The sequence below is a fragment of the Thermobia domestica genome, chromosome 10 (genome assembly GCF_964235325.1).
Source record: "Thermobia domestica chromosome 10, izTheDome1.hap1.1, whole genome shotgun sequence".
Classification (NCBI taxonomy): Eukaryota; Metazoa; Arthropoda; class Insecta; order Zygentoma; family Lepismatidae; genus Thermobia; species Thermobia domestica.
Genome location: NC_137463.1, coordinates 248,203,050 through 248,275,138, shown reverse-complemented (window position 1 = coordinate 248,275,138; position 72,089 = coordinate 248,203,050). Strand labels below are relative to the sequence as shown.

Here is a 72,089-nt window from a genome sequence, read left to right as displayed (position 1 = left end):
TCAAAGGGTACTTCATATGAATACCTGAAATTTCGTCTATACACAGCATAGCGTATTATGTCTTGAGTAGAACACATAATTTTAAATGCGTCACCTTCTTCTTCGGGAATTTCAGGATCATTTGGATGTACAAGGATAATTTTCTTTTGTTTTTCAAGATGAAAATATTCTCATGTGGTGAAATATACCTAGAATTTACACACTTACTTTGCGATAAGATTGGTTTGAATCTCACTTTTCCTTTGCTTATTATGAGAAAGAGAATATGTTCTTACATGTAAAGCATTAGGTACGTCTATTTATTTTTGCTTTGCATCAACTGAAAGGCTGACTTTTGACTAAACATCTTAACAGCGTATAAATCACTTTAGTGCACTAGCACAACTACACCCATGCGCAAAAATTTATACTCACAAACCATGCGCAAAAAATTGTGCAGTAAGATATTTAATTTGATCCATCAGAATGACCTCACTTTTAATTCGACACGTCAGAATGACGAACTTTTCTTCATTGATTACGATAACTTAAGATGCATATTAACCATATATAACCTAATGAAGATATAATGTAAGGAAACAGATTTTGTATTGATATAAATATAAAACTAATGTAATAAATTACTCTTTAGATGTTATGAGTACTCTTACAAAAAAACAATAGGCATACACAAACTAAGAAAATACAAAAGAGACTAATTTTGACATATATATACATGTAACAGTAGACTTGTATTTGTGTTAAACGGTCTAGGAAGAAAATGTCTACAATTGCAGACAATGTGATGCCATCACTAACAATTACTGTATGCTCAAGTTTACCGCACTCCCACAACAAACGATATAATAATAAATAAACTGAGTTTTCACAGAAAACGAAGTCATGAATGGGAATTCGTAATAATTGGTTCTGAGAACTATAATTGAATAGGTTTTTTTTCACAAAATAAAGCAAGAAGCTGCAGGTTTTTTCCTGCTTGCTGTAAGGCCAAGGGAGACGAAAAATAATACATAGCAGATTATTTTGTGCAACGAAGGCATATAGCTAAATCAAAACAATGGTTTAAGATACATAGCTAAGCTATTTCTCAACCCATCGCATGAGAAATGAAGAGAAAGGACAGATTTATTGCAATCGATGGTTGTTGACACACCGGAAAAGCTTTACGGCTACTTATGAGCATCGCAGTACGAAGTACATAATGTACTAGTCATCGGGGAAAAAGCATGTTGTTGTCACACACAAAGACATTGATTGAGAATAAATCCTGGAAATTTTTCAAATTTTAACATTTTTCACAGCACAAATAATCTAATTTTATAATTTTCAGGGCCTCAACTCTTCTTATGTGAAAGATTAGAGACGAAATGATAAAGACATGGGTAAGGCTTAAACTTTATGAACTGTTGACATCAACATGACCTGAAGCCGTATTATAGTGCGGCACAGACAGTAAGTATTATGTTGTAGAGCGTCGTGATAGAAAGTCCAACCTTACAACCAGACCTTACTGGGTGAACTAACTAGCTAACCAAGTTCCGGAAGGGTAGGAAATTAACATGTTTATAGGATTGGGGCCAAAAAATTATGGCTATCGAATGAAACAAATTCGGACAGGCAAAGTAGAGTATGTTTATAAGATACAGGAAATCACGTTGGATTGTAGAGCTCGGGAAAATTACGTTTGAGCATTTGTATATCTTAGTTTGCGGGAAAGATTGAAAGCAAAAGGTTAAATATTCCAGGGAGGATTGCACATAAGAAATGGTTCATCATTGTGTCCAGACCAAAAACAAAGACACAGCAAATATTAGGCATCAAAAGACGACGACTTGTGAAAAGTTTAACTACACGATATCTTCAGTTAAGACACTTGATGATGTCACAGCGAAAGTACTAGTGAACCTATAAACTTAACATGAGCAAGTTTGAGAATTCTGTGAAAGTACCTAAGACAGTAATTAGCACATTTATTTCAAATATTAGATACAAAATTCTAAGAATATGTATATCATGTGGACAGTTGAAACCCATATTAAGACATCATTTGATTTCGTAATAACCTATACATTAAAGGATATTGATAAGAACACCTATGTTAGTATTACTATCGTGAACATTAACTCAAAAATAAACAAACCAATCTATTTGTTTTGGTGCAAAAAATTAAAACTGATCTCGGAGGTCCTTTTCTTGTGAGAGAGAACAACCTCAACTTAAATGAAAAATATTTATTTCAAGGTGGTGTGACTTTTAAGATCCATTATTGCAAATGAAAAGGTAAGATTCGAACCCGGAGGCCTGCTTCAGAACAGTAGAAGATATGCTTAATAGTAACAAACACTTTCTTTTTGGGTGCTAGGTTCGGTGATCACACTGTAAATCCTTGCAAGGGGAAAAGGTAAGACATGTAGTACTAGTACTAAGTAAACACGTTGATCATACTACTCATCGAGAACAGAGTACCATCCCGCTAAACAAAGATGTATACTGTTTTCCAAAGAACATCATTATGTGGATGGCTAAAGCAGATCATAATTATAGACAGGTATACGAATTAAAAATGGTCCTGAAAATTATTGAAACAAGCCATAAAAATAACCACTGACGCAGATGTTAACATCTAAGAATAGCATAAAAAAGTTTCAGTAATACTTGCCATCCAATTATCAAATCGTCATATACAAACGAAACATGCTGAACTCAGAATGCCATATTATTTATTCATTAGTAAAATCAAATCCTTATTCTTTGAGAATCTTTACTACAAATTAATTACGTGTATCACAGCTCTGATGAATAAACAGAGATAATGTAAGGATTGTGAGATTGGAATTATCATATGCATGTTTGTGAAACTTAACTTCTAAGAATATATCATCCACCAACATACTTGGAATAGGGTTAACAAGGTAATCACAATCTTGCCCTTTGATTTTTATTAAATACAGTAGATATGTAGTCTTTTATACGTATTTGAAGACGTTATCAATAGTATTTATTAAATTTCATCCCCCTCCTTAAGATATATAAACACTCATTTCTGGCTCACTATAATAGCAATAATAATAATCACACTCTAGCTTCCATATATACAACTTTAGTTTTAAGCCTAATCATTTTTCCTTCTTGTACAATATTTACCCCTGCTCCTCATTATTAAGAGCTGTCCAGTATTATTGTACTGTAGACCAGAGGTGACCACTTTAACCTAGCCTCACTCAACCTCACGTTCACAAACTCATTTCCACCTCACACTCACTTGACATCACGCTCACAAATTCATTTCGACCTCACGTTCAACTCACCGGTCTGACCTCACGCTCACTCAAACTCACGCTCACCTCACCAGTCTGACCTCACGCTCACATCATTAGTCTGACCTCACGCTCACATCACCAATCTGACCTCACGCTCACTCGAATTCACGCTCACATCACCAGTCTGACCTCACGCTTACTCGACCTCACGCTCCCATCACCAATCTGATCTCACGCTCACAACATCATTCTAACCTCACGCTTACCTCACTAATCTGACCTCATGCTCACTCGACCTCACGCTCACTTCCTGAGGTTGAGATTGTCTGAGCGTGAGTTCCGAACTCGTGAGGGGCGAATTGGTGAGTTTGGGTACAGCTCTTCCCGCTAGCCTATTGGCTAGCACTTGAACCTTTGGTGCACAGGGTCGTGGGTAGGACTTGCGATATTTCGATGTATCGATCGATAGTTTGAAATGTCGGGATTTTTCGATAGTTTTCAGTATTTGGATAGTTTTCTTTGTTTTCTTGTTTTCAATATTAAGGTATACCGATACCACTTTCTCAACATAACGAAAACTATTCATATAACATGATGAAAAGACTTTCAATACTTCAACGTTCTGTTCCACAGAATTACTACCTAATACAATCAAATATGACAAACACACGTCGATTTATCAGGATCACACAAGTAAGATTTACAATATTGTTAATATTAATTCGTACGCCTATACGACTTTTGCTTCACACGCGAGCTACTAAATGCAAATGAATTATTGAATTCTGTCTCCTGGGATCGATAGCTAAAATAATTATTTCGTAAAGTTCGTTAATGAAGATGATTTACCCATCGGTAGAGGTAGAAATTAGCCATTTTCGGATTAACATTGCTTATTATAGAGCAAAAACAGTAACATATAACGAGACATTGTTTATTGCAATTGTTCCAGCGCCCCGAAGGAGACCTTTAATCTCCATCTTTAACATTGTACTAAAATCGGAAGTGATATAAATTTACTACAACTTTCTGTCTCAGTATTGATCTACATAGATCAAAATCTATGAAATAAAGATAGTGATTTTTTAAGAATCGATTTAATTTTCTAAGAAAAGATCTCACATTCACTCTTAACCTTCTGTTCGAACTGAAAATAGCAGAAATCAACCACTTCCGATTCTAACGTTGATCACTATAAAGTAAAAACTAATAGTAATAAAGTAAAAACTCGAATTTTAACATCGAGCAATTTTTAAAATTACAAGTCAAATAAAACTGTTCGATCAGTTACGTGCTATTTTAGTAGGATTATAATTAAATTAAGGGGAAAAGAGCTTGATGGAGCTAGGGATCGCGTTTCAAGACCTATACTGAAGTTCGAATAATCTAAGACATATTTTAATTTTAATTTAATTGTAATTTTTAAAATTTCGATTAAAAATCGTGTAGAATCTTGTTTCAAACAACAAAGAAAGGTCATTCACTTTCCAGAACCACCTCAATCCCTTCTATTGCCCAGATAATAAATCTTCCTCCTCCAGGGACCTACCCAGGGCCTGTCCGGCCCCATTGACATGGATGTACACAAAGCAATAAAGTAATTAACAAACAATAGCTCTATTCACGTGTACAATCTCGTCAATCCCTTGCGCTTCATCGGCTGGCAGAAAGCTTTCGACCGGGTCAATTGCACGAAACTTCTGAAAGTACTTAAAGTTGGGTTGCCACGTTAGAAGAACTTGTAGCTGTCATAAAAAAGATCTTGAAGCCCTACCATATTTCACCGTGTACACATAGTCTTGAAAGAGTCATAAAACATTTTTCCCATCTTGCAAGGAGTCGAACAGTGTCTAACTTTCTGGGACGTCTTGCTTGTTACCTGCTATCGCCCTCGCGCTAACATAAAGGAAAAGCCTGTTTCGCCACTTTCGAAACAACGGATTCTTTTGAACAGGGAGGTGGAGTGCGCCAAAATACACGCTTTAATGAGAAGGTTAATTGTTTGTCCACTAGACTGCAGTGCTGCATGGGTAGTGATATCTTTCTTGCTTACAAGAAGTTGTAAAATCTGAACAGTAGATAGAAAGATCGGGTAGCAAGGTCTTTTTTATGACAGCTACAAGATCCATGTAAAGTGGAAATGTGGCTTAAAGAAATCGGAGTCAAGTGGTGACATTGACGACTCATTAGTAATTTGTACATAGGATAATGAGTGAAGTTGCGCTTGGATGTAGGAGAAACCAATAGTGTGGAGATCGGAAGAGGAATCAGACAAGGATGTAGTATGTCGCTACAATTATTCGACATTTAACGTGAATGTTTAATGAACGAAGCATTAATGGGAATTGGGGATTCCAAGATTGCAGAGCAGATCATTAACAAGATCAGGGATGCAGATGATACGGTTATTATAGCTAGAACCGAAGAAGGACTACAGAAGATGATTGACAAAATAGTTGACACTGGAAAAGTAGCGAAAAGTCGAAAGTCATGACAATATAACGAGGAAACCCTTACGGGTCAAAGTAGAACAAAAGAAACTTGAAGAGATTGAGAATTTCAAGTATCTGCGAAGTATTTTGACGAGAGGTGCTTACTGCACCAAAGAGATCAGGTCAAGAATTGCCGTAGCTAAAGAAGCATCCAACAGGAAAAAGTCATTCTTAACTAGTAGGCTCAATATTGGACTTAGGAAGAAATTGGTCAAGTGCTATATCTGGAGCATTGGACTGTATGGTTCAGAGACTAGGACATTACGTAAGTTAGAGAATAAATATTTAGAGCTCTTTGAAATGTGGTGTTAGAGGAAGATGGAGAAGATAAAATGAACAGAGAGAGCTACAAACGAAGATGTTTTAAAACGAATAGGAGAGAAGAGGACACTTCTAGCCATCATCCTTCGTAGGAAGGCCAAATAGTTTGGACACATCTTGCGAAGAAATTGTCTTCTTCACACTGCCGTAGAAGAAAAGATGGAAGGAAAGCGAGGAATAGGAAGAACACAATTGATAAATCTGAGAAACAGAAGAAAATATTGGGAGTTAAAAGAGGAAGCTAAAGATCGAAAAACGTGGAAGAAACATTTAAAGGTCTAAATCTAAAATTGAAAAAAAATGTTTAGTCCCAGGACCTGCCGAAAGGCAGAATATTTAATAATAATAATAATAATAATAATAATGATAATAATAATAATAATAATAATAATAATTGAGTTGAGTTTATTTTGAGTTTAACGTCCCGTTCAGCAGCGAGGCTATATGAGACGTGGACCTACTGATTAACCTGGAATCCGAACCACATGAGCTCCCGCCGGGAATTGAACCCGGGTCTCGCACGCCAAAGGCGCGTACGCTAACCGCTTAGCCACGAAGGAGCTAATAATAATAATAATAATAATAATAATACATTGTGCTATAAATGAGAAACTGAAATCGGTATTGATCATCTTACTGTATTTACCAGTAAGTGCCAGTTCTTTAAAATTATCGAAACAGGTGAACAAAAGTATATTAATCTTTACGTGACAATTTTGGTTTTGGAAAATGACATTTATTCTTTAAACTTATACTTCAACTACATGAAATTGCTTTAAGAATTTCTTTTTCACTCTCAATCTATCTATTAAAATGATACAGTACCAATTAAGGGCGACCGAGCTCTAACCTATAACCTTAGCTTTCAAACCTTTGATTTACGGTTATTTGTGATTTCACGTTTATAACAAAGACAAATATTTTTAAAAGAGTGTACTTTAAATAAATTAGTTAAAGAAATATTTTTCAGAAAATTTTTATCCTTTTAAATTATTGTTCGAAGGCCTTTGCCTTTAATAAGCCTTTTCCGAAATAAATGCAAATGAATTGGGCTGCCATCTTTGGAGCTCTTTTAAACTACGTTTATATGTTTGTGGGTAATACTTTCGACAATGAGATATCGGAAACTACAGGCTCTAGAAAGATGACATTTTCACTGATCGATTGCAAACTTCATGTAGATTGTCCAGTTTTATTTCAATATTTAAAAAACATGGCCACTATTTCTTTATTACATTTTTACGGGTACATTGGAAATGTTGAAATTAAAAAGAAAAAACTTAAAGCATCACATCCTAAGCATTATACATTCCAACACCACACTGTTGTATATAGGGGTTGTATATGTCTCAGGCGTCTGTTTCATGGCCAAATAATAATGGATAACCGTTTCTCCAGTCTAAGATGAACCTTTTTTTGGGGGGAGAGTGTTTTGCCCAATGAACACCATATATAACTGAAAGTATAATTAATTATGTATGTAATGTATTTGCTTATTACATCTTGCATGCAAGAAGAAAGAAAACACTGGTCATACACGAATTAGAAACTCCAACCGGAAGCAGGCTCAAATCTTGCAAATGGTGCGAGATATTGAGAAAAATAATCGAAAAAAGTCTCCCCTTTATGATACCCCTTGGCTTTTATAATCAATCCGTCTTTCACTTGTGTCCGTAAAGGGACATGTACAGATATTGTAAGGAATGATAAGGAGAGTTATGCTCATATGCGAATGGTGCGCTGTGTAGAGAGCGCAGGTTCAGCTAATAAATGTATAAAATTCCTCACAAGTAAATTTCAAATTTTCCCTGATACAATCCTTACCATCTCTTTAAAATTATCTGACAGATGAGGAAGATGAATATATTAATAAATCGTTAATAGATGGTGACTGAAAGGTTACAGTTTTGGATTTATAGAATGAAAGTTACTTTTTAAATCTATACTTCGAATATAGTATATATAAAAAAAAACTCTTTATCTCTCACTATATATATATATATACACGCCACTACAAAGTAGTATCTCTAATACTGCTTTGACACAAAAAAACATTTAATTCCACTATATCTCGCAGTTTTCTTAAAACTGAACTGTAAGCACAATATACTACATAAATGAAAAACAGATAAAAGATTGTCTAATCAATCCTTCTTCACTGGCTCCTCTCAAAAAACTTAATTTGTCTAGGGTATGATTAATATTATTCTTATTACATCCGGGCACAGGGAAATTTTTGTTTTAAAGAACGAAACATTACTTAGTCTTTCTTAATATTTTATTCGTAGACTAGATATGAGCAAAAATTAAATATTTCTCTACGAGAAGCAGCAAAAAGAGTTCTCTCTCAGGACTCTGGAAACTTTACCCGTGAGGGATCGAACTCGGAACCCATCACTCCCTACTTAGATACGAATACATGCTAATTTATGCTCTAATTTATACGGGTCCTGTGGCATAAGTTTCTCTGCCCTCTCTAACGGAACAGCTCCACTCTGCCTTAACTTTAAAAGCAATTCCTTGAATCAAAGAAAATGCTTGGCCTATCTACACAGGTCTCCAGAACTCTAGAGAACCTGCGAAAAGGAAACCCTGGCTAAATAACAATACAAGGTGAATAGGTTAAGTTAAGGTAAGAAGTAAGTCTCTTTCATGAGACTATAAACTGGCCCGTGCAGTGGGCCTTGCCCTAACCAAGTCTCTCTCTTAGAGACAATAAACTGGCCACCAAAGCTAGGCCTTGCCCTAAATAAGGTCTCTCTCTAAAAGAGACCAGAAACTTATCTCTTTTTCAAGAGATAATCACTAACACAGGATTAGGATCAAGGAATCAAAAAAGGAGAACAATAAACTTTAACTTGAGAAACAAAGTTCTCATTCCAGAGGGGACTCGAACCCAAAACCATTTGAGCTCGAAATTAGAATTCTTAAATAGACCTATCCAAGAGATTAAAACGTATCTCAAAAAATAAAAACCTATTTAATAGATATCCCTACGTCCTCGGCGTGATTAAAATTTAACCTATTAAAAAAAAAAAAAAGAATTCTCCCCAGAAAACTATTCTTAAGTTATTTGCGAAAGAAAAACCTATTCCCTATCCTTGGTCATTCCGAGAGACCATCCTAACCTGCCAGCCTTAAACAGCATAGCTTTAAAAAAAAGGAAAAAAAATAAAAAAAAAAATTGGTTGATCCAACAGACATTAGGACCGTCGGTCGAACTTAACCATGTGGTCCAGAGCGTCAGAAGAACCCCTACCAAGCGAAACAGCTCGGTATATATACGATTCAGCTCACACGTGGCAGCATCCAAGAACGAAAAGATCTCCAGCTAAAATAAAGAAAGTTCGTTGCAAATTTGAAAAAACCGACGCTACCAACCTCCCCCCTCGAAGTTCTAACAGTTAACAAGCACGTATCCGATTCCTAAACTATGTAAGCAAATGTAATAGTGTATCTATCTAAGCAGTAAAGGCAATCTATTTAATACTATATAAAAAAAAATATGATAAATATGATACAAATTATATACAGATAAGTTATACAAATTATATAAACATTATAAACTATGTAAATATATAAGCACCTAAATAATTATCCAGGCCTGGAATTTTAATGAACTTAAAAACTATTAGATTATATATATCTATATTTAAACCAGACATTTTTACAGTTAATTTATTACAAGTAAGTGGATCGAAAATATCCACTTACACGAACTAGATGAAATTGCTTCGAAGTAGATACTGAAATTTGAAACAAAGAAAAAGGTCATAAAGTGGTTGGTAAGAAGTGTGTACCTGTCATCGGCTTTAATCAAAACAACAGCAATATTACCGGCCAGACTGGTGAAAAACCGGCTAGTTGGCAACAGAAAAAAAGTAGAATTTTTTTTAAAAATGAGAAATTTTTGTTTTTGGAAATTTGTGAGAGGATGGCAACATTGTTCTTAGAAAAAAATATTTTCACGTGTACGCCAGACATTTGCTACAGTCATGTAAAAAATGAAGGGCGAAAGTTCAATACCACGTTCAGAACGTGTTTCCTACGAGAATCATCCTGTACACTATTTTTAGAAATATATTTTGGTCTACACGACGTTGGCAGCTCTAGCGACGCCCCTAATTGTCACAGAGATATAAGCCATATCTCATTGGAAAGCTTATGGGACACATATTTCAAGTTTCCTTCCCATAAATCCTGAGGGTGAGGGGAACTAAAAACTCCCAATTTTCCCCCTACCGTTCCGCTGCGGAACCTCCAAAGTGGATGAAACGCACACCTTTGAAAGTTTCATCCTTTCTGAAGAGATAAGACACCTAAATCATCTCTATAGTTTAATTAGGAGCCGAGATACGGAAGTTTAAATTGTTGGCTCAGCTCGTGAGCCGTTAGTCCTGAAAAGGGTTGGTGGAGCATTAAAAATCCGAGCTCTAGTCCTAATACAAGGTCTGTCCTTACTCCTTTTATCTACGTAACTACTACTAAAAATTATTAAATAAATAAAAATAAGGATATTGCCATAAGCAATAATTTCAGCTAATCTATGTCGTATTGTTTCTTTTCTTTCTAGTTGGTAGTGTTATTAAAAATGGGTTATAGAACAGTTTACATTAATATAGTACACAATTAATATACATTAATAACAATATTGTCTGAAGAGGTTCACTCGTTTCTTCTAGTTTCAAGTTCTCATTATCACCGTGTCCGTTCTACATGGCATAAGAAAGCTCACACTTTTCCTGAAAGGATATAACATCGAATACTTGAATCCCCCTTCATGAAATTTTGTGTACTCCACTGGTCGTAAACATATTAAGCATTAATATTTGTGTAAGAGTGTGGGGCGAAAGTTCGGATGCAACACCAACAGTAGTTAGTTGCTTTTAATGTTAGACGTGTTACATAACGTACAATTATACCATACAGCAGCGTTTCCCAACCGGTGTGCCGTGAATGGGCCGCCGGTGTGCCGCGAGGAATTGAAACAAAATTATTAATTTTATAGCAATCAAATTGTAAAACGTAGGGAAAAATGTATATTTGTATTTTCACATTACTATGAACCTCTACTATGAATCTACAATTTTAAGTTTCATACCGTGTTACTGTTCTGTACATTTCTAATGTTGAAAAAAGTACTTGTTGTCATTGTTATTACCATTATTACTTCTTTATTGTTGCAGACTATTTCGCAACTTGAAATTTTAAAATATCATTCAATCCTTTCGACAAATTACCTACATTTGTGTTTTAAAAATAAAATAAATTTGTTTGTTCGTTCGTTAGTGATCTTCCTTCTTAGTAAAAGGTTGGATCAGTTTTTAAAAAGAAAGCGTATTTCTAAAAACTTAAGTCGAATATTTCATTGTAATTGTTTTCTATTTTTAAATTAGAACGAAAAATAAGCATAATGATTTACCACGGGGAAAAACCAATGTTCGAGCTTTCTTCTCTGTGAGAATGAGATCAATAATCACAGAAAAAATGCCACTATATTTTATATTTACAAATAATATCTATAAAAGTGTGCCGCAAGAATCCAAGTAACACCTGTAGTGTGCCGCAAGTTGAAAAAGGTTGGGAAACGCTGCCATACAGTATCAAGATTTCTCCTCTTCAGAAAGGAATTAGGTAAACGTTTGAGTGTTACTTCGCCTCTGTTTTTCTTTCTTTCATTTTTCTGCATTGTAATTCAATGAGGACGCCAATTTTAGGTTTCAAGGTCAAAATTCTTGCGTCTCGCAACTTGACTAGTTGGTAAACCGATCGTTGTTCTTGTTTGCTCAGCTGCAGACGGGAAATTCCCGTTTAGACGGAGAATGAAAGAAAAGTCAATACAAAGTTGCTCGTTGGGCAATATCGTGAATCTCGTCAAAGTTCTAAAATAATAATAATAATAATAATAATAATAATAATAATAATAATAATAATAATAATAATAATAATAATAATAATAATAATAATAATAATAGTCTTACCCAATCATCATGGCAGGAAACGGAACGGAACACATGAATTGTAATGTTGCCAACTTCTGCTAAATATTCAATTCATCTAATACTTTGTAACACAATGAACATAATTCTTCGCTGGAATGTGTTCTCTAGAATACTTATCATTTCTGTACTTTTCAGCAAAAAGAACATTTTTTTTCTTTTTTTAGACTTGCAAACTATGCTATGCATAAATATAGGATAGGCTATTAAAGAACTGCTATGTCCGACTATCTGTTGACAAATATCAGAGTGGGAGTTCAGTGGTAGAACGCTCACTTCTAGTGCGTAGGGTCACTGATTCGATCCTACTATGCAAAAAGTGGAATTTGTGGTTCACAAACATTGTGTGCTGGATTTTCTCGAGGTTCTCCGTTTCCTCTTACTTTAGTTGTTCCATCATTCTTAACTGTCTCACTATTACCATATCTTAGCCTCTGTGCATAAACATGGAACGTTGTTGTAAGAAAAATACATCACAGTGAAAACGGTAAGAGAGAGCGATAAGCCGGTTTTAGGCGTGGGTTTCATATCCAAAGAATAGGCTCTATGTCCCATCCTCAACGTTAAGCTTTTATTCAAACTGGAAGTTGTGAAATTACCCCATTTCCAGTCAATTTCAGTGTTTATCATCGTAGACCAAAAACTGTAGTAGAGGCAAGAAGCACGTTTATGTACACTCATGTCCAAAATTATTGTCGCATGTCTATAAATATGTTGATATAGGAATATAACTTGATAACGAATTCGCTCGGTATTTGTTACAATGTTAGTATGTGTATAATCGGCAAAAACATGTAAGTGGCAAATTTCATGTCAAAAGAGCAGTAAATAAGAATAATAAAACCTTAAATATAAATTTCTTGTCCATTTAGCAACATTTTGTTTTACTCACTCTAATATTCGTATTTATAATTCTTTTCCTATGAAATTTATCACAAATATACATATCTCAGTTATACACATACTATCAGTATTTAAAGTACCCTGCAAAATCATTATCAAATTATATTCTTACAAGAAAACAGTTATAGATATGCGACAATAAATTTGGACATGAATGTACGTATGTATTAAGAACAAGAAAGAAAGAGCATTTCTCCCATTAAGTGGTTACCCAGCTTTATTCTTCTATAACTATTTGGATAACATAATCAAAGAATCCAATTTTTCCTTTTCGAATATCCCCCCCCCCCTCTCTCTCTCTCTGGACGGAATTCACGGCAAGAGTGATAATGATGCTGCAAACACCTTATGTAAAAATTGTTTGTCGCGTGCAGGGAAAATTTTGTACCAATTTCTGTCAGTCTAGTGGTTTTAATAATTTATACATTGTATACAAATAACGTTGTCTTTACCATGCACACAAGTGACATGTGAAAGATGCTTCTCGAAGTTAAAGTTGGTGAAAACAAATCTCAGAGCTAGTTTCTCGGAAGACATTTTGGGTACAGTTTTACTAATGAGTATGAAAAGAGAAATGTTAAATTTAGTTTCCATGGACGAAGTTACTCAGGAACTCTGCAGTTCATAATTTGAACTGAAAAGAATCGTAACTTTTCAAAAATTATTAGTTGTTGAGTGTTTCAGCAGTGTTTTCCATTTTCAGTGAAACTGTCGTGTTCATTCCACAGTCAAAAGTTATTTTTAGTTGCTGAGTGTTTCAATTTTCAGTAAGCTGTCCTGCTCATTCCACAGCAAAAAGTTATTGGCTATTATTTGTTTAGTGTTTCAGCTACTATATGGCAATAGAATCATAATTATAAAATATTCTCTGAAGAGTTTCTGTTTCTGGAAATCCTGTGCTTTGATGTTTGATTGAAACTTGCTGTAACATCAAATTTCCATTGACCAATGATAAATCATAGCTTGCAAAACTACCAAGTAATAACGAATTTACAACTGCATAACGCAATGGCTCATCGCAGATGTATATTGTAAGATCTTTTTGAAATTGGTGTTATAGTCGGAGGGCCCTAATTGGTAACCGCGGCCTAGGAACTAATATACCCAGTCCACCCCTGAGTAGATGTACTGAAGTTTCAACTTACCTATCGATCTATTGATGGATTTTTGAAAGCTATTAAATCTTTTGATATTTACAATAGCTCCAAAGTAAAATATTATTATTATTTTATTAATATTATAACCATTATGCAATGTTATATCGTAATCATGTGATGGTGCGACTTTACGGAGTTACGGTGCTAATCTCGTTCTATGCATTTCTAATAAATAAGCACGTCAACTGGACAGTTGAGTAATGATACCTGCTGAGCACTTTGTTTCTTTTCTCGAAGCCGAGTCCTTTTGATCCATTCCAAACAAAGATTCGGTCCTCTCTATATCGAATCCTTTGCTTTCGATAAGTTCAATAATTTCGAGTTCCCATATGGTCAGAGTAGAACAAGAAGAAATTGAAGAGGTCGATAATTTTAATTATCTGGGAAGTATTTTGACCAGAGACACTTACTGCACTAAAGAGATCAGGTGAAGAATTGCCATAGCCAAAGAAGTATTCAACAAGAAATGATCACTTTTAAATCGGAGGCTTAATATTGAACTAGGGAAGAAATTGGTCAGGTGCTATATATGAAGCATTGAACCGTATAGTTCAGAGATATGGACATTACGGAAGTTAGAGAAGAAATGTTTAGAGAGCTTCGAACTGTGGTGTTGGAGGAAAATGGAGAAGATAAAATGGACAGAGAGAGCAACAAACGAAGATGTTTTAAAACGGATAGGAGAGAAGAGGGCGCTTCTAACCACCATCCCTTGTAGGAAGGCCAATTGGATTGGACACATCTTGCTAGCAAATTGTCTTTTTCATGCAGCCATAGAAGGAAAGATGGAAGGAAAATGAGGAATAGGAAGAAGAAGAACACAACTGATCGACTATTTGAAAAATAGAAGAAAATATTGGGAGTTCGAAGAGAAAGATGAAGATCGAGAACCTAATAAAAAAATCAGTCCCAGGGCCTGCCAAAAGAGAGAATACTTATAATAATAATAATAATAATAATAATAATAATAATAATAATAATAATAATAATAATATAATAACAATAATATGGCTGTCCATTTGTCCAATATCATTCCGTCCTTCATCCAAAGTAGAAAACCACTTTTATCAGTTAAGAAGTTATTTAGAACGAAAGGAGGGGTTGGCATGTTTGGAGGCATGCTCATAAGGTTCCATTTCTCCTAATAAAAGTAATAACAAAGCAAATATTGTTTGTTCCTTTGAAGTCTTCTATTTATTAAGGCTGGTTGCTATGAGTATACATTGAAACTAAAAAAAAATGCAGTTTTTTAAAACTAAAAATATATCATATTAAAGGATGGGCAAAACTAGTAGCTTTTCTGGCACCATCATTCTTAAAAGATTTATTCAAATATAAATACCAACAACTACAAAAGAAGTCTCATGGTTCTTGTCACGTAACTTCTTGGTTTACGTTGACTTTGTTTTCTAATTTAAACAGACAGATGCAGAGTGAGGATACCCAGATTTTCGTGTTATGCAAAAATATATTGCTGCTTCTTTGAGAACCACTCTTGATTGCTATATAAAGACTGAGCACTAGGGATGGGCACAAAGTTCCGGTTCCGGAACCGGTTCCAGACCGATATGTTAAGAGTAAATGTACAATACAGACGGCCTAAAAATGGGGCAAACATGAGGTCCTAATTTTGTACTAAGCTGTTTGGTATTTCACGATCTATCAAAGAAGGTATCACTCGCCCTATGTTGCTATTTGAAATTCCCCGTACACCCCTCCCTCCAAAATGGGGGGCGGGGGAACCTCGTGTTTAACCCATATTTTAGACCGTCTGCATTGAACATTGACTCTTTAACACTTTTCTTATTTGATGCATAGTTCGCAGGATATTGGCTTGTAACACTTAATTTGAACACTGCGCTTTGTATCTGAATGTGGAACCATTTTCGACGCCATTTTGAAACAGGCTTGCCCGAAATCAAAACAAATTTTGTACTAAGCTGTTTGGTTTTCCACGATCTATCAAACAAGGTATTACTCAACCTATATATTCCCATTTGAAATTTTCAAGTTGGTCCCGGGGCCTCATGATGGAGGCCCTGGGGACAACGCAACAATACCATTCCACGTTGCCTATGGCTTTTTCTTTTTCATTTTTTTTCACCGTTTTCTACTCAGCTGTTTCTGATTTATAAGTACTGGAAATTTTATCTGATATAGGAACATTTTTGGGGACCATCTAGAAAGCGGTGCCCCATATCAAAAACTGTTTCCTACAAAAAGTGTTCAATTTTCCAAGCTTTTTCGAACAAGGTACTACTCGACCCATGTTCCCATTTGAAAATTTGACTTGTAGCTCCTCCCCCCAAAATGGAGGCGGGGGAACCTCATGTTTGACTCATTTTTTTGACCTCTCTGTATTGTACATTTCCTCTTAATATTTTTATTATTTGATGTATAGTTCGCGAGATACTGGCTTGTAACACTTATTTTGAAGTACCCTGTATATCTAGCTGCTATATGTGTAAAATAGTGTTCTAAATGATTACGTTTATAAGTTACATGCGATTTTTTTAGAAAAAAAATCCATACATCTGGTGCTAAGTAAATTCATCTTACGGTATGTTAGGTAAATTCGAGTTTAATTTTGAAGATAGTAGGCCCATCATGAGAGATGTTGAAACATTAGGTCCCATAGGAATGCAGACATTGAAATCCATTATTTCTAGTGTAGCAGCATTTTTAAACATGTAAAGAGGTACGCATCCAGAAATTTTTGTTGCGGGTTGTCCAAAGTCAAAAGATTGTAAGGAGGCTCGGACCACGTGGACTCCCCTTGAGTGCACCACTGGTGCAAAAGAAAAATGCACGTTAAGTATATTATTTAGAAAGATTTACGAAGTTTCGGTGGGTCCAAACCAAGTGGATCTTCTTTCCCTCACTCCTGTTGGTACGACCCTGTAGTTGAACGAAGAAAATGAAATGAAATCTTTAACTTTTACGTCCCACGGTTATGCCGGTTAGGCTAAAGGAGACGGTGATGATGATGAGAGATGAGTGAAATGGTGGAATAAAGAAAGTGGGAGGAAACAGGAGAACCCCGAGAAAACCAACGGTGTTTGTCCACCACCAAGTCAACACGGCGCGAGCTGGGATCGGACCAGGGACCCCAAGCACCTGATGTGAACGCTCTACCACTTTTTTTTAAACTTCCTGACTTATTTTCTACTTCAACCACTTTTCAGGACTACTAGACACCACAGGGACACGAACACATAAACATCGAGGACAGTTAAAATTCCATCCTTGCTACTACGGAGGGACTAGAACCCCCAATGGGCTTCACCTCACGATCATCAGCCTAACGCCTCAGACCGCTCGGCTACACCCACCGGCTCCACTGAGCCACCGCCAGTACAATTGGATGCAGTGAATTTAAGCATTATCGTGGAAGTTTCTTCCATTAAATAGCTCAGAAATTACATTAATATGATTGTAGATTGGTTGTTCTATGTTCTACCAATTCTTAAGATATCTACCGAAACCTACTCAAAATTCCGAGCACTAGCTACTAATATTTTGGATCCATCGGTTGGCAACATTAGTTGGCAACTATGTTCTTGCAGTGGGATCTGAGGTCACTTGTATCCTGCCTTTTTTGCGCTTGCGTTGCATTTAATCAACAAATGTAGGACTCGGTGAGTTGCAATAACATCAGTCGCTTTAAGAACTTATACACAACAACAGCAGTAACAGCTGATAGCAAAAGTGAAAGTGTTATTGTCTGCAGTGGCTTTTACACCAAAAAGTGAGGAAGAGAATTTCGACCACATAAACGCACTTACTTCATAAATAATTGCAGTTACTTTGAAAACATTGCTGAGATTTGTGTCGCTTACACTGTTCATCTGGAATTAAGTTCGTATAAGGTGAGTACTAAGATCAGTGGCGTATTTAGGATTTTGCTTCGGGGGATGTGTACAGCACATGAATAAGCACTTATATGTTTCCTTTTGAATGCCGACAAATTTTAATAAAGTTGTGTATGCAACAAATTTATTTCGGGGGGAGGGGGCTTGAGCCAAAGCCATCCCCCTAAATACGCCACTAAGGTTAATGCTAAAGTAATTACAAAAGAAGTGGGCGTAAACAACGTTAAATATTTTTCTATATAAAATATAAACCCTTTTTTGGCTATATGGTTAGGCGCAGTGGTTCTCAACCTTTTCTAACTGGCGACACAATTTACTGAACGTTAAGGACTTCGTGACACACTTGTATGATATGTTATTATAAATAATAATAATAATAATAATAATAATAATAATAATAATAATAATAATAGCAAGATCATGTGTTATAATAGTGAAACCAATTAGTTTTTGTAATGACTTGGTTCCGCGGTGGCTCCAGAGGCGGATCCATGGGGGGACGATCGGGGCGATCGCCCCCCCCCCCAGAAGAAGAAACGTTATTGTTTTTTATATATGAATAAAAAAGTTTGGAGCCATTAAAAGTAGCATTATGACAACCCACCGCCCCTCCCCCAGAAGTCGGTCCTGGATCCGCCCCTAAGTGGTAGAGCATTCAGCTCTTGTTCATGGGGTCCCTGGTTCGATCCCAGCTCGTGTCAAGTGAACTTTGTGGTGCACAGACATCGTGTGCGTGGGTTTTCTCGGGGTTCTTCCGTTTCCTCTCATTTTATTCATTTCACCATTCCATCATTTCTCATCCTCACCGTCTTTAGCCTAACCGGCATAACGGTTAGACATAAAACTGAAAGATTTCATTTCATTTTATAATGACTCACAACACTGAACATTACTGCTACCGCTGGAGGGGTTCACTGGTTCAATTTGTCTCGATATTAACTAATCATTATTAAATTCTTCATAATATTTAAATTCTATTTCCTGATACGCTTTATGGGACTGCGTGACTTACCAATGTGTGGCCATGCATCGGTTGAGAACCACTGGGGTAGCGTAATCGTCTTTGGTGCGGGAGACCCGAGAACTCATATGGTTCGGATCTGACGTTAAAACTGTAGGTCCACGTGTCAGAGTCTCGCTGCTGGAAAGGACTGATCAAATTAACCAAAAGAAGAAATCGTGACTGGCCGATTGATCAACACGTAGGGCAGATCACATAAGTTAGAAACTTTAAGATTGGACATTTTGTGACGTAAGGTCTACTAAAGAAGGATTTTTGAAAATTCGACGTAGAAGGGGTCATAGAGATTGTTTTGATTTTTAGTTTAGCATCACTTTCAGCAGCGAGGCTATATGAGACGTAGACCTACAGCTTAACGTGAAATCCGAACCACATGGGCGGGCCGCCGGGAATTGAACCCGGGTCTCCGACGTCAAAGGCGTGTACGCTACCACTTAGCCAAGAGTAAGCTCAAGAATATAGGTTGTATTTATTATAATAAAGTACCTATATCTCGGAAGCCTTTAAGGTTACAGATATGAAATTTGATATTTATATTTCTCATTTAAAAAAATACGGTCCAGTGGCGGCGTAAGGGTGGGGCGAACCATAACACCGTCCTGGGCCCCACATTCTGAAGGGTCCCGGTCGGCAGGTGTGTAAGTTATGATTGTTCGCTAAAGGACTCCGATCCCCTTCACTGGCCCTAGGCCTCAGTTAGTTTTTCGGCCCCAGCCAGCTGACTGGGCCACTGCGTTTGTCGGCGTTTTTTTATGTATATCCTCTGTATAAGCAGTTAAGGAGTTAGACACCTTGCAGTCCTAGTCAATTTATAGCCAGAGGCAACTCGCTCGCCACTACATTACTCGCTGATAAACTGTTCACTAATGAAATTATTAAAAATATTGTTTTTTTTTTCTTTCTTTTTATTTCTTTCCGGCCTCTCCTGAGTTTTGTGGCATTAGGCACTTTGGCTTAATTGTCTACCTTGAAATCTGGAGCTAGTTAAAATGGAAGAAAAAGGACTGGGGGTAGTTTCGTGGTAAGATGCTCGTATGAGGCGTTCGAATTTCGAATTGTCCGCTGAACATATGGGGATATTTGCTAGTATATGCAGGAGTATAGTACTCAAATTATGGAATCAGTGGCGTACGCAAGGGTATTTCGGGGTTTAACACTGTAGAGGGCCGATGCCCGTCTACATCATCTGCATATCAAAATGCAGATGAGAGGCACATTTGCATATGTATATGTAAATAGGATAATTTGTGATTTAATTATTTGCTTAATATTAGCATATTCTGTGCATACTTATTTGATATTATTAGTATTGATGTGTGAAACACCTAGCCTAGTACGTAAATATTAATACAATATTGTAATATATTGTATTTATTTCATTGTGTTTATTCATTTATAGACCTTAGATAATGTATTAATGGGTTGCATATAATTACGTCGTTGTTGCATAATGCATAACTAACAGGGGATGATGGAAGATAATGAATAAAAATCAGAGATGAAGAATTAATTAAAGAGGAAATGAGGAGAATCTATAAGTTTCATACTTGATTTTTAGAACGCTTGGATGAGAGCTAGAGCTGAAAAAAGTTTTTTTTTTTTTCCCGACTGACTGTCGCCTATACTACAGGTTGGGAGGTCTATCTCAACTCAACACGGAAAGAAAGACCCAGAATAGAAACAAAATAAGTATTGTATACCCAGGAAGTAGCCGAGAGACTTCCGTTGGTGAATTTACACTGGGTTTGATACAATGTGTGGAAACACGGAGTTCTTATTGTTTAAAATGCCATAAACTTTTTCACGTCTACATGTGAAAATATTGGTTTCTATACGTGTGACTTCCACTGCATCTAGCGTCAGCGTCTCTTCCTCCCCCCTTGTTCACCAAAAACCAGTAACCTGGCTAGCGAGCCTCTTGCTAGGTTCCCAGCAGGCAACACCAATTTGAAAATGTATACTTTAATTTGACTCATTTTCTGTGTTTAATATTAATATTTACGTACTAAGCTATAATCGTTCTTGGAAAGACCGCATAAAATTCTGTTAATTTTTAACAACGTGTTTCCCTTATCGAACAAGACACTTAGATCTTGTTTTGTGAAAAGTAAATAATTATCAAAGATGTTTCCTTCAATCTCTCTCCAAGGAAGCATGGCTGCATTAGTAAGCAGACGGTTTGAACGACTGCCACAGTAATTGGGTAGAATGCTGCTTCTGGGAGAGATGTCAGTTAATAAATTGTATATATATGTAATCTTTGTATGTTAAACTTTATTTTTATGTGTAATATCATATGTTTCTGTATTTCATTCATATGTAACTAGCAAAGGAAAACAAAAGTAGGCGGAAATCATCCATAGTTTCTGCTGTGAGCATTAAGCTTCCGTGTTGTCCGCTATCAGGGAGGGGCAGCACGTATCAGCCACGAAAGGTAAAGTTGGCTACGGATGGTAGCTGGAAGAAGGGCATTGACACGGGAGACCACCCGCAATATTCGCCGCAAGGCATGAACCCTTTGTCAAAGGGTGGTGGAAGAAGCGAGTTTCTTCGTTTCCTGTGTTTTGCCCGAAACATATACTCGTTTTCCGTGGAGAACGGGGAGTTGAAGCTAGACTTGTGAAGTAACAAGAGGTAGTTTTGCAGTGTTAAAGGGAGCCATCCGACTTCCAGTACAGAGTTCAAGACCCAGGACGCGGTGAGAACAATTTCGGTTCCCCGGGATTTGTCCTGTGAACTACAGTATCGCGAGTGAGTTGTACAAAATTCCTCGAAGAACATGAAATAGTACAGTGACAAACAGTGTATAACTTAACTTATTTTAATTATACTTCAGTGGTACTATTCTCTTCAGTGATAATGGAAATTTAAATTCTAAATCATTCTTAACATTCATCAATCTCTGAGTGCTTAGGACTCTCAGTGGAGATCATTTACTTTAAAATCTCTTCACAACCCCAGAGTTAATATGGGACAATTGCAGTTTCCCCAATATGGGAGAAATATACATCGTTACATATCTCAATTAGAGATATAACGCCAAGGCTAGTAACGCTATTATACTAGACCTGTCCTTGGACATTTTAGCACAAGGCTTACAAGTAACCATTTGCTTGTTTAAAATTGGAGCTACTGAACATTCCTTCATAGAATGCTTAACATTCAGTGTACCTTATCTTCTAGCAGAACATTTTCACGTGGTGGAATGATCATCTTGGAGGAGACTGTGTCAGCGAATTGGAACTTTGAGTACGTCAAGTAACATTTTGGAACAGTGTGTCAGAATTTAAAATTTTCTTTATTTTTATCCTCACTCTGTGGTTTAAGTAACAAATAATAGTGAAATATGTTGCTTCAACATTTTGATACATCTCTCCTCTAGAACTGTTAGAGACGAGAAACTAGAAAATTATGAGGAGATAAAACAATTCTGTAAATATATCTATATAAGTTTTTTTTTTTTTAATTTTTAAAAGGTCAGACAGACCTTTGCAGTTTATCAGTTTATTCTCATTCATTTTATTTTTTTTTTAGTGTGTTAAATATCAAATATATCAAATATTAAGTATCGTGTCTCATGTGATAGTGCACTACAAAGGTGATAAGAATTAGTGTATAATGAGTGATATTATCTCACCTACTATGGTTGAGATGCCTGTTTTCTTCATGGAAAATAAATCTGTCAGCTCTTACCGGAACAACTGTGTATTCAATTGCTGTAGGGTGAGTACCTGCACTAATGACAATTTTGTTTCAGGAGTGTGATTCAAGGAGACAGTTTCCCCTTGATTGTGTATGTTGACCATCTCTCTGCATGGGGCTCAGAGAGAGAATACTGCCCAAAAAGAACAACTAACAACCATGAAATAGTGAGATCATTTACAGGCTGCTACCTGTAAAATTTAAATTATAGATTTTTTTTTTTTAACATAACTTTGAAACTTATTACAGACTCACTATTTATAGCATCCTTGAACATGGTTGTTATGCAGATGGCCCTGATATCTGCTGTTCTACATGAATATTAATATATGCTCTACCGAATTCATAAGGGAGTGGCGGCCCTAACAGGAGAGATCCTGATCTCCAAGAGGGAATATATTACTACTAATATAATATTTCTGATATTTGCATTTTATGTAAATCTTCAGTTAATTAAATATTCCCAGCCACTCACCTTCAACAATTTTTTTTATTTATTGTGTTGGTGTCGTTAGGTAAATAGTAGCTTCGGCTCTGTCCACCTAGCACCTCACAAAATAAGTGGCTACCCAGCTGCAGGGCACGATTCTTCACGCTTCTGCGCCACAAAAGATGTGGCGCCTTCAGCGTTAAGGGCAAGAGAGTATAATCCTATATACTCGATGGTCAATATACAGTTGTGTTAAATTTCGGTATATGTTTGTTTTATCTCCCCGAAAATTTCCAAGAACGTAGGTGTCTTGTGTTTTTGAAATTTATTTATGTTTGAATAATTTTGTCTTAACATTAATAGAGAATTCAGTTATTTTGAACTTTGGGGGGAAGAAATCTTGTAAGCCCGTTTGTTTGTTTTAATGGTGATAACGCGAGCACAGGCTCGAAGAGTTAGAAACATGGATAACGAGTTCGTTTTTGAAGAGTTCGCTCAGAGAGCTGGGGAGCTCTCAGAGGATAGTAATGTTATTGACGCGCAGAGCGCTAGCGAGCGTCCAGTCAGCGTTGTGGGAGACGCGGATGCGGTGGATACCGTTCCACCAGTTCACAGTCGGGAACCGGAAGTACCATTGCGGGAGGACAGGGAGGAAACCGCAGAAATTACAGAACGAGGTGTTAGCCCAGCCATTAATGCATGTAGCTCTAAGGGAAGTAACGATCATTTAGCCGCAATGCTAAGTGAACTTTTTCAGGGATTAGAGAAAAAGTTAGAGTTGAAACTAGAGGAGAGTACAAGACGACAAGAAGAAAATAATCGAAGTTTAAAGGAGGATTTGAATTTAAAGTTAGTAGAAAGTTCTAAGGGTCTGGAAAAGCTAGAAAAGAAAATTGAGGAAAGTAATAGCACGCTAGAAACTAGTTATCTGAGACTAGAACAGGCGGTTGAGTCCAGTAATGCTCGCCTTGAACTCCAGATGGAGGCTGTGAGTTCAAGACTGGAGCAAAGTGAGCGTCAGCTGACGGAGCGTCTTGAGCTCACGACTGCAGAGCTTAGGGGGGAAATACATCATGCCAGAGAAGAACTGTCTGCGCGTGTAACCGAAACTTCGAGCAGGATTGACGAAGTTCAAGAGAACGCTTCTAGCTTAGCCAGACAGTTAGATGAGAATTACACCGAACTTTCTGAGAGTGTTAGACAGGTCTCGTCTCGCGTCGAACAGACCACTCTAACCTTAAATAATCAGGTCAGGCGAGTGGAAGTGAATTTCACTTCCCAACTAGCTAGGATCCGGGGGGAACTAGAGCAGGAAACGCCACTCGATGAGATCAGGTCAGAATGTAACGGCAGCATCCAACAGATGCAAGAGACCGTTCATGACGTGTGTGCACAGCTCGAGAAGAAAATGGAGGAGTGGAAGAGCTCCATCCAGAAGGAGACCAGTGAGGTGATAGAAGGGAGACTCGCTAACATCTCTGTCTCCGGCACACAGGAAAGGCCAACGTCACCAAATGACATCTCGAGTCGCGATCTGCCTGGTTCTCAACCTGGGAACCTTGCTACTTCCCGCGAGACAGAACCTGTCCCGTCGACGTCTCGCTCATGCAATCATGAGACGAGACAACACCTAGCAACAGCCTTTGGGCTAATACACAGGGATGTTACCTTACCAGTGTATTCAGGGAACGAATCTGAGACAGAAACATACAACTTTCTCCAAGATCTCGACCGGTACTTTGAGGTCACTGGAGTACCGGACGAGATGAGGCTCAGCTTCATACCGCGAGCGATCCGTAATACTTGCTACCAATGGTTTCAAGTTAACCGGAGCAAGATCCATACATACGAAGACTTTGTACACAACTTCAAACAGTGCTATCTGAGTGAAGAACGACTGGCAAATCTTAGGGCAACGATCCTCACCTCCCACTTCGACACTCGTGTACACAAATCCCCAGCAGAATATCTGCTGGATTTGTTACACAAAAACAGTATATTAGAGCCGAGGATGTCTGACGCTACATTACTGAAGGTACTTCCGCGTCATTTCCCGAACTGGCTGTTTAGGGCAATAGTCTCTTCTCGCCCAAAGACAATAGCCGAGCTTCTAAATCTTGTGCAGGAATTGCAGTCGTCGATGACGAATCGCGACCAGTTCTTTCAGGGTAACCAGAGGAAAGGGGTCAACATGCTCCAAGTGAGCATCGAAAACGAGGACAATAACCCCTCTGGCCACAGTGGTAAACACGCTGCTCGTAAAAAGAATAGAACGAGAGAAAACCAGCGTCCTTACCAGAGAAAGAGACAGCAAACCACGAACCAAAACAACAACCACCAGCGATCCCCGCCTCGCCACCAGAGCAGCGGAAGTGGGTCGTCTGGCTGGTCACGTGGGGGGAACTCCCACTCCTCTCACAACAACAACGTTCGTGGAGCCCGAGGTAGGAGGGGAGGGATGCGCCAAACGGATAGACAGCAGGGAAATTCCTTCCGTCACGAGGACCAGGAAATCCAGCTGTTGGAGCACTATGACCGAGCGCCTCCTCCTACCAGTCAGAATCATAACATGACCAGGAATAACCAATCCTCTTCTTCTGCTCCCAGAGAATGAGGATTGTCCGCATGTACTTTGGACAACGGTAGGATGACTATGGAGAACACGAGTACATCTGAGTTGACAAATGAAAATTCCAAGTATGTGCGTAATTTAGAAGAAAATGTAGAAAATAATCATTCATATGACAATGCGTGTGAAACCGCAGTGAAAGAGATTTTTGACAATGTAGTAGAAAAAGAAGAAGAAAATTGTAATATTTGTTCAGATATAATAGCAAAGAAGCATTTTAGTGAAGGCATGTTCAAAAATAAGTTAACCTTGTTAAGTAGGACAGGAGAACACATTGATTTAGATAGGGCTGTATATGAAGAGGCCAATGGCATTTTTAAGAATTTATTCGATTCAAGTGATGAAGAACTACCCAGTAATAACGTCATCTCACTACCAGAGATTAATGTACTATTGTTTGGAAAGGAAGTTAATTCATTATTAGATACAGGAGCTACTTGTTCTGCTATCTCTAAAGAAATTTGGGACTCCGTATCAAATAGCCACCCCACACCCGCATTTTTGAGTGCTAAGAATATACGGGTTACGTCTGCTTTCGGAAGTAAATCAGCGACGATCATAGGCCAGACGCTGTTAGTCATTCAGATACATGGGAAGGAATTTCATACATTAGGCATCATTATATCAGGTCTGAATAGATCTTTGATTTTAGGTTCCAACTTCTTTACAGAATCTCGTGCCGTGTTAGATTATGATACTGGCCTTCTACATCTCAAACATCCTCATGATGTAGAAGTCAAATTTAGATCTGTAGATTGCGAGACTGAGGATCTAGTAGTTCGATGTTTAGAATTGAATGGTGAGTGCGAGAAACCATATAGTTTCATTGAGGAGTTAGATAATTTTGAATGTAATTTTTCCCCGTCAGATGAAGGACGGAAGGCCATACGGGTTAGCGCACAGAAGGAGCATAAGACCTGCAGAGAAAAGGCTGCTCGCGCCCCGAACTTGGATGATGGGAGATTCCCAAGTGCCCAAGAAATGGCAGTTCATGTTTTCCCACCAGAAGAGTGGCGTAAAGTGAACACACGTGCCTCCCATTCAGATATAGAAGATTTTGTCGCGAACTACTCAGATCTCTCAGCCTCACAAAGAGAGAGTTTGAAAGCTGTTCTGTTAAAGCACCAGGCGCTTTTTGATATCAAGCCAGGTTGCATAACTAACTACGAGCACGAGGTTGGAGTAACGGACGAACGTCCCATAAAAACTAAATTGTATCCTTACCCGAAGAAATTCAGAAATTTAGTATCGAATGAAATTTCGCGTTGGGAGGCCTGGGGTGTGATCAAGAAGATGCCTACCGCTTTTATAAACCCTCTGGTAGTGACACCGAAGAGCGATGGACGTATTCGTGTCTGTATAGATGGCCGAGCTCTGGCTAAAATTTCAGGGGATCTCTCTGACAGACCTATGCCACCCCTATCTGTTCTCCAAGATATTTGCGACAACTCTTGGTTCAGCTGCGTGGATGCAACTGAGATGTTTTTACAAATTAAGGTCAAGGAAAGTGACCAGAAGTATCTTGGTTTCCTACATGAAGGCATTTCATATGTTTTTCAAAAACTACCGTTTGGGACAAAACAGAGCCTTGCTTCTTGCGTAAGAGCATTAGATATGATAATTGGATCAGAAGCTAGAGAGTACTGCGGCGCTTATGTAGATGATTTAATTCTAGCCGACAGGAGCTTCGAAGATCATTTGGTACACCTCGACAGAGTGTTGGGTTTACTCACTGCGGGCGGCCTAACTCTCAGGCTGAAAAAGTGTAATTTTGCGAGAAAATCACTTAACATACTTGGTTTCCATCTTTCGCAATCCGGTATCGGTAAAGATCCGGCGAAAGTGAAGGCGGTATTAGATTTTAGGACACCACGGAACGTGAAGGAACTGCGTTCCTTCATTGGCTACTGCCAGTACTATCGTTGCTTTAGTAGGAAGTACTCGGAAGTTCTCCATCCGTTGTTCCAACTGCTAAAGAAGAATGTTAGATTCAAATGGGAACCAGTACATCAGGCAGCTATGGACAGGATTAAGCAGATCTTCCAGGAGGAAGTAGTTCTGAAAACCGTCCTGCCTGACAAGCAACTGATTCTCGAATGTGATGCGTGTGATATTGCGTGTTCTTCGCTATTGTACCAGCGTGATGACAATGATGACATCCGTGTCATTGCTTTTACATCACGTGTGTTCAATGCCGCACAACGCAACTATTCTATAACGGAGAAGGAATTTTATGGACTCATAGATGGCGTTGTTAAGTTTAAGCAGTACTTAGTTGGTACTAAGTTCATAGTACGCAGTGACCACCTTGCTCTTAAATTTATTCTCTATTGTAGACTTACAAACCAGCGTATCACCCGGTGGGCGATGTTACTCTCAAATTTTAATTTTGAATTCCAGTTTGTCAAGTCCAATGAGAATCTGAGTGATTATCACTCTAGGTACCCTCCTCACACAGAAGAAGACCTCAGTGTTGCACGGAAGCCTATCCTCCAGGAGTCGCTGATGTCCATCCTGACGGAAATTCCATGTGAGTTGAGGAAGATGATAGCCATACTACCGGAGATGCAGTCTTCAGATCCTGTCTATGGCAAGATCAAGAAAGACGTCGAAGAGAAGACGGACTCACCAAAGGTGAACGGTGCTTGTCACCGTTTTGAAGTTTTGAACGGGCGCTTATGCAAGCGTGACCGGGAAGGAGTCCGAATTTGCATCCCAGAAGTGTTAGTAGTTCCACTGCTCGATTATTACCATTCAGATCGAGGGCACCTGTCGGCCAGTAAACTACTTCCGCTTCTAACAGAATTTTTCGTATGGCCAAAGATGAGAGCAAGTGTGAGGCGTTTTTGTGCTTCCTGCGAACTGTGCCAGAAGAGCAACCCCCCTCAATGTTATCGTCCGGGACCACTGAATCCCGTGGTAGTTCAGAAGCCAGGCTATTTGGTCTGTGCTGACTGGTTAGGGCCTCTAACCAAGGGAATTGGGGGAGTCCACTACGTATTAGTATTTTATGATGCTTTCTCCAAACTAATAGGATTGTATGCATGCAGAAAGGCAAACACTACCACTGCCATAAGGAAACTCAAGGAGTATCTGAAGGTTAATCCTAGTGTGGAACTAGTCTTAACAGACAGAGGGTCACCTTTCCAGTCTAACCGCTGGAAAACAGAATTAGCAGATCTTGGTATCAGGCACATCACTTCGACACCATATTATCCGCAAGGAGAAATGGCAGAAGTAGCTGTCAAAGCTACAGTACGTTTGCTACGTAAATTGTGCCATGATAACCAAAGATTGTGGCCCAAATACTTGGAAAAGATAGAGAAGTGCTTAAATTCCGCCAAACACCTGACCACTGGCGTGTCAGCCTTTGAGTGCCACTTTGGACAGTCTATGTCAAGAGACATAGCCAGGCTGTTTGATATCCCAGAAGTGGTTAAGCGCCATGACGTGCAGTACTATGTAGAAATTGCTAGAAAGAACCATAAAAGGAATGCTGCTGCACGAAAACGCAACTTCGACAAGTCACACCGTACTGTAGAGTACAAAGTGGGTGATCTTGTTCTAACTAGAGTTTTCCCCAAGTCGGATGCTCTAGCAGGTGTATCGAAGAAGCTCTTGCTCTTGTACTCGGGACCGTGGCAGATTGTCGCCGCCACTGGTCGAAACATGTACACACTAGGGGATCCAGCGACTAAAGAAGTGAAGATGACAAGGAATGCGTTTCTATTGAAACCATACATCTCTAGAGACGAGAAGGATCAAAGTGGTACTGGTACATAGAGAAGACACAAATCACACATATATGCATCACGCAACCGGAAGTGACAACTAGTGTATATTTCAGTGTATTAGTGTAAGTGTATGTATTGGGAACTTATGTCATTTATGTTCATGTAATTCAGGGAACTCTGAATTCTCTTATTTAGCTTTTGATTATTGATTTGCATTTATTATGTTTATTGTGTGTTTAACATTGTTTTTTTTTTAACCTTGGATGTATTGTGAAATTCTAATATTTCAGGAACAAAAATGTGCCCTCCGTATGATCTACGTCCTGTACTAGAAAGTACAGCACCTAGAATCATAGGGGGAAATTTATGTAGAGGGCCGATGCCCGTCTACATCATCTGCATATCAAAATGCAGATGAGAGGCACATTTGCATATGTATATGTAAATAGGATAATTTGTGATTTAATTATTTGCTTAATATTAGCATATTCTGTGCATACTTATTTGATATTATTAGTATTGATGTGTGAAACACCTAGCCTAGTACGTAAATATTAATACAATATTGTAATATATTGTATTTATTTCATTGTGTTTATTCATTTATAGACCTTAGATAATGTATTAATGGGTTGCATATAATTACGTCGTTGTTGCATAATGCATAACTAACAGGGGATGATGGAAGATAATGAATAAAAATCAGAGATGAAGAATTAATTAAAGAGGAAATGAGGAGAATCTATAAGTTTCATACTTGATTTTTAGAACGCTTGGATGAGAGCTAGAGCTGAAAAAAGTTTTTTTTTTTTTCCCGACTGACTGTCGCCTATACTACAGGTTGGGAGGTCTATCTCAACTCAACACGGAAAGAAAGACCCAGAATAGAAACAAAATAAGTATTGTATACCCAGGAAGTAGCCGAGAGACTTCCGTTGGTGAATTTACACTGGGTTTGATACAATGTGTGGAAACACGGAGTTCTTATTGTTTAAAATGCCATAAACTTTTTCACGTCTACATGTGAAAATATTGGTTTCTATACGTGTGACTTCCACTGCATCTAGCGTCAGCGTCTCTTCCTCCCCCCTTGTTCACCAAAAACCAGTAACCTGGCTAGCGAGCCTCTTGCTAGGTTCCCAGCAGGCAACACCAATTTGAAAATGTATACTTTAATTTGACTCATTTTCTGTGTTTAATATTAATATTTACGTACTAAGCTATAATCGTTCTTGGAAAGACCGCATAACATTCTGTTAATTTTTAACAACGTGTTTCCCTTATCGAACAAGACACTTAGATCTTGTTTTGTGAAAAGTAAATAATTATCAAAGATGTTTCCTTCAATCTCTCTCCAAGGAAGCATGGCTGCATTAGTAAGCAGACGGTTTGAACGACTGCCACAGTAATTGGGTAGAATGCTGCTTCTGGGAGAGATGTCAGTTAATAAATTGTATATATATGTAATCTTTGTATGTTAAACTTTATTTTTATGTGTAATATCATATGTTTCTGTATTTCATTCATATGTAACTAGCAAAGGAAAACAAAAGTAGGCGGAAATCATCCATAGTTTCTGCTGTGAGCATTAAGCTTCCGTGTTGTCCGCTATCAGGGAGGGGCAGCACGTATCAGCCACGAAAGGTAAAGTTGGCTACGGATGGTAGCTGGAAGAAGGGCATTGACACGGGAGACCACCCGCAATATTCGCCGCAAGGCATGAACCCTTTGTCAAAGGGTGGTGGAAGAAGCGAGTTTCTTCGTTTCCTGTGTTTTGCCCGAAACATATACTCGTTTTCCGTGGAGAACGGGGAGTTGAAGCTAGACTTGTGAAGTAACAAGAGGTAGTTTTGCAGTGTTAAAGGGAGCCATCCGACTTCCAGTACAGAGTTCAAGACCCAGGACGCGGTGAGAACAATTTCGGTTCCCCGGGATTTGTCCTGTGAACTACAGTATCGCGAGTGAGTTGTACAAAATTCCTCGAAGAACATGAAATAGTACAGTGACAAACAGTGTATAACTTAACTTATTTTAATTATACTTCAGTGGTACTATTCTCTTCAGTGATAATGGAAATTTAAATTCTAAATCATTCTTAACATTCATCAATCTCTGAGTGCTTAGGACTCTCAGTGGAGATCATTTACTTTAAAATCTCTTCACAACCCCAGAGTTAATATGGGACAATTGCAGTTTCCCCAATATGGGAGAAATATACATCGTTACATATCTCAATTAGAGATATAACGCCAAGGCTAGTAACGCTATTATACTAGACCTGTCCTTGGACATTTTAGCACAAGGCTTACAAGTAACCATTTGCTTGTTTAAAATTGGAGCTACTGAACATTCCTTCATAGAATGCTTAACATTCAGTGTACCTTATCTTCTAGCAGAACATTTTCACGTGGTGGAATGATCATCTTGGAGGAGACTGTGTCAGCGAATTGGAACTTTGAGTACGTCAAGTAACATTTTGGAACAGTGTGTCAGAATTTAAAATTTTCTTTATTTTTATCCTCACTCTGTGGTTTAAGTAACAAATAATAGTGAAATATGTTGCTTCAACATTTTGATACATCTCTCCTCTAGAACTGTTAGAGACGAGAAACTAGAAAATTATGAGGAGATAAAACAATTCTGTAAATATATCTATATAAGTTTTTTTTTTTAATTTTTAAAAGGTCAGACAGACCTTTGCAGTTTATCAGTTTATTCTCATTCATTTTATTTTTTTTTTTAGTGTGTTAAATATCAAATATATCAAATATTAAGTATCGTGTCTCATGTGATAGTGCACTACAAAGGTGATAAGAATTAGTGTATAATGAGTGATATTATCTCACCTACTATGGTTGAGATGCCTGTTTTCTTCATGGAAAATAAATCTGTCAGCTCTTACCGGAACAACTGTGTATTCAATTGCTGTAGGGTGAGTACCTGCACTAATGACAATTTTGTTTCAGGAGTGTGATTCAAGGAGACAGTTTCCCCTTGATTGTGTATGTTGACCATCTCTCTGCATGGGGCTCAGAGAGAGAATACTGCCCAAAAAGAACAACTAACAACCATGAAATAGTGAGATCATTTACAGGCTGCTACCTGTAAAATTTAAATTATAGATTTTTTTTTTTTTAACATAACTTTGAAACTTATTACAGACTCACTATTTATAGCATCCTTGAACATGGTTGTTATGCAGATGGCCCTGATATCTGCTATTCTACATGAATATTAATATATGCTCTACCGAATTCATAAGGGAGTGGCGGCCCTAACAGGAGAGATCCTGATCTCCAAGAGGGAATATATTACTACTAATATAATATTTCTGATATTTGCATTTTATGTAAATCTTCAGTTAATTAAATATTCCCAGCCACTCACCTTCAACAATTTTTTTTATTTATTGTGTTGGTGTCGTTAGGTAAATAGTAGCTTCGGCTCTGTCCACCTAGCACCTCACAACACCCCTTTGAGCAAGGGTGTTATATAGAGGGTGGCGCAGAAGTAGTTATACATACCAGCATCGATCAAGTATGACATTTTAATTTATTAAGATAATGAATGTGTATTTGTTTTGGTTCGTTCCGAGCTTAAGGTATAAGTGAAAATCAAGGATGTTATAAAATAGAGGATCTGCCCATACGTATCTTCATCATATGAACTCAATGAAGCCAAAAAACAACCGAGCATCGTCTGAATCGGCACGTCTGATTGGCTTCTCTCGTTTCCGCTATGATTGTTGGCTCGAAACATTGCGATCTTAGTGGCTCGGAGTGGGCAGAGTAGGTGTGGCGAAGCTGTGACGTATGGCTTCACGATTTTGTTGTATTGGCAAATCCTCTATTTTATAACATCCTTGGTGAAAATAAATTAAGAACAAATAAGGAAGAAACTAAATCAATACCTGAATGGATAATAATAAATAAATGATATAAAATGTCATGACCTATTAGCACGGGACTGTATACCTACTTTTGGGCCACCCTGTATACATAGAAAAAGAGAGAAAGAGAGAGAGATACAAAGGGACACATTGGCTTAGTGGTACAACGTTTACCTCTGGTGCATGGGGTCCCTGGTTCGATTCCCGATCAAGTAAGTTTGTGATGGACAACATCGTGTCCATGGATTTTCTCGGACTACTCCTGTTTCCTTCCACTTCTCATTCCACCAATTGTTCCATCCAGTGGCGTATTTAAGATTTTGTTTCGGGGGGCTTTGCCTGAAAATGTCAAAATTCTGCAAGATATTTCATATACTTTACTATAGTAAGTAAGATTTCGGGGGGGGGCTTAAGCCCGGAAGTTCCCCCCCCCCCCCTAAATACGCCACTGGTTCCATTATTCACTTGTCATAATCGCCGTTTCCTTTGGCGTAAAGGGCATAATTGTGGGACGTTTAACTAAAATATTTACCTGTCATTTTTCAAAAATAATTATTGTTCTGACAGAATACGAGATTGAGGGCTTCAACATCCATTGATGAAATTTTGAATACGCCATAGTGAACTGTTTTTTCTCTCTCTCTCTCTCTGTCTCTCTCTCTCTCTCTCTCTCTCTCTCTCTCTCTCTCTATGAACAACCCTGATCAATGTAATTCGTTAAATTACACTTTTTAGTCCCTTTAAGAAAGGAAAAACTAACCTACCATGCGTGTTTCTTTAGCAGATGCAGATAGTCCCGAGTGGAATTTCCAGTTTGCATATTTGTCCCAGATACAAACAAGAGTAAAGTTCGGACGAGGGTTGCCAACTCTGAAGAATAAAATTACCGTCACTCGCGCTCATAATTCCCAAAATAGATTAAGAATAATTATATTATAAATTGAAACATATTGTTGTCAGAAAAAAAAAAAAATACCGGCCACTTCGCAATCCTAGTTGGAACTATATTTTGAAGGTTTCTCTCGTTGCTAACCGCAGTATCGGGCAAGGGAGAGGCAGCCCATCATTAGACGTTCGATTTGATTTGATTTGATTTCTTTCAGCAGCAAATTTATGTGTGTCGGTGACTTACAGTTTAACGTAGGATCCGTACCACGTGAGCTTACACCGGGAATCGAACTCAGGACTCCGACAGCAAAGGCGTGTACGCTAACCGCTTAGGGACGAGGGAGCTTGGTAGGATTTTTGAAAAAGGATAAGTTGTATAGAGCAAGTCATTACATGATTCGCGAAAGGAGAGATTTCGTCGACTGCAGTTTCTGTGCCTGTAGTAATTTCTAAAGGTTCCATACTCCATGGTGGAGTAGATATGTTAGTGTTTTAGCACTTCATAGTGTAACGCGGTTTTAATGTTAAATATATTAATATTCACTGTAAAAAAAAGAAAAGAAAAGAAAAAAGTACGCTGTATTACGTGCGCAAGTGCATCAAGGTTATATGCATATTCGCGTCTGCGCATGCGTTCGTTCTTTATCGTTCCTGGCGGCATTTTCGCCGATCCCAAGAGGTTCAGCCAAAACGTGGCTGAAGTAGCATTCTTATTGGCCACGTACCGATAACGTCACCCATTATTATTACTACTACTACTTTTACTTTGGATTTGTATAGTACAGCGTTTCCCAACCGGTGTGCCGCGAATGGGCCGCTGGTGTGCCGCGAGAAAATCGAAAGAAATTATTAATTCTATACGAACCAAATTGCAAGACATAGCGGAAAATGTATATTTGTATTTCACATTACTATGAATCTCTACTATAAATCTACAATTTTAAGCTTCATACTGTGTTAGTTTTCTGTACATTTTTACATGTTTAAAAACGTATTTATCATTGTCATTACCATTATTACTTCTTTATTGTTGCAGAATATTTCGTAACTTGAAATTTTAACATATAATTCAATAAATTCAACAAAGCAAACATGCATACAAATTACCTACATTTGTGTTTTAAAAGTATAGGAGATTTGTTTATTTATTTGTTCGTTATTTAGTGATCTTCCCTTTTAGTTAGAGGTTAGATACAGTTTTCGAAAGAGAAAGCGGATTTTTAAAAACAAGAGTCCTATATTTCATTGCTATTGTTTTCTATTTTAAAATTAGAATGAAAAATAAGTATAATGATTAGCACGGGGGAAAATCAGTGATCGAGCTTTCTTCTCTGTAAGGAGATCAGTAATTACATTAAAATACAAATAATAATAGTAATTATATATATATATGGGTGTGCCGCGAGAATTCAATTTATACCTGTAGTGTGCCGCAAATTGAAAAAGGTTGGGAAACGCTGGTATAGTACAAGGGCAAACTTATTTTAAAGAAAGAAGTTTAATGTCAATTTTAAAAAATAATCGTTAAATCACTTTCTGAATATTATTTTAACAAAAGAATTGTTATAAAAAATTTTAAAATAATAAACAAAACTTTCCTTAGGCAGGAGGCAGGGTTTGAACCCACGCCAAAAACGATTTTCCTTATTAGCATGTTACATTATCTCACTCAACCACGATGGCCGAGGCCCACAGCAGCTAGTGTTTACTTCGTGCTATATGTGTGTCATAACTCGTGATGATGTATCTGTATCGGCCAATCAGATCAAAGGATATCTGAAGCTCTTGGGATCCGCGAAAATGCTTCCTGGCGCATCCAAGGTTTTTGTCAACGGGGGATGAGGAGAATTTGTCCCTCCCGTCAAGTACTTTCCCCGGCTCGTCGAAGAATTCCTTACTTTGGAGGGAAAGTGTCGGAAGTCTTGTATACAACGGCTTTGTCCGTCCGTCTGTCGACAGGTATCAGAGCAAAAACGGTAGATATCGAGATGCGGTTGTTTTGCAATCGATTCAGCGTCTCAAGAATGTGCTTCAATTCTGCCACTAACTTTCTATTCAAACCAGAAGTAGTTCAAATGAGCCATTTCTGGTTTGAACAGTTATCGGTGTAAAACGAACACAGTAACAGAGAGATGGATTTTTTTTTCTTTCCAAATGGTTCAGCGTCTCAAGGCAACGTACTATGACTACCTTGGACACGACCAAACCCGGAAGTAATTCAAATTTTATAGTACTTCCTGTTTCAGTACTAATCAGAAATATGGAGATACGGTTTTCTGCAATCGGTTCATTGTCCTAAGAATTAGGTTCCGCCTTCTTTATTAGCCCTCTAATCAAGAAGTGATTCAAATTACGAATTTTCGGCTTCAACACTTATCGCTACAGATCAAAAGTGATAATAGATAGTCGATTCAGTTTCCCAAGAGAACATATCCTTACAACCCGCAGCACACTATCAAAACAGGAAGTGGTTGAAATTTACTGTAACTTCCGATTTCAATACTGATTTTCGTAGAACAGAAACGGTAACAGATGTCAAGATGCGGCTTTCAGCATCGATTCATAGTCCCAAGAGTAGATTCCATCTCTTTCGTTAACCTTTATTCAAACCGGAAGTAGTGCAAATTAACGACTTCCAGTTTCAATATTTATCGCCATAGAACGAAACAAGTAAAATATAGCAACAAGCGGTTTTCTGCAAACGATTCAGAGTTTCAAGACAACATACGATAACAACTCGCAACTCTCTATCAAAACCGGAAGTGGTTGAAATTTACTACTACTTCAGGTTTCAATACTGATTTCTGTTTAGCAGAAAACTGAAAGAGATATCTCAAGATGCAGTTTCCTGCGATCGATTCAGCTTCCTAAGAGTAGGTTCTCCCTTCTTCTTTCTTAACCACTTATTCAAACCGGAAGTGGTTCAAATTATCGATTTCCGGTTTCAACCTTTATCGCCATAGAACTAAAACAGTAATAGCTTTTTGATAATGGAATCAGCGTCCGAGGAACAGGTTCTATCTTTCACCCTATTAATCTATTGCAGACAGTAGTTATAGATGTACTCAAGAGCGGATCCAAGGGGGGGCTATAGGGGCTATATCCCCCCCTTGACACTCAGGTATACACTAGATAAAGTGGACTTCAATCCTGTTTTATACTGGATAAAGCGGCAAACTATGGTTTAGCCCCTCCCTTGATCATTTCCTGAATCCGTCACTGAATGTACTAGTTGAAGTTAAAATATTGAAGTCTCATAATCTGGAACTCTACCATGGTTTTATATTTTCAAACGAAACTCGCTTGAGTTCTTAATCATTTTTAAGTTATTCACCAAAATTAAAAAAAAAAATAGATAAGAGTCTTACAAACAACAACACATCAGCCTGTTAATGACTATTAACATATGTTGTTTATTCTGTTGCAAATGCAGATTCCACGTAATTTTGATTTCTATTTTAATCTACTGCTTTGTTTATAATGAAGCAAATCATACATTGAACAAAGTCGGTGTGAGTCCATAATTCAAATGTTTATTATTTATTGAACTTTGATAAACTGTTGGATTCCCATTAGATGAAGTGAGTTTACAGTCTATCTTGGGAATTGTCCAAAGTTAGGGAAACTCTCTATTGAAGAAAGCTACTAATATACGTGATCATCAACTTGCTCAAAACATTATATGGATACTGAAGAAAAGCCACTCCTTCTGTTCCTTGTAGATGGATAAGTATAGGATGCCTTTAGAACGGTTATGTTGGTCCATATGCCAATGGGTATCAGAGGGGGAAAGGTTAAGAAATACTAAGAAAAGGGTTTTAGGAATCGATTCAACGTCACAAGAATCCACTAAAACCCAAAGTTGTAGAAATTTACTATAACTTTCAGTTCAATGTTAGTCTCTATAGAGCAAAAACTGTAAGATTAGCCAGACACGGCTTTTTAGCTATCTACGGATAGGTGATAGAAAGAAAAAAGAAAGAAAATGAATGAATGAAACAGAAAAGACATGAATGAAAATAATTTTATTAATGTAATAATAATAATATATTTTTATTGTACTGAAAACACATAGGCAATTACAAAGTACAAAATTTTATATACAATCATCAAGGATATGCAGCAGTAAACATATATATAGTTAGTATTTAATAGAGATAGCCAGAACCGGTTCCTGGTGGAACCGGTTTTCGGGTCTAAACGGATCCGGTTATAGAAGATCCGGAACCGGGTTTTCGGATCCAGGTCTGGAGCCGGTTCCGTAACCGGTTCCGAAAACCGGATCTCCAAGAACCGGTTACCGAAACTTTGTGACTATCCCTACGCTAAACCCGAATTGCTGGCAGACTGTGAACAGTGTGTTAGATGAAATGGTGGAAGCGACAGGCGGGCGTCCAGGCGATGGCCGATTGTCTCATTTGGCTAAATAAACTGGGTAACTGGCAAACTCATTGCCTAAACAGGCAAACTGGCCAACTCATTTGGCTAAACACCCACTGGTGGACTATTTTTTTTTCTGGAGGCACAAGCGGGTCTGGGCGGGGAGGCCACAAGCGCACGGTTCTCTTTGCAGTGTTTTGAAGATCAACTTTGTGCTTCCTTTACGGGTCTTTGGGGGCTTTCGGATCCAGGTCTGCCGGTTCTGGAACCGGGTTTTCAGATCCAGATCTGGAACCGGTTCCTAAGATCCGGTTCTGGAACCGGGTTTTCGGATCCAGGTCCGGAACCGGATCTTTGTTGCCATCCCTAGTATTTAAACATGAAATTACAATAAGTATGCATTTTTTTCTTCTTCAGGTCATAACTTATACAGAAAACAAATCTACAAGTTATCAATTAACATCTCAAAACACTTTCGCTTGAACGACTTACATTTATGCTGAAATACGAGTATATCTAAAGTCATAGTCCCAATTCTATTACCCGCATCACATAATTTATACAGTGGAGAATGTTTATTAGTATTTATTCTGTTATGAGGCATGTAAAAAGTGTCTTCCTCTTAGATTTTGTCGAGGACAATAAAAACGTAATTTGCTTAATAAGAACATATATATTATCTTCCCTATTATCAATAAATTTTTAAAGATAAAACACTATTTGCATAAATCTCCTATTTTCTAGTGACAACAATTTAATTTTGTTTACGAAGTACTTCGTAAGAAATATACTGTGTTTGTATACCAAACATTTTATAAGTAGTATATTTCAATAATTTATTTTGAACTTTACCTGTTGGTTGTATTTGACACTGATAAAAAGAATCCCAAACTATTGCATGTCTAAGACGATGCATGTCATTGTTGTTAAATGCATGTCTAAAACTCTTTGTTCTTTAAATTTTAATTATATCAACAGTAAACCAAGGCGGGTATAAATGTTTACTCTTTGACATTTTAGGTGCACTTTCAGCAATTACTTTATATAATTCAGAATAAAAAAGTAATTAACACCTTCATCTACATCTTTAATTACATACAACGAATCCCAGTTTTTAATCTTCAAAAGCTGATATAACTTTAGAAACTCACATTTGTTAACCCACTAAAACCCAAACATTGTTCAAGTAAGAATTGTTGAACAGAACTTTCATGGTTCACTAAATGAGGGTCTTAGATAACAGAAATGTCCAAAAAAAGTGTTTTTGAATGAATTGAAAACCCAAAGTGACACCTGTGACTCAGCGAGAAACAGACGTAGTTTACAACTTTAATTTAGTACATGAACAATTACTATTTTACCAGAGTAATTACTGACCCGTTTAGATTCAGGAAAAATAAATTATTAAGTAGTTAAATACTTACTTATAATAGGAATAAATAAAATATATCCGGAAACTGAAAGGTGCTCGAGAACTCCATGAGCTATATGCAGCTACTGACAAGAAAAGTTGAATAAAATTGCTAAAACCTGAAGAAAAAGGAACGAAACAAAGCTTGTTACAAAGGTTTATGTGTGGCTTATAAAGTACAATGGGTATTTGTGTAAAACGTTTGAAACTAACTTTATAAGGTCAACAGGAAATCAATGTGACACCTGTGATACACTGGGGGTTTGTGGGCTAAAATCATAAACCACATCACAAAGTTCCTTATATAAATTTTGCAATTTCAAAGGAACTGAATACTAATTATCAAACACAGATGATGTCTATCTTGTTGAACAAAGTACACGTCAGATTCAAATACTTCAAGATTGGGTAAATTGCTCAACACAACACCAGAATTCTGTCGTTTCCATTTTTAAAAGTATTTATCTGTGAACAATTTAAGAAGTTTAATATATACAACACATTAATTTCTAAAGTACTTAATGTTACAGAATAATTTCTATTCATACATTCTGTTAGCAGTCCAACATTGAAATCACCTATTATTAAAACATTTGGGGATAGTGATGATTCTTTGAATTTTTCAATGTTCTTGAGAAATTCCAAATAATGTTCCTCTTTACTGTACGGAGGAAAATATATTAAACAAATGTGTATATATAGTTTGATCCTGATGATAATTCAATCCTAACGCACAAATCTTCATAGTCCGGTAACTCAAATTTACTTATTCTCTCTGAAGTATTTTTAATGGCCAAGAGCATCCCACCTCCATCACACATTCCACAACGTTCAAAATTTCTATCCTTCCTGAAAATTTGATATCTTTCATCAAATAATTCAGAAATAAATATTTCATTTTTTAGTCAGGATTCAGTAATAGCCACGTAGTCAAAAATCATGCGTAATTGAGCTCAAATAAAATTCATTAACTTTGGTTTTTAAACCGTTAACAGTTAGATAAAAAAAATGAAATCTACTATTAACTACTGACATTATTCTGAAACACTTTGTAACATATATAATAAATATTACTGTAAACTATTTTCAAACTAGTTACTGAACTCATTATTATACACAGTCTAATAATTTTTTTAGTCATACAATTATATTTATCCTTTGAATACAAATGCTTCTGTCTTCATAGTTATATGTAAGTTATATAATATCATTAATAATTTTAAAACTATGAACCTATTTGTTATTCTGCACATGTAATTTTCCAATACAACCCACATCAAATATATAACGAAATATGTATATGTAATATACATTTCAACCATTTTTCAGCAATATCCAAATTTACCAATTAATTAATTAGTAAGTCGTTGCTTCCTTCATTGACAGAATTACGAAAACCTGGTAAGTCCTCTTCAGATTTTATAACCATTACCGGACTATTTTCATTTTGTCTAATTAAAATTTGACCGTTAGCATTAACCCAGCAATACTTGTGTTGTGTATTTCTGGCCGCATTTCCAGAAGAGTTGCCTATTTCTAGGGGATGTATATCGTTATTTTAATTTAATTTATCGTTAATTTAATTTAATTTTAATTTATTTTATATAGATCTCTGACTTCTATTGTAATAACCATCAAAATCTGTAGAAAATTAACATATACTCATTAATGAGAGTACCGGAAATTTCATATACGAATAATACTGAAACCCACACGTTTTAAAGGAATCATCTGTTTCGGTAGATATCTAAACGCTTGCAGCCAAGTTATAAATGCGGAAGACTTACACGTTGTCGTTAGTGACGAAGAAGTGGTTTTGATACGTTGCATGGTGTGTTAAATGCACGCAGGCCCGTAGCCAGCCTCGAAATTTAGGGGGGGCTAAATGTAAATTAGGGTGGGCACACACACAGATATATATATAATGTCTGTCTCCGTGTGTGATGATGAATAATTTCTTATGCTCTTAAAACTAAAACTACAGCGTGAAAGAATTACTATTAAAATTTTCCCCTATAGCGTTAGTACAATTGTACCTGAAAGCTAGAATACTGTGTGTTTCCTTTTTATTTCTTTGTTATGGCAACAAAATATTTCTTCCGTTTTCTCATCTTCAAGGAAATAAAAAAAATATTTAAAAAAATAGTTGGCCGAACGAACCAATCATTATAATTTCCAAAGAATTAGTACAGGAAATACGTTTTTAAATTTTTGATGGACTGAAAAAATATTTGTGAAAGTCGAAAAGATTTAGAGAGTAATGAGATTTAATACTATCTTCAATGAGATTCTACAGAGAAGGGTCTCAAAATCTTAAATCAATATTTTGAGATACATGTGGCCTAAACAAATATATGCATATTGGAAAAATGAAATTAACATCTTACCTGTATTATTATTTACATGTCCTTAGATACGAAACTTTATATTTCTTCAAATATTACGCGCTTTATTTTGCACTTGTACTTCTAAACATTTTTTGACCAGTTTTTTATAGTGGTGTTCGAAAGAAATAATGATATGTTTATGGGTTTTTGCTATCTACAAATTTATAAATTTCATAAGATTAAGAAACACAAACACAACACGCATATATACACTCCTCATGTTGGCACACTATAGTAGAAACAAGTTGTACATTTGAACAATCACTAACAACACAATCACAGTATAAGTCTCCTTGTTCTGGATGCTGCCAATCTTTGAAGAATTGTGTCCAGATCGAGATTTCTGGTGATGTCATTGTTGTAACTCAACAAAACAAGATCGGCACGGTGCAGTTAATGTACAACTCCTTTTGAAAAAATGCCCTAACAAAGAAGGAATTCCTCTCACCTGAAGTAGTCCTATATAACGGTTGACCGGCTTCAGGGCAGAAATTTAGTAAAGAAAATATTCAAATTTACAAACGTAGGTATAATTTCTAATTGCTTTCTTTTTAGCAACTGAAAAAAATACATTTTACATAACAGCTATGAGTTCCATTTTATCACAACACATTTCAATTTTTAGATGTCACGGACCCCGTAGCCAGGTCACGCGGACCCCCGGGGTCCGCGGACTCCAGTTTAAAAACCACTGCTTTAGACTCTTTGGAACATACTATCAACAATCATTTAGGACGATTGCTACTAAAGTCATGTTTAAGTAAAAATAATCTGTTATGTTTTGGTACTCGAGCATTCAAATAAGAAATAACTCCAAAAAAGTTCCCTGTTCTAGCGCATTTACCTTCTTTCTCGAAACGAAATTGATAAGAGAAGTAACAATTCATTAAATTTTCTTTGTATAGTACAATTCATATCAAAGTATACATGAAATTCTTCTTTACATTGTACAAATAAGAATTCGAGATCAGTTGCTTTCGTAGGTACTAAAAAAGTTTAAGTTAAGAACTAATGATTTAAACAGCTATTTACTTATTTCTATTGAAGATATCTCTTCTTCAAAATGAAACTACATTAACAAATTTTTACTTTTGTGGGTACTCGAGCCCCATGGGTACAGCGCTCGCCTTTGGCTGGTTCAAACCATACTGGGAGTCCTCGGATTCAAACCGATAGTGGTTTGGATGTTACTTTAAGCTATAGGTCCCGTGTCTATATAGCCTCCCTGCTGAAGAGGAACGCTAAACTCTCCAACGCACCCTGTTTTAAGTCAAAGGTCAAATTTCAAATTTATAAAGCATTATACATATTATCATCCAATAAGGTCCAATTTTTAAGTGAAAATTATGTTTTTCCTATAGGTGCAACTACTACCTCCGTTTAGTCCGCTGCATTTTTTGTTTACATACCAGAAGATTGCAAGGTATTCTTTTACAAAATAGTAATTTTGAATAATTAGGCTTACGTCTGATGATCTGCATGAACATTTGATTCTGGCACCAAAAATTGGCAACAATTATTAAATTATATTAATATAAATATCTAATATTTCATCCCCCAGAAAGATTAAGTGAATCGAACTTATTTTTAGTTTAAAGATATATTAAAAGTATTACTTATCTATTCCAAGTTATTTAACAAATAGTCAAGTTGCTGATACACTACAATTCTCATTCTTCAAGTCAACTTCGGTGCATCTTCAGAAACCAGCATCGATCAACTTTCAATTACAACCATGTTCAACTCATAACACAACAAGAGTAAACACAATTCAGAAAAGGAAACTTTTCTTACTCCGTTATCACGTGACATAAAACGAGTCAAAATCCCCCCCTCTTTCTCCATGTCCAATATACACAAAACAAACCCATACACCTGTGTGATTGCGACCCCCTGTTGAGGGATGCTGTCTTTTCAATCTCACGCATATTGACCGAAAGCCAATGACTCACAGCAAAAGGATGTTTTCAGTTGCAAATTCCAAGAAGGACAGGAAGAAGTAAACTCTTCGTCCGCAGATTAAGGTAAAACTATGTTGTTTCTGAACACAAATGCATGTTTGCCGATAGAATAACCATAAATTATTTTTCTCCTGCAGCGAGGGTCGCTTGCACATGAAGCATTAAAAAAAAAAAAAAGTATCTCGCTCAAAGAAATATTAGCAATTCAAAGAAGCGTAGCGCATAAATAGGCCAATACTTTAAATGAGGATAATAACAGTAAATTTTAATTTAGCACTCTAAAGTACATTTGGAAATACAATTTCTTCCAACATTTCAGTCAGTGTTCGAATTAAACTTTCGAACGAGAGGAGGATGCTTATGTATTTTTGCTGTAAATGTAGAAGGCGAAAGTTTATCCCAGAAATGGATGTTATGTTACTTCTGTGATACGAGCCGGACATACATTTTTACCGAAGGGGAATTTCCACGGCAACCCCCGTTAATTCGAACTATGACTTTAGTTAGGGGGCTGCAAAAAATTTAGGGGGGGCTGAGCCCGCCCTAGCCCCCCCTTGACTACGGGCCTGAATGCACGTGTATGAAGAATCTCGGTTCGGCCAAAGTGAATACCCTTGTAAAATAGCTAAATTTTATTGGAAACTTTTTTTTATCAAAGATAATATGTAATAAATTCCTTTAAGGAAATTCTCAAACAACAAGAAAGTGAAAGTAGTAAACTTCGTAAGAACAAGCCTACTCAATAGCAGGAGCGAATTAATTCAAATGGCACAATAAATACATGACATACTTACAAAGAACCGACTTCTGCATTGACTTCAATTAATTGGTGGTTGTTTTTCTAAATGAACAAATTTATACAAAAATTTAGAACTATAACATGTACCAAAATGAATTCAATTTAAATATTAACTTGAGATTTCCACAAAACTCGCTTGAAATTCAATTCCACTGGGTATGCCTTATCAAGACGCAAAAGATGGTTGCGCAAATGCTAGGGTGACCAGATTCTGACAAACAAAAAGTAGGACACAAGTGTAATAGTGTGGGCCTATAATGGTTTACTGCGTCCGCAATACGCATGTCCTCATTTCATTTAACGCTAACCGTAAGTTAATCACTCATTTTTATTTAAAAGAAAAGTACTGAACAAAATTATTCCAGGAATTCAACACAACTCCAAATGTTTTGATGAATGACAAACAGTGGTTTATTTTTATGAACGTACAGTGAAACTTCGTGTAGGGCTAAAGATATTTTTAAATCGATTTTCGGAGCGTCGTATTATTTTAAGGAATGAGGGAAAATGTGGGCCGGCACGAGGGAACTTCATCCCTGCGAAATTAAATTACCGCTAATTTTACAGTAATTATGTGATATCTTCAAATAGATAAAAGATAATTGAAATATGGAGCAAAAACGCCCTAACAATATTATTTTGCGTGAGGTACCGTTATCACAAGTCACCTAGCGTATTTCCGTTTTCAGCCGTTTAGAAACGCGAAAATAAATGCCGATTTTCAAAATGGCTCGAAATCGAAAGCAGTATCGCATGTAAAATAATATTGTCTAGGGCGCTCTTGTTCCACATTTCGATTATCTTTTATCTATTTGAAAATATCACATAATTACTGTAAAATTATCGGTATTTTAATTTCGCCGGGATGAAGACCCTTAACTTTGTTAGCATCACTGTCATAAGCTGAAAAAGAAACTTTTCCTACCTTCGCTTGACATTTCAACAAGCCTTTCTCAGTAAGAAACAATGTATTGTAAAACAATGGTTTGTTGATTGTTGTCCATCCCCAATCTTTTGAGGAGTGTTAAAAAATACAGCGGTTCATCATCAGGAAAAGAATACCTGTGATTCAAAATATTGTGAATATGGAATGAAATATTAAGATACTGGAAATAAGTTAACTCAGGACATTTCGCAGCACATTTCTTGATTTTGTAGGCGTCTTCGCAACACGCAAAACAGCTCTTTGAGAACAGTAGTACCAGTATACTGTGAAAATCAGTACGTCTGGTCACCCTAGCAAATGCTCCACCAGCTTACAATACACATGCACATTAAATTTAGTAGAATTTCTTCTTACTTAAAAAGGGGAAAAAGAAAAGGTTGCAATTAAATAATCCCTTTCTGGAAGTATAGCTGCTCCTTAAAGAAGTAATTCCAATTATATTATACCAAAATACACTTTACGGTATTTTATGTTTATAAACAAAGATCCAAGCGTGTGAAAGCTGAAAGTATGAATCATGGCTTAGGCTTCTAAACCTTTACGATTCCCCCACTAGATGGCAGGTAGAAGCCTTATAATAGTATGGACAGACTAGTAATAGCACAACCTAGCGTCAAGCAAGCGAAACAATTAATATTACTTTTACTTCAGTATGCTGTTACAAGCACAAAAACATTTCTGTCCTTTTTTCTTTCTTTTGTGCTTCTTTTGAGAATGATCAACAATTCACGTTATGTGTAAAACAGGGGCGGATCCAGGGGAGGGGGGCGATCGGGGCAATTGCCCCCTCAGAAAAGTAAACTTTCTTATTTTATATATATATAAAAAGAACATCCGAGAGCTCCTAAAATAGCTCTAAGTATCAGTATTGCGACCTACCGCTCCCCCAGAAGTCCGTCCTGGATCCGCCCCTGCTGTAAAAAAGCAGAAGTTTGGATTGCAAGAACGGAATGGATATATAAATAACATTTCGGAATATTAATATGTGGAGTTGACTACATTTATTAACTAGGCAAATAATCTCTCACTTTTACTATAAAAAGATATTTGCTTTTTCATCGGAAGAAACTGATGCAAATGAACGGAAGAAAAATATAAAAGAAAATAATTTGTGTTAAAAATTCATTAACGTTTCTGGGATGTGTTTATTAGGCAATCTATTGAATTAGGTACATTGTGTCAGCTATATAACACCATGTTGATCTTATTTTGTCTTATTTAAAGGAAAAATAAAATGAAACCTTTGAGTTTTAAGTCCCACGAGTAGGCTAAAGGAGACGGTGATTATGAGAGATGAATGAAATGGCGAAATGAAGAAAGTAGGAGGAAACGGGAGAACCCCGTGAAAATCCACGGACACGGTGTTGGTCCACCACACAGTTCACTTGGCGGGAGCAGGGTTTCAACCCAGGACCCCATGCACCAGAGGTGAACGCTGTACCACTGAGTCACCGCGGCCCCTTATTTTTTAAAGGAAACGAGAAAGCAATAAGGGTTCGTATTCTGTGTATGCATATGTATGTGTGTGCGACCTTCAGGCGTGCCACGGGGCACAAGTCTCTCTAAGATGAATCGTTGTTTTTCTTATACCAAAACTTTTCTTTTTGTATCGGATACTGTAGTGAGAATAAGTAGTTGGAAATATTTATTAAAATTATATTCTTTACTGACCATTTTATGAGTTCACATACCAGTAAATGATGATGATGGAGCATACTTAGAGTGAAACACTATTATGCACCAATTGACAGAAATATTTAAAAAACTATGACCGCCTTATGCAGAGTCCTTTTGACGCGTGATTAGTGCTATTCTAAAGATCGACTAACATAAGTTTCCTGTAGTAGTCTGGCCATTAGTAGGGACCGCGGTGGCTCAGTGGTAGAGCGTTCACCTCTGGTGCTAGGGGTCCCGGGTTCGATTCCGGCCCCCGCTAAGTGAACTTTGTGGTGGACAAACACCGTGTGCATGGGTTTTCTCGGGGTTCTCCCACTTTCTTCATTCCACCATTTCATTCATTACTCATCATCACCGTCCCCTTTAGCCTAACCGGCATAACCGTGGGACGTAAAACTCAAAGGTTTCATTTCATTTTTTTCTGACCATTAGTATGACGCTAATCATACGTCAAAACGACTATGCATACTGACCTGTATGTCTTATTGTTTTGGTGTAAAGCGACATAGGTGTTTGTATCACTGTTTGTCGTCTTCTAATTGTGCTTTGAATGTACTTACTGAATAATATTTGAATGATTAGGTATATTATTCATATACACAGGAGAACTTGTGGTTTAGAAACATAGTTGGATTGGATTTGAGGGTAGCGTGCCTTTTACCGAAGAGGCTATTGAAGGTATGGACGAAATAGTGACGTGGAGTCAAGGGCACCGATTTATCTGAACATTTTGGGGGGGAGGGGGGCATTCAGATGCAGAAGGTATATACGTAGGCAAGTCAAGAAAGACTTGGACTGATTTTTTTCCCGGCAGTTCTGTTAACGCTGGAGCTTCATAGTTTGGCATACAAGTAGGGTGGGTCTTGCTGTGCATATATATAAAATGTTGTTAAGGAATCATTGCATGTTTGGTAACCACGACTTTTTATTGCAGGTGATGTTCTGCGCCGCCTCTAGAAGTCGCCTGTAGAAGAAATGGAGTCATTACGAAATGAACAATTTGCAGCTATACGGTTCTGCTATCGCCTGGGGAAAAGTGCAACAGAAACTCTAGGAATGTTGAGAGCAGCCTACAAAGATGACGCTCTGCCACGAAGTACCGTGTTCTGGTCGTTCAAAGAGTTTAAAGAGGGCCGAATGACAATCACGAAAGCTGGTGGACCAGGTGTATCAGCGTCAGCTGTTACTGAGGTGAACATTAACACGGCAGCAGTCATTGTTAGAGAAGATCGCCGCATCAGTATCGACGATCTGGCAGCCGCACTACGCATATCTCATGGCAGTGCCTTCACAATTTTGCATGACCACCTCCACATGAGCCGAGTGTGTGCTCGATGGATTCCGCGACTCCTGACACCAGAGCAGAAGGCCGTTCGAGTGGAGACTTGCAGGGAGCTGTTGCAAAGGTTTGAGGATGGTGGAGACGCCTATATGGAGTCAATTGTCACCGGCGATGAGTCATGGCTTCATCATTTCGATCCTGAGGGCAAGCAAGCCAGTACGCAGTGGAAGACACCTGGTTCGCCCACACCAAAAAAGGCAAAGATTGTGAAGTCGGCAGGCAAGGTGATGGTGATCTCGTTCTTTGATCATCTTGGTATGGTGTATCAGCATGCTGTTCCCTCCGGCACTACTGTAACTGCAACATATTACGTGTCAGTCATTCAGACCTTACGGCAGCACATTGCGAAGAAACGACCAAACCTTCGCAATGGCGGCTGGAGACTCCACCATGACAACGCGAGACCACACGTGGCACATGCTGTCCTCGAATACCTACATCAGCACAATATCAACTGTGTGCCACACCCACCGTATAGCCCAGATCTCGCGCCGTGCGACTTTTTTCTATTCCCTGCCCTAAAATCCAGACTGCGTGCACGCCGCTTCTCCGATAATTCCGAGGTTCTGAAGGCATCGGAGGCGGTTTTGAAGGACCTCTCAAAGAATGGCCTGCGACACGTGTTTGAGGACTGGAAGACTCGAATGAAAAAGTGCATTCAAATGGGCGGGGACTACTTTGAAAAGGATCATGTGCCTGTTGCTGAGTAATAATAAATTGCCTAGAAAAAAAATCAGTCCAAGTCTTTCTTGACTAGCCCTTGTATATGAGGATTTTAAGACAAATTGCATTCAAATTATGCCAAATATGGTATATTCATAAATACAATAGGAGGGTCCAGCTGAGCTTTGGGGGCCCGGGCCCCCTGCCCCCCAGGATCGGCGCCCTTGCGTGGAGTCCTACGAGGATTCGAACTTTGACCTCCAACGCCGAAAGCCAGAGCTAACTATATAATCGATAGACTTAAAGTATATTTGGGTATGAATTCCGTGAAGTTTAATCCCTTGTAGCGCCGAGGTTATACGAGACAGGGGATTCGAATCACTTGAGCCCACCGGGAATCAAACTGGGTGGTCTTTCACGCTGAAAGCATATAGGTGAGTAGACTTACGACATACTTAACTACGATTTGCTTAGATGTTTAACGCCTTGTTTCAACACCAAAGATGTTATGAATCTTCTGCCGAGAAACTATCTTGGATTTTTCGCCTTTAAGGTTTAGGAATAAAAAATGACAATATGGGAGGGAAAAGGGAGAAATCACAGAGAACTTACGTACAAGGATAGATTCATGGGTCAGAATTAAATGAGAATCTACATACGTAGTTTTTGTGATTTACATTTGAAAGAATGTATGCATACGGCAGTCATAGGTTATTGATTGTTAGCTCTTCGTTGAAACATTATAATAGTATGTACGAGTCAAATCATGTAAAGTCATTGGGCCTTATGCAGAGTCGTTTTGTTATGTGATTAGTGCCATACTAAAGTGTTCGACTAACATGTTTCCTGTAGTGATGAGCGCAAGAGTCTTGGTCTTGCAGTTTTTGCAAGAGTCTTGCATGCAAGACCAAGACCAAGACCAAGACCAAGACCATACCTGCAAGACCAAGACCAAGACCAAGACTCTTGCGCAAGAGTCTTGCACAAGTATGGTACTACTTGATTTTTTATAGAATGTAAAAAGGAAGGGGGAAAATCATTACATCTTTCACGTGAACTTCTTGGCTCCAGTAAAAATACCGCCGGAGTGAATGTTCCCAGTAGTTTATGCAATCCATGTGAGTCGATCTGCTCCTGTAACATATAGCTACAGTATGTCGTTTTTTGAATCGGTTGTTCACGAGATGACCGACAGCATAATTCTATGAATTGTTACAAGCTATCATAATTTCCGTGTCTGATTTACTTTGGTCATCATTTGATCATTCACGACGGCCCATGATTGGAGTTTGGGAAATCATACGAAGAATAGTTGTGTCCATAAGAAGTGGATAAGCAAAAATAAACTAGAGCATGTTATGGACACCGTAGCTCAGTGGCAGAGCGTTCACCTCTGGTACACGGGGCTCTGGTTCGATCGCAGCTTGCGCTATGTGAGCTTCTTTGGTGAACAAACACCCTGTGCGTGGGTCTTCCCGTTTCCTCGTACTTTCTTCATTCCACCATTTTTCATCATCACTGTTTCTCTTAGCCTCAGTGTAATAATCGTTGGACGTTAAAGTAGATATTTCATTTCATTTCAAAACATATTAGTGGTGTTCTTCTTCCAAAACTAAAGAAATGTAGTATTGAACATCGGCAATTCCGTACACCATAGGTGCCGACTACATGGGTATGGCCTTGGCTCTGAGGTTCAAGCATCCGTTGGAAATTTGTAATGTGTACTTATAAAATTAATATTGAAATAACATTTTCATGACATTGACAAAAACTTAGCGCATGTGACCGCAAGTTTGATTTCATAGGTGGATGCTTATACGTTGAATAATTGTTTAGCCCCCTTAGGTATACGTCATATCTAGGATTCAACAGTATAACATTATACAACAATAAATAATCTATATTCATAACTGAGAGTGATTTCGTACTTATTTCAAATAACTTGAAGTTTGATGCCGTTATTATGTATTTCTAATGTAGGTCAAAAGTAGGCCTATTTATATAAATTGAGTTTACACAAAACACATAGACAGTTGAGTCGTTTTCAGTTTTCACTCAAATTATTATAAAATATTGGGGCCGCGGTGGCTCAGCGGTAGAGCGTTCAGCTCTGGTGTTTGGGGTCCCGCGTTCGATCCTAGCCCCCGCCAAGTGAACTTTGCGGTAGACAAACACCGTATGCGTGGGTTTCCTCGGGGTTCTCCAGTTTCCTCGTAATTTCTTCTTTCCATCATTTTCATTCATTTTTCATTATCACTGTCTCCTTTAGCCTAGCCGGCATAATCGTGGGACGTAAAACTCACAAATTTAATTTCATTTCATATTCTAAAATATTAAGAGGTTTAATTATTATTATTTTAATTTTTTCTCTCTTTTTTGGTCATTATTGCAAAACATATCATCATCGAAATAATAATAGCTATTCTGCCATTATTGGCAGGTCACTTGCTGCAGCTGAGAAGCTTCGATGACTGTGGTCCTCAGGTAGTCTCTTCGTCTTAACGTAGCAATTTTCTGTCTTAATATCTTTCTTCAACTACAATCTCTTTCGCCCCCTCCCTCTAGCACGTCTCTCATAATACAGTTCCTCCTCAGCCAATGTACTCCTCTTAATTACATCTAAAATTCTTCTTTTCTCCCCTACTGCTAATATTTCTAAAACCTTCGCATTCGTTTTCCGTTCAACCCAGCTGATTCTCTCCTTTTTTCTCCATGCCCACATTTCGAAAGTCTAATTGTTTCATCGTTTTTGCGTAATGTCCTTGTTTCTGCCCTATACAGTACATATTAGAATCAGTAAAACAAAATTTCAATATTTAATTGGGAGTTTGTTCAATACAGAGATGAGCTAATCGTGGTTGGAAAGAAAACAATCTGGCGCCTTTAGAGTGTAAAAATAATTTGGAATTTATGGTATTTGTGCCGTCTTGGTTTTCTTTCATGCGTCTCACTGTCAGGGGTAGCATCCTTAGTTTGGGAACCAGTGGAGTATTGGATCTGTTAAAACATATAAAAATATTACGAAATAATGTGATTTATCTTGTAAGTATTGAAGCGTGATCACCCATTGAAAAAAAAAAAAGTAAATGTCATCGCCTAAGTTGTACAGTATCATCACACTTACACGAAGGTAAAATATATTACATTTAGAAACATACATTGTATGTCCCTCACTATTGACGCAATGCAGGATTTATTATCCCTTATATCCAGAGTAAAATATACTTATGAAAATCATAGATTTCTTAAAAGCAAAACTTACAAGACTCTTGCAAGCAAGACCAAGACTGGGCGTGCAAGACCAAGACCAAGACCAAGACTAGGTGTGCAAGACCAAGACCAAGACCAAGACCAAGACCGAGGGTTCCAGTGCAAGACCAAGACCAAGACCGCATGTGCAAGACCAAGACCAAGACCAAGACCACCCGGGTCTTGGTCTTGGTCTTGCATTTGCTCATCACTAGTTTCCTGTAGTAGTCAGGCTTTTAGTATGACGCTAATCATGCGTCAAAACGACTCTGCATAAGGCGGATAATGTTTAAAAATACTCAAGAATAGTACATTTTCTATGATAGTAAGGGTTCATAGCATCATAGATAACATCAAGTTTTCATGCGGGGATAAAGTGGTTTGTGCGTGAACACTTGTTTCTACTAAGTAGAAGAATATCTCTCAAGTCCATACCGTAATCAATAATTATATTAGGTCAAACGTAACATTGAAAACTATAATGTAAGTCTGTAATTTAATGTCTTAGATAATAATATTCACAAGATATGTGTTTAATTTTTTATATTTAAATTGATGAAAAATTAAATTTCTATGGTACTTAAGCTAATTATCAAACACTGTATGCCAAATATAAATGCGTAAATCTGAATATACAATTTTTCTGACATGTACGTACAGATCAAAGCCATGAAAAAGTTACAAAAAGTTTAAGTCCAAATTACTAACAAACTCTTACACCGTGTGCTTATGCTTTCAGAAACACACAGGTCGATCGACTATCCTGGTGTTCAATCCAACTTTTATAACAAATATACAAACATCATCCCTTTATAAATTACATAACTTATAGTCGTATTTACGTAATGGCTTGTTAGATGAAGAGTTAGTGAACGAGACTTTTTCACTGGTGGTCCTAGGTTCAAATCTCGGTCATTATTGTTACGTTTTTCTTTTAGATACACTTAGTTTGTGTATTTCAAAACTTTAAATTTGAATTAAATGTAATAGCACCTAGTGAATTAAATGCAGCAGAAATTATTTTCAAATATGAGACGTCATTATTACATGTTTTTCATTAACGTACAACGTTTCAACTTTGATATCAAATTTTGTAATCTAAATTTAACATCTTCCGATGTCATACAATGAACATTTGCACAGCGACGTCAGTCGGGTAAAAATACTATATTCCATTGTTACTCCAATATACTTGTTCATATATTTATAAATTGTCTACTAAGTAAAAACATAAGGCGGATCATACAATGGATCAAATGATGTACCATATGAAGGCGGACATAGCAGAAAGCGTAATGCAAATATCCCTGGTGATAAAAATTAAGAGTGTTCTTCGCAGAATTCGAGCCACTGCTTCAACTTGTTATGGTTTACATAGCAAGGGTAACACCACTTGGGCCACCAAGGCTCAAAAGTTAGTCTGTTTATTAGTGCACAACACACTGGGTCACGTACATTCACTGGTAGTGTATTTGATAGCATGTTTCTAGTATGATGGTCGAATTAGGTAGTCCTCTGGAGGGCAAATGCTGTTGTGGACACTTATTAATAATGTGTATATTCTCCTTAGGACTCAATCACAGCTGCCATTCGTCGTGGCATTGAATCCGCCAGGTGAGAGATGTAGCGTTTTGTGCAACAGATTGATCACGCATCTTGAACATACTCCAATAGCTTGTCAGATGTTCGTGGAGGATTGTTGGACTAGGTTTCCCCCATTGTTCTTGAAACAGAGGCCCACATATTTTCAATAGGGTTCAGATATGCTCCATGAGGAACTCAGTAAACTATCTCGACATCAGGTTGCCTGTGAGGCCATGTCTGAACCACATTAGAATCTTGTATCGAGTTATTGTCCTGTTGCCAATATAATATGCCGTTACCTACATGAGCTTTTATTTACGGTAGCGTTTTGTCCAGATGTTCCACATACTTGTGGGCGTTTAGACAACCAGGAATCATGTAGATTTCACTGAAGTTTGCAGCCTTGCATACCATGCCCAGCAGTGGATTGTTACATGTCCCATTCGACCTGAACAGGAAACGTATTCAGAGGCATACTTTTTTCCAAGGGGCGGTAAGCACATTTCGGACCGAAGTTTGCACTGGAAAATATATTTTCTTCTGTGAAAGCGACCTTGTCCCACATTAGTGAAATATTTACCTGCGCAAACGCCAGACAGTCAATCATGTGGTCTTCTGTTAACCGCTTCTTAACAGCTGCCCTGTATGACCTCAAACTAAAGGATTTGAGTCTACGTCGGACAGTCGTAACATTGGGTGGGAAATTGGTTTTTTGTCGTAATCGTCGGGCAAACATTAAAGGCTGCTTATGGCATTGAGCAATTAACCTCTGGTCGTCTTCGGCAGAAGAAACTCTTTGTCGCGCAGTTCCTCTTTTACGTCTCCTCATATCTCCTCCACCACCTCCGTGCTGATGCACGGTTAACACCATATCTCGCGCCTGCCTAACTATAGCTCATGTCTGCATGCTCAATTAAAGCAATTAAACTGTTTTTAACAGAACCTTCGTAATGAGCCATTTTCAGACCAAACGCAAAATGATAGTCTTATTTAGGTGTCTGAACGGAAGGTGCTTCATGTGATGTTACGTAACAAGACGGGGTTTCTTCGCATTGCCGTAGACACGTACATCCTCTGCTTTATGTTAATGAATTTCGTAACAAAACACGTCGAGAAATGAGTTAAATTAAGGTTGCAAGAGTTAATATCAAAGTTGAATATTGTAAATTAATGAAAAACATTTAATAACATCTTGTATTTGCAAGTGATTTAGGCTCAAACTAACTGTGACTATATTTAATTTAAAATTAAGCTTCCGGAATGCACATTATGAGTGTAGCTAAAAAAAAAAAAAAAAAAAGACAGCAAGAGCGGTCGAAATTTGAACCTAGGGACCATCCTAGTAGGAATCCCATACACTAACCATTCATGCAACACATAATGACGTAAACGTGCTACTTTTAGTTACAGGTACATCGAAGAGACACTTATGTGCATTTCCATTACTTTTTTAATAAACTTTTTCTTTTCAAAAGTCTAACATGCAGCAACTAAGCTACAATAGCTCTGCGTTCAATGTCAACGGTGCACCCACAGAGTCAACTTTTGGAATATTCCATTCTATTAGATTCTCAACGCAGCTAAAGGAAAAATATATGAACGGCTGTGTAGTTTTCCGTAGCTGAATAGATAAAGTCATGGTCCGAAAGCCATAAGCATTTAAATTCTTAACGTAATTCCCCAAATCTTAAGATATTTCTCTCTCTTCGCAGTCATCTGATGCTCTGAAAAGAGTTCCTTTCCTTAATTTGACAACTGCGTGATGCAATCCTCTCAGTTCGCAAACTTTCCTACATCTGTTTCAGAATATCACGAAAGTATCCATATTATGACGTTATTAGCGTTACTCACAGACCGGAATATTTTACTTTTATAATTTGCCACAGACCGGAATATTTTACTTGAATAATTTAGTCATAATATGGATACTTTCCGATCATTTTTTCTTCCAATTTTAAACTTCCATATGTAAATCATCTCTCTCTGTCTCTACATTTGAATCTCTCTCTCTCTCAATGTCATCCACTATGAACGCACATGACTTGGGATTAAGCTTTCGACTGTTGAAACCAAACATGAGTGCTGTAGCAATGTGCTATCATAAATCTATAGATTCGTTGCTAAAGCAGAGTCATTTTAGATTTTGTTCGGGGTGGGGAATTCTCCGCTGCTATAAGGGTTTCATTTTTTATATCAGTATTTTACTAAACATTTGATCAATCAATATGTGTTTATCAAACTCGAGGGAGGGGAAATTACACCCTCCTTGTCCTGCCCAAGTGACGCCCCTGGAACACTTTCGTGCAATTACTGAAAAATATGAAATTAATAATTTAATAACACTAATTTCTGTTAGTAGTTTTTAGAGCTCTGCACTCACATTACAGATTTGGGACATACGAAACTTACTACTGTGATTGGCAATTTTCATAGATTTCACAAGGAGCATCTTCCTAGCTTGATGTGATATGCAGTCTTTGAAGAAGGGAAATGATACAACTAAGGGCATTTATGAAGCTATGTGAACATTTTGTGAGACTTTTTATTCAGACTCTAAAAAGGCATTTCAAAACAAGCGAATGAAGGAGACGGTTTTAGATCTATGAAGCTTGTAAACATGGTTTCTGTTTTATTCATCTGAATGGAAAGAATATATTACTTCACACATACTGCTTTAGATAAAAAGAGGAGGAAGAACAGGGCGAGTTGAATTAAATACCAGGAGCTGATAGTCGATCGAGCCGTGTGTTTCTGAATGCATAAGCACGCAGCGCAAGAGTTTGTTAGTAATTTGGACTTAAACTTTTTGAAATACTTTCATTGCTTCGGTCTGTACAGTTCATATGTTCACTCTGTGAACAGTGTGTATGATAAAGGGTAAAAATTAATAGAATGTATTATTATTATTATTATTTATTTATTTATTTATTTTGCAGAACTGCCAATTCTACCATGTGTTCTGAAGGTTGTATTTTCGAGTGGATGAAGCAGATTGTACCAGGATGTCATGACACTAAAGATTTTTACCAATATATCTCTAACAAGTATAAGAACACAACAGATGATGTCGATGGAATTAAAACTCGAATTGTGTTTAAGTTCATACTAAGCATTGAAAGTTACAGACAGAATAACCTGGACAAGGCACTAAAAGACTTGGAAGAGTGTTCAAAGATCATAAGAGAATCGGGAAGTATATTCAGGATATCATTTATTCAAGGTGCACAGTTTATAATAGATGCTTCCACAATATTTCTATTGCAGTCAATCGGAAAAGTTAGTGAACGTTTGTGTGTATTTCCCGAAGAGTTCGAAAGTTTGAGTAAGGAAAGTCAGGGTGCTGTATATGGGCTAAAATCTGCAGTAACTCTTGAATACGTTGGTATAAACCGACATACAGCTGTTACTTACGCCAAAATGGCAATTTCAATGGACAGTTCTGAGCCCGAATGGTACTACTTAGCGGGAAAGTATCTAAGTAGGATTCGAAATGACGAAAATAAACTAGAGTGTCCTTCAGATGAAGAAATTAATTACCTTAGTACGGCTTACGACTTAGATAATACAAATGGAGTATATTTAGTTGACTTAGTTCTCACGTACCTAGCTGCAGGTCATTATTACTATAGGGAGAGAAATTCAGAAAGAGCTGTGTTCTACGACAGAAAGGCAAACGATCTTTTGGAAGAAGTATTAGCAAAGGGTTCGTACTCTGCAACAAATTATGCTCGATGTGCCAAAGCTTTCATGGCTCCTAGAGTTAATGACCTAACAAAAGCAAAACTTTGTATCGAGAAGGCACTAGAACTAGATCCAGACAACGGAATGGTTAACCATATTGCTGGTCGATATTTCGAGTTACTTGCGAATAAAACATATTCCATGTCGCTTCATGATAGGCGAGAACTTTGTCATACAGCATTAAGACATTACGAGACTGCTATGTCTGCTCATGTTTTTGATGCTGAACAAAATTATATTGAACTGTATTGGGAAATGAACCCAGAATATGATCGTACAGAAGATTTAAGAAGATTGATAGATAAATATCCTCATAAACAGCTCTTTTTTCATTGTTGTTTAACATTTCACTTCTTCATGATGGGAAAGGATTTGGAAAAGATCATTGAAGAGCTGAAAAAAGCTATGAGTCTTGATGAGACGGACTTACCTTACATAAAGGTAACAATATTAACATTTTCTCCAATACTAGTAACTATTTAGGCTTTTTCCCGTAAAGTGATTGGCTCTTTGAATTCATGGTAAATTATCTTAATGTTATAAGCTTTCCAATCTCATGATGTTGAAAGTATATCAGTTCCAAGATATACAGGGTGTTCATTTATTATGTAGCCAAAATCCACTGGTGAAATCCTCTCATCTAAACAAATAAAAGCGCCCATATTGACATAGGACAAAACCCGCGTTTTTCAAAGTTGTGCAATGCCGAAAAGAGGAAAGTGTAACTTTGAGGCCGCCTAGCTCAAAAACTATGACATATTAGAGGCGGTTAAAGAAATATCAGAGGAACTAGTGCTCTCTCTATCTTAATATACATGTTTCAGAGTTTGATCGTACCGGCGCAACGACCTTTATAGAGGGAGCTGGGGTATCGTAATCCTGATTTAAGCATGTATATATATAAAAAAGATATGTTTTGATAGAAAATGTCTAATTATCGGTTTATTAAGCTGTTATGTCGTGTACATAAGTATTGTCATTTGTAAATTTCACATTATCACTAATTTTAATATCTGTAATTATGCATCCACACATAGCACAGTTTAATATCAAAGAAAAGTAGTTGATAACACTTGCAAACCAAGATCTAATAGTTAATATCATTTGATAACGGTGATCTAAGCAAGATAAATGTCATACGAAGGAAAATGATAAACAAATAATTCCAGAGATAGAGAAATCCGAAATGCTGTGAAAACGAACATCAGGGCAAAGGATTCGAAGGACGAGCGGATGTAGTATGGCACATTCACTGACATCTTACTTTTTCTATCCAATAGTAGATACGGTAGATATTGCGAGTAAATTATAATTAAAGAAATGATAGAATGAAAAGTATTAGGAAACGGGAGATCTCGATGTCGTCCATCACGAATTTACGTACTATAACGTATTAAAAGAGTATACATATTTGTTCTGCGTACTACAGTGAACAAAAATCCAGATAACAATAATAATTATAGGATGTGCCTGTCATCCGTCATCAGTACACGTTAAATGAAAGGCAAATATGCATCTTATGTATGGTCGTGCCTATAGGAACCCACATGAAGCACAACTACTATATCATGAATATTTTCGAAATCGTGTTCTTCCCAACCTGAATACCTTTCCTGCTACCGATACGTCATGTGCATGCTACATATGATTTAGTTGGGCGCTCTCAGACACCTGAACGAGAAGAGAGAATTCTTGAGATAATTAAAGAAGATCCTTGTACCAGTACAAAAATGCTAGCAACGCTAGAAGGTGTTTCACATGGAAACGTTTGAAAAATACTTCGCGAACAACAACTCTATCCCTTCCACTTGCAACATGTGCAAGGAATAGAAGAAAAAGACTATTGTCCGAGTCAAGACACCTTTGCGAGTGGTATCTTAATCGGTGTGTAGAAAACTCTCTATTTCATTAATCATATTTACTGATGAGGGGTTCAAGCGACATGGTGTTTTCAACATCCACAACGAACACCAATTGGCAGAAGAAAACCCTAACGCAAATTTACCTACCAGACACCAATATCAATTCTCGATTAATGTGTGAGCTGACATATTGGGGAATGAACTTCTAGAGCCGTAAATTTTATTACAACGTCTCACAAGTTCAATACTATTGCAATTTCTTCAACGAATCTGGAATGGTTGGAAAATGTTCCTTTCTCGAGAAAGTCTCAGCTTTGGTTTATACACGATGTTGCGCCACCACATTTTCTGCGAGGCTTTCGTGTATTTCTTGATCAGTACTTCCAAGACGGATGAATAGGGCGAGGAAGACCCATACAGTGGCCTCCTCGCTCTTCTGACCTAAATCGAGTTTTTATTTGTGGGACACCTCAAAAGTATACTGTACAAAACACAAATAAACGAAATACATGAATTGCAGCGAAGAATTCGTGATGCATTTGCAAAGATTCGTAATATGACTATGCGTTCCAATCGTGTACATGACTCACTGTCAACTCGTGCAGAGCATTGTATTTGGGGTGACGGAAGACACCGATCATTTGTTATAATTTTATTGTTATCTGGATTCACAACGTAGTAGTTCAGAACAAATATATACAATCTTTTAATATGTAGTACGTAAATTCGTGGTGGACGATATCGTGTTAATGGGTTTACTCGAGATCTCCCGTTTCCTCCAACTTTTCATTCTACCATTTCTTTAATCATCGCTTACTCGCAATATCTACCGTATCTACTGTTGGATAGAAAAAGTGAGATGTCAGTGAATGTACCATGCTACACCCATTCTTCGGTAAATAGTTTTTTCGAATCCTTTGCCCTGATGTTCGTTTTCACAGCATTTCGGATTTCTGTATCTCTGTAATTATTTGTTTATCATTTTCCTTTGTATGACATTTATCTTGCTTAGATCACCGTTATCAAATGATATTAACTATTAGATCTTGGTTTGCAAGTGTTATCAACCACTTTTCTTTGATGTTAAACTGTGCTATGTGTGGTTGCATAATTACAGATATTAAAATTAGTGATAATGTGAAATTTACAAATGATAATACTCATGTACACGACATAACAGCTCAACAAACCGATAATTAGACATTTTCTATCAAAACATATCTTCTTTTTTGCTATACATGCTTAAATCAGGATTATGATACCCCAGCTCTCTCTATAAAGTTCGTAGCGCCGTTACGATCAAATTCTGAAACATGTATATTAAGATAGAGAGAGCACTAGTTCCTCTGATATTTCTTTAACAGCTTTTAATATGTCATAGTTTTCGAGCTAGGTGGCCTCAAAGTTACACTTTCCTCATTTTCGGCATCGCATAACTTTGAAAAATTCGGTTTTCGCCCTATGTCCATATGGGCTTTTTTTATTTGTTTAGGTGAGAAGATTTCACGAGTGGATTTTGGCTACATAATAAATGACACCCTGTATATATGCTAACTAGCACATTAGCTCGTAATTTTTTGAACATTATGACCGTCCTTTTTTTTTTTTTTTGTAAATAAGAACAACAATAACAATACTTACCAAAAAGCACTTTGACGGTGACCTACCAACAATATGTCACGACCCCCTAAGGAATCGCGACTCACCAATTGAAAATAACTTAACTACCAGAGGTACTCGTTGTTCACACGAGAGGAGTAAAACCTATAGATAATAGCTGACATACATACATAGCAATATTGTACTGTATGAATGTATGCTTTCAGGATACTTTTTAAGGGGGGTTGATTTCATTGGAGTTGCATAAACGTGAACAACTCGCACAATCACCGCAACATAAATCCTTATTATAAAACTAAAACGATCCGGTCTGTGAGTAACGCTGATTTCTGATAGTTAATAGTCGCTACCTGTGCTGCCTGCCAGCTTACCTGATACCGATAGATGCAGATTTAAAACTATAAGTTTTAATAAGGTTAAAGTTTAGTAAAATGGTTTGTCACTAGATGGTACGAGTGCAAGGTGCAGTCAACGAGTAACGCACACTCAAGAATTTTTTGAAGTGAAAGTCACAATAATGATACTTGTTATTATATATATAAACTTTCAATTATTCGCTACAGGTATTGATCATTCAATATATCCACCATTTTTATCTACACTTTTGGTCCGCTTTTTTTTTTTTTTTTTTTTTTTTTTTTTTTTTTTTTTTGCAGCCATCCTGTAATCTCTGGAGTAACTTGTCATCGTTTACAAATGTTCTATCATGTAAATAATTCGTGCATTTTCCGGACAGATACTTAGTTTGAGGGAGTCAGGTCGGGACTTTAAGGTGGGTGATACATCAAAGTCCACAGTATCTTCTCATTTCTGCCAGGTCTTTCCGAAATTTGTATAATTTATCTTGTTAGAAGCTTTGGCACCCATTTAGAGAACACTTTTTCATATCAAAAATCTGAAAGAAGTTTAAAACTACTTCTTTCGTCATGGACAATCTTTCCATCAATTTATATATCTTTATTATCTGGTTATTCTTGACCATTTCCTCCACATAAACCAAATTTTTAGTGTTTTATTGCAGAGGAGGGTCTGTGTGGCCTCTTTTTGACACTGATATCAAAATCACCAGCCTAAAATTCTTGTATTGTGCTGCATCTATATCCGTATTGTGATTCTGTTCAGGGTTTCGTTACTCTGCAGAGGTTTCAGCTTTGAATGAATTACTGTAACTGAAACATCTCCGGATTTGAACAGGAAATAGATTACCGACCGTTGTCAGATTTTGATGCTTACTTCAGGTTTCATATCTGAAATAATAAAAGAGATATATTAATTCAGAATGCAGATTTCAAAAGAGGAATGTTGTATCTGTCAGGAATGTTACATAACTGAATCACATTCTGATATATTAATTAGTAACCAAGAAAAATCATCAGACACGATGTTGTCTATCACAAACTCACAAGGCATGGGGTCGTACCAGAACCCCCCCCCCGCACTAAAGCTGAGCTCTCTAGCACTGAACCACCGTGCTCCCATTCTTCAGTTGAAATTTATATTTTCGTGTCACAGCGCAATATTTGACTCGAGTTATTCAGTATTTCTATCTATACATACATAAATACTATTCGCTGCTTTTATCTGGTTGGCAAATATTCAAATTGGCAAATCGGTCGTGAAATCGTACGTATGTGTTATAATAAATACCCTGTTATGCAATGAATCACTGTACACACATAATCTTTATATAGAAATTTCGTTGTTCTATGTCCAGCGTTGTAAAAGAAACTGCAGTAATAATGTAGAAGTTTACATCTCCTTATTCACTTTCCAAACTAAAATTTCTCAAAACTTCGGATCACCTATAGTCTAGTATATAAGAAAAATGTTTGAACAAATTTCAAGTTATTATACGATCAAAAGAAGCTTTGAAAATCTAGTGAAAAGCGAGAAATGATGCAAGCCACCTTTTCCTCTCTCTAGGGGCCACGTGAGGCACGTCTTATCCGGAGACTACAGTGCAATTCATACAACTTGTCCTTTCTGACAGTTGCTTTCCTCTGTTTCATCCTTCCCTCACGTGATCATAACAATCAGGCAAGAAGAGCTGTTTCTATGGCAACAGCACGTTCAGCCAATTATAGTGGCTCATTTCTCTCGCTCTGCAATGGTAAACATCCTACCCTTGCCTTACGTTGTCAATTTGAATGTAAACAAATGCACATTGTTTTAGTCGGATGTCAACTTGAGTAGTGGACCTGCTAGTTATTGAGAGCATTCTTTTTAGTGCTCTTTTATCATTTAATTTTATAAAACTGAGATTTACTTGCAGTGAATAATTTCTTGTTTCAATACCCCATGCAAAAGCTGGTAACACTGTAATGAGCACCACGTGCACGCAACGAGCTGCCAGAAAGGACAAGTAGTATAAATTGCAGCGTAGGTTTTAAGATCGTTTGTACAAAATTTCAAGTACTTACGATCAATATTGTTTTAGAAATCTGGTAGTGAGTGAATCAGTGAATTCACTTTAGTATATAAACACTATTCTGACGTAAGTAGATAGACACCCATATTGCGACACGATGTTGGAAATAGGGATGCCAGAACCGGTTCCTGGTGGAACCGGTTTTCGGGTCTGAACGGATCCGGTTCTAGAGACCCGGTTCCGGAACCGGTTTCTTCGGATCCAGGTCTGGAACCGGTTTCTTCGGATCCAGGTCAGGAACCGGTTCTTCGAATGCAGGTCTGGAACCGGTTCCTAAGATCCGGTTCTGGAACCGGGTTTTCAGATCTAGATCTGGAACCGGAACTTTGTAGCCATCTCTAGTTGGAAATACCGAGCGAATGCAAACGATTATGACTTAGGAATGGTATGAGCATGCAGCACAACAAGTGGAAGTGGTAGTTGTGGTTAAGTGAGGGAGTTGGACAAGGTCGCGTAATTGAGCATTGGGAATGACGAAAAATCCAGCGCATTATCAGTCCTGTGTTACATACCGTTAGCAACCGTTAAGAAGAGGATCACAGTACAGCAGAAGTAGGGATAAAAAAACATGCATAAAAGGAAGATCAGACCACCGGAACAAACTCCATGCTTGAAATGTGAGGAACGAGTGAGACTTTAAAACCTGACAAATAACATCACAAGTGAGGTTGATAGATCGACATGAAACATCTATTTGTATTTGCATAGTGTGGGAACAGGGTGGATTGATTTAAATCAGTCTGATACAAATCACGATTTAAATTAAGATTTAAATCACTTGATTTTTTAAAATAAAAATCGTTGATTTAAATCAAATTACGGAATAAATTAATTTAACGTAAAAATAAGTCAAATTCCGTTTCTGTTCTTTTATTTCGATTATGGAAGATAATAATCATAATACAGTGAAACTCAAATATATGTACATCACATTATGAAAACGAGTGTCATGCAGAGGATGATTAAGGAAAATCTCGTTTTGAACGCGTAACGGTGCAATCCTACTTTCCCCATGGGGAATTGCCGCCAATGTCCGCCTCCGCATAGCGAAAGGACCACCCGCGATTGTCCGACTCGCGGAAAATATGGTACAAAAGTAGCCGTATCGGCACAACAACGTCCAAACAACTTCCCACAGGTCGAGTTTGGTCGGCAAAGGCGCGGCAAATCTACGACATTGGTTATAAAAGGACGTCGGAAAGACAAGATTCCGACGGTTGATTTACGGTCGATAAAACGGCGACGTAGAGGTAGGCAGTATGGCGTTTCAAAGGCTGGTTTAGGATCGAGAATTAGGCGGCCTAGCGGCTAAGTCGTCTCGAAAACAACGGCGACACAGAGGCTCTCGGTTTCTTCGGCAGAGAGTTGGATATTTGACCAGCCCTGCCGCGACGTCTCATTTCTGCCGATATAAAGTCGGCAAAGAGTCGGCGGCTACCTGCCGTCTCTGATTGGAGTCGGCAAAAATATATTTTTTCTGTACATAGTCGTGTATGATCCATACCGGCGGCCAGCCACCGTCGGCCGTGGCCCTTCCATTTTTCGACCGCGATTTCCCCATGGGTTCTACTCTTCGTAACATAGGGCTTGTAAATCGTTAAATATTAAATCGAGGAAATCACCATCGACATTTAAGACGTAAATTCCTTCGTATGCGAGTCTATTTGTTTGTTCCTAGACAATAGCGACGTATTTAGAGGAGTCCGATCCCCTCTCAGAAACTTATTTTCTTATTTTATAACTTTAGACGAAATTTGTGTATTTTATATGTATTTCGTGCCGCAAGCTAGTTCCGGTTTTTTAAAAGACATGCCCCTGCCAAATGTCAGTATCTTTTGTGAAAAAAAGTCATGTTGATAAACGTTGCTGTACTTCTTCCTTAACGCTTAAGAAACATTGTTTGGGATTGAAATAGGTTAATGATTGGTTGTTAACTCAAACTTCAACCCCAACACTTTCACTTAAATGGCATAATTAACATTTAATATTAATTCCTAGTATTTTTTCTTCAGTTCGCGACTTGTATTATACGAGGAGAAAGATTTGATTTAAATTTTAAAAAAATGATTTAAATAAAAAATAAACAAAAATGTTTTTTAACAAAATCATGATTTTTTATCACCCTTTGCGGGAATAAAACAACCGCGTAGCCGAAAAGAAGCCTTTGCTTAGATGAAGACATAGGCCCTAATTGGGACATGACCCATGTGTAACACTTTCAGAATCGTACTGGGAACATTCTGTGATAAATGTCAGTTTTCCCTATTGTCGGACAACGGTCGACAGTAAGTGTGAAACAGATCCACAGACTATGTTCACCACAATTTCATCATCCAACAGTGAAGAACGGCAGTCAAAGATTTTATTTTCATTTTCGACGGAGACCCACCCCCTAGGTTGGGAACCACTGTTAGAGAAGAAAATTATCGCAAAAAACACATTGTTGACAGGTCAGCGAAAGTACGTTGCTCACAAAGCAAAAGAATTAATAAATCACAAATGTTAGAACAGCAACTAATACACATGGGCGTCGACAGGGGGTCGAAGGGGTCGGTCGACCCCCCCCTGGAAATCTAGTTAATATTACCTTGATCTTGAAATAGTCAAGTATATATATTGAACTTAGAAGAAGTTTCCGGAGACAGGATCGTATGTTCCCTCCTAGCACTTCACGATAATTCCTGTTTTCAAAATCTCAAACGTTGAAAGAATCAAGCAAGTTTTCCTCAATCGTTCCCATAGAAAATGAAGAGCCACATCTTTTAATACTTCTGCAGTGGTTTTACTTTGTAAAGCAGAATAAAAGTGTCTCTCTGACTCATTTGTCTGACCTTTGCAACAATCGGAAAAGTAAGAACATTTAACCATGGGCGGCGATTAGGGGGGGCAAAGGGGGGCAGTTGCCCCCCACTTTTCTGAAATGACCTATTAATGTATATAGTTTCAACCAGGGAAATTTGTATATTAACATTGATATACAAATATTCAGATCATGTCTTGCCCCCCCCCCACTTTTAACGCCCAATCGCCGCCACTGCATTTAACACATATTAATGTTAAAAATAACCCAAGAATTTTGTTTGTGAAGGCAATAATGTCACCGATTCTGTTTGCCCTCTGGCTGTAGCAAGGTGATCCTGAATGACCTCACCTCCTTTTAAACCAAGAATCTTGATGGATTGCAGGGAGGGGAAGAGGTCGAAAAGACAAAACTGCAAATGGAGCAGCAGGGACAATGATCCTAATGCTGTCAAACATTGTCTTCCTTGTTCTTAGTAGCGTTCTGAGCAGAAAGAAATTGAGCTTATTTTTCCTACGAGAGCCCGCGGTTTAAAAGTACAATGTTATTTTTAGCGGGGAGAATGGAGATTGACCCTTTTCAAGAAGAAAAAGGTTTAGTTTTGCATAGTTGGTTATGCGCAGTTATTGGAAATCCATGTTTCTGGTGTGTCATATAGGCGGTTTTCGTTTTCAAAACTTCAAAGTTGCACGGGAGTGTCGGAAAAATAATAAATGTGTGTGGTTTTCGATCTCTGGTTTCTTTCAGAGTTTAGTGGGTGTTTTCCCCTTAGTTTATAATTTATTTAATATCTCATGTGTAGGTGAGTGAATTAGAAAGACTTGCTTTTTAAAAATTAATCATGCATACCGGTAAGCATAAGCAAATGAAACTCGATGTTTTTCTAAAACAGCAAATGTCCTCAAACACCAAACGTGATATTTTGTGTGTTGAAAATCTGAGCGAAGAAAATGAGTTACCGGAGGGCAATATCGTTAGCGTTCCTTCTCCCCAAATGTCCCCTTGTGCAACTTTATTAGGTGAGGAGACGTCCTGTGACCCAAAAGACATTGGCAATTATGTAGACTTAAATTTGTAGTCAAGTTTGTCGGAAACTGGTCGATATGAAATATTGATGTCGCCGTGGCACCCGACCGAAACATGTGATTTTAAACAAGATGTTATGCCAGGAAAACGCTCCTTTTTGTATAAGTGGTTTGTTGAATTTCCGTGGCTAGCATATTCTAGAAAGTTGCGGGGGGGATTGTGCAAACAGTGTGTTCTTTTTCGATCTCCGGTAAAAAGAGGATTGCAAGGGTCTTTTATACTAACACCGTTTAGAAAATGCAGTGATATTTTTTTTGCATCTGCTCGACAACACGAACAATTTGAATGGCATCGGACGTCCACAGAACGTGCTCAGTTATTTTCGAATGTTATGTCTACGAAAAGTTTGCCCGTTTATTTGAAAATTGATGAAGCGGCTCGGAAGCAAGTTGAGGAAAACCGAAAAACACTGTCATCAATCATTGAGACAATTGTATATTGTGCGACAGATGATTTGTCTTTACGAGGAAAGAATGCTAAATCTGGCAATTGCTACGATCTTTTCCAATTTAAAGTAGATTCAGGAGATATAACTTTAAAGCAACACTTTGAAACTGCTGCTCAAAATGCAAAATACTTATCTGTGCAGACTCAAAATGAATTGATATCAGTTTCAGGTAACACTTTATATGAACAGTATATAAAGCCTAAAATTGTTTCTTCCCACTATTATAGTGTGCTTGCAGATGAGACAGCTGATATTGGGGGTTTAGAACAATTGTCTCTAGGTATTCGGTTTTATGACACTGTTGAAAATTAGATGCGAGAAGATTTCGTAGGTTTCATTCCATTAGGAGATTTAAACGCCGCATATATTGCTAGAATAATTCTAAAAGCATTGGAAGAACGTGGATTATCTCAGTGTAAACTTGTAGGGCAGGGTTTTGATGGTTGTTCCACCATGACTGGATGTAGTAACGGTGTACAAAGCATTATCAGACGACAATTCCCAAAAGCGTTTTTTTTTTTTTTTTTTTTTTACCAAAGCATCACACAAGCTTAATCTTGTTGTTAATAAGCTGTGTTCCGTTTCTTACATATGAAACACAGTGGATACTATCAAAGAAATCACAATTTTCTATCGCGAGAGCCCATTAAGAAGAAAAAAATATTCCAAATATAACACTTCTTTCTGAAACCCGCTGGACTTCCAAATACAGCAGCATCAGAAAATTTTCTGAACATTTCATAGAAATAGTGTCTGCGTTAGAAGAACTGTCAATAAATTCTACAGTTTCTGAAACTAGAAGCAATGCTTATCGTCTTTTTTTGTGCAGGAAACACAGGAGCCTTTAATTGTTTCTTTGTCTGTTATCAGTCAATATTCTTCGTACCTTGAGCCAGTAGCACAAATTTTGCAAGGAGTTCAGTTGAATTTAATGGCGGAAAAATCACACATTTCGGAGTTGATCTGTATGTTCAAAGAACAGAGAGATATAGTTGAAGTTACATTTCATTCGATCTTCGAAAAGTGTATTCGTATTGCTGATGAACTTAATATTCAGCTGTCAGTTCCCAGACTTGCATCTCGACAAGTTCATCGTGCTAATCCTCCATACACAAATGTGGAAGAATATTATCGGCGAACCATATTTATACCGTACATAGATTCTTTGTTACAGTCACTAAATAATAGATTTTCGGAAGAACACAGTCCAGACTTTTCACTCTTCACACTGCATCCCCGTGAAATAAAAAAAACACCTCTAAACTACAATTTATGAAGATGATGGATGAAATAAATGAAACTTATGAATTTGACAATTTCCTTCCTCAAGCTGAATGCTGGTACGATTTATGGAAATACAGAAATCTAGATGCAGACAGCTTAGAGAAACTCTCTTTTTGATTTGTGGATCACGCCACATTTTGTCCGGCAATAAATCAAGGAACACAAGTAATGGTCACCTCCCCGTTACAACATACATCATGTAGTGTTGAGAGAAGTTTTAGCACCCTAAGACGTGTGAAAACGTGGTTAAGGTCAACTATCTCTGAAGAATAGACAGGATTGTGTATGATGAGTCTCCATCGGGAACTTATAAATAAAAATAAAACACAATTCATATCAGACGTGTTGGATGCTTTTGGGAAAGAACCAAGGCGTATGCAATTCTTGTTCAAGAAGTAGACCTATATGACACGTAATAATGCTTATCTATATATAGAGATTTTTTATGTGCACTTTCTTTATATTGTGTGTTCGCTTTTTTAATAAATATAATTTGATTGTTCTGCGTTTTGTAAAGTGGTTATGGAAGAAAGAAAGATTTTGTGCATTTTGTGAATTTTTATGAAACAAGACAAGGAATTATTTGTACCTGGTGGCTTATTTACAAACACGAAGATGACGATGATTTTATCTTATAAAACCTGCTCTTTTCCTGTTTGGTAAGTAAAACCGTAATATTTTTGTAAATACATTTTTGCATGTGTTATTATTTTTTTTTTTAAATTTCTATTTATGTGAAATGATTAGGTTCTGATTTTCATGCACAAAAAATATTTTCTTGTATTTATCGAGATCCTGAGAGCAGTCTCGCTGTTACATGACTTCGCAAAGGACTGATAAATAAACATCAATAAACACAGTACTGTTATAAAGTTTCCTCTTTTCGGGTTGGTTTATTCTGAGTTTAGTGTCCCTTACAGCCCCGAGAATGAGATGTGGACCTAAAGCTTCATATGGAATGCAAGCTTCATGAGCTGAACTTCTACCGGGAATCTAACTCGAATCTCCCACACCAAAGGCACGTACGGTAGCAACATAGTCACGAACATGCATTATTTCTCTCTCTCTCTCTCTCTTCTTGATTCTTTCAACGTTTGAGATGTTGAAAACAGGAAATATTATGAAGTATTAAGGAGGGAACATACGATTCTGTCTTCGGAAAGTTCTTCTAAAGTCAACATAGTATATGTACTTGCATGACTTCCTAATTATAATATTGTCATTTTGTTTAATATATATATATATATATATATATATATATATATATATATATATATATATATATATATATATATATATATATATATATATATATATATATATATATATGTGTGTGTGTGTATGTGTGTGTGTTATTAGCGTTTGTTCTTATCCCCCCTGCGAGTTTCTGGTGACGCCCATGCTAATACAGGTAGGTTAACAAATGTTGATATACTGTATCACTAAATAATATTAAGTCCTAAGTTTACTTATTGTTTTCTTCGAATGTACTTCCAGACGTTTGGCACTATTTATGAACTATATCACATAAAAAATGTCAACCTACTACAAGTTGTCTATGATGAGATTAGAAGTACCTTAAAGGATTACAATGGAAACAATCGACAGTATTTAACTGAAACACTTCGATTCATTGAAGAACGTTATCCGGAAATTAATGCTGTTGATGACCCAGCTCCATGGAGGATTAAAATAAAGAAAGAAAACCGAAAGTATACGGTTAAGCCAAAAGTTGAAAGCAGTGGCGAAAGAAGTAAACCACAAGATGGGGGAAGAACACGAACTTTCAGATACAAGCCATCATCAACGCCATCTGGAATGTGCAGCTGGCGAAGCAAGAAGTAAGTGTTAACGAGAAAAAAAAAAAAAAATATATATATATATATATATATATATATATATATATATATATATATATATATATATATATATATATATATATATATATATATATGGTCATTTGGGGCAATACCGACATCCTAAGGACATTTGCACTACCACAAGATTGTAACGAATTATTAACGGAACGAATTATAGTCCATAGCTAAGTGTACTATTTCAACTACTTGACAGATACATGTTATTACCTGACCAGGAGAGCAGTGCGGATGGCGCTGCTCTTGT

The 72,089-nt window shown here is 37.3% G+C and overlaps 1 protein-coding gene across 1 annotated transcript; it reads left to right on the top strand.

The window, feature by feature from the left end:
- The first annotated feature begins 17,741 nt into the window (after positions 1 to 17,741).
- Positions 17,742 to 71,821, top strand: LOC145662198 (uncharacterized). The gene is made up of 3 exons (XM_081727532.1): positions 17,742 to 18,001; positions 57,633 to 58,878; positions 71,463 to 71,821. Exons 2-3 carry the CDS (start codon positions 57,649 to 57,651, stop codon positions 71,808 to 71,810), a joined length of 1,578 nt encoding a protein of 525 aa, XP_081583658.1. The 5' UTR covers positions 17,742 to 18,001; positions 57,633 to 57,648; the 3' UTR covers positions 71,811 to 71,821.
- The last annotated feature ends 268 nt before the right edge of the window (positions 71,822 to 72,089 follow it).

Bases quoted from the DNA above. Each gene is read 5' to 3' on its own strand.
- LOC145662198 (XM_081727532.1), top strand. From the start codon at position 57,649: ATGTGTTCTGAAGGTTGTATTTTCGAGTGGATGAAGCAGATTGTACCA. The intron at 58,879-71,462 runs GTAACAATATTA...ATGTACTTCCAG, and splicing joins CGGACTTACCTTACATAAAG to ACGTTTGGCACTATTTATGA.